Source organism: Vulpes lagopus, chromosome 15, assembly GCF_018345385.1.
Source record: "Vulpes lagopus strain Blue_001 chromosome 15, ASM1834538v1, whole genome shotgun sequence".
NCBI lineage: Eukaryota > Metazoa > Chordata > Mammalia > Carnivora > Canidae > Vulpes > Vulpes lagopus.
In genome coordinates, this window is record NC_054838.1 from 22,304,911 (window position 1) to 22,372,754 (window position 67,844).

At 41.2% G+C, this 67,844-nt stretch overlaps 2 protein-coding genes and 1 pseudogene across 2 annotated transcripts; 2 read left to right on the forward strand and 1 right to left on the reverse strand.

Moving 5' to 3' along the window:
- Positions 1 to 5,322: 5,322 nt before the first annotated feature.
- On the forward strand, positions 5,323 to 6,267 carry LOC121476630 (olfactory receptor 52R1-like). The gene has a single exon (XM_041730750.1). The coding sequence runs from the start codon at positions 5,323 to 5,325 to the stop codon at positions 6,265 to 6,267; it is 945 nt and encodes a 314-aa protein (XP_041586684.1).
- Positions 6,268 to 26,058: 19,791 nt separating this feature from the next.
- Positions 26,059 to 34,807, forward strand: LOC121476610 (olfactory receptor 52R1). The gene is made up of 2 exons (XM_041730707.1): positions 26,059 to 26,089; positions 33,861 to 34,807. The coding sequence occupies exon 2, from the start codon at positions 33,863 to 33,865 to the stop codon at positions 34,805 to 34,807; it is 945 nt and encodes a 314-aa protein (XP_041586641.1). The 5' UTR covers positions 26,059 to 26,089; positions 33,861 to 33,862.
- A 19,101-nt stretch (positions 34,808 to 53,908) lies between these two features.
- LOC121476166 lies at positions 53,909 to 56,082 on the reverse strand (annotated as a pseudogene).
- Between the last annotated feature and the right edge of the window lie 11,762 nt (positions 56,083 to 67,844).

Consider the following 67,844-nt stretch of genomic DNA (forward strand, 5'->3'; position numbering starts at 1 on the left):
AGTTTGATTGGTATCTCATTCTGATTTGATTTTTTATTTCCTCATGAATAATAATGTTGAGCACTTTTTCATATGTTCATTAGCCATTCATCTACTGCTCTTTGTGAAGTACCTGTTTAAACCAGTCACTTAAAATTTAATGGGTTATCTTTCCATTAATTGATTGTAGAACTTTCTTTTTCAGTTATATGCATTGTGAATATTTTCCCCATCTATGACTTGGCTTTTTAAATTTATAATGCTATCTTTTGAAATTGATGTTTTTTGATATAATGAGGTTCAATCCTTGATTTTTTTTCTTTTATAGCTATGCTTTTGGCAGACTAAGAAATCTTTGCTTTTCTCAACCTCATTAAAATCATTTATTCTATTTTTTTCTTTTAGGATATTTATAGTTTTACCTTTCAAATTTAGGTTACTATTATAATTCAAAGATTTTTCACATTGAGGTAGGAGTTGAGGTTCCTTTTCTATTCTTTTCTTTTTTTTTAAGACTCTATTCATTTATTCATGAGAGACACACAGAGAGAAAGGCAGAGACATAGGCAGAGGGAGAAGCAAGCTCCTCACAGGGAGCACAATGTAGGACTCTATCCAGACACTCCGGGATCACGCCCTGAGCCGAAGGCAAATGCTCAACATCTGAGCCACACAGGTGTCCCTCATTTTGTTTTTAGACAGACAATTTAGTTTAGTGCCATGACATTTTTCTGTCACTGATTTGCATTTTTTCTGTTGAAAATTAATTGTGCTTAGAGCTATTTCTGCTTTTTAAAATCATTTCTTCATAATGTATTGATCAATCCTTACATAAATACGAGGCCACTCCTAAGGTATGCAGAACACTGTAGGATCCCTAAGTAGGTAACAATTTAATTAGGTAAACAAATAAATAATTTTTTAAGATTTTATTTATTTATTCTTGAGAGGGAGAGAGGCAGAGATACAGGCAGAAGGAAAAGTAGGCTCCATGCAGGGAGCCCAATGTGGGACTCGATCCTGGGTCTCCAGGATCATGCCCTGGGCTGAAGGCAGCGCTAAACCGCTGAGCCACCAGGGCTGCCCAAAAAATAAATAATTTAATTAAACTACATTCAACAATTACTTATAAAAACAATTTAATTAAAACTACATTTAGTAATCTACTGGCTCATGTGAAGTACAATTATCTATAGATGAAGATTTAAAATAATGGGTGAAAATATATTTATTTTTATATTAGTTTGCTAAAGGTGCCATATAGGTATTGATCAATCCTTACATAAATACGAGGCCACTCCTAAGGTATGCAGAACACTGTAGAAAGAAAATTCCAGCAAGGCCCTATATGGGGAGTGAGTGAGAGGAAGCTCTGCATAAGCTTAACTGTTCAGGCTGAGTGAGGAGGGCCTGCCAACTTCACCAAGTTTCAAAAATAACTATGGCAAGTCCTCCATCTGGAAGTCCTCCTGCCTCTCCACGTAAGAAGAAAGAGGACCCCAAAACCAGAGCTTCCTAGGTACATATGATATCACCAACAAATTGTCGACACCTCTTCAAACCACACAATTTGTCTCTACATGCCCATGTATATACACACACTGATGTATAATCTCACACTGTCAGCTTTGGAGCTCAGGATATGTCTTCACAAAGTAGCTTAAGGCAGTGGCCTTCTACTCACAGAGCCATGCTATCCCACTAAATGTGTATACTTACCACCAATGATTAGTCACACCTGCACAAACACACAAGTTATGCACATGCATTCACAGGCAAATCCAGTCCTTACACACGTTTATTAACACGTCTCTCAGGTATACACATCAACAAGCATCAACAAACTTTCACGTTGTATAAAATACCTCCTCAATTGTAAATACTTTTGACTAACAAAAAATACATGCATAGCAATAAGCTCACAATTGTGTGTTCTCAACAACACACATTCTTGGCCATGCATTCAATTCCCCACCCTTTGCATTTGTGTACACAGAGGACAGAGGAAAGTTAGGGGTTAATGCTTCTAGCTTCACTCTCTGGTCTCAGAGGAAGCCAGAGTGGGAGGCAGGGGGGCCTAGCAGGAAGGGGAATATTAATGCTTGGGGAAGGGAAAGGCCAGACTTTAAAGGTCTTTAAATAGGTCCTAATCTACAGTCTCTGCTAAAAGCTGAATCACAGGAGCCAGTTAGAGATGCTCAACCAGTTAGTGAGCCAGTCAGAGGTGAAGCAGAGCTCAAGGTGAGTGCTTTCCCTGTGCCCCAGTCACTTCTGCCCTTCCCAGAGAACAGCAGGACTCACGGAGGTTCCAGAAGCTAGAAGACAAGGCAATACTTTGTGCAGATGGCCTGCTTCCCTGGGCGCTCCAGGTCCAGAGATCTCTGACTGATGGATTTCCTTCTGAGATGGAGAGAAGATCTGCTGTTCACACTGTGTCCTCCAGGGAAATTCTGGAAAAGTAAGAAGGCGGCCTCCACACACAGTCCCTCCAGGAAGGACACTGTATCTGAAACCATGCTCCAGCATCATTACTCTGTGCCTTGGTTTTAGATACCCCAAAGTGAGAAAACAGACTAAATGTCTCTGAAACTATTCCTTGGCAAGCTCTCAGTCCACTTTATCCTCCACCCTTTCAGGCTTGAGTGACATGGTTAAAACGATGGACATAACTAACTCCACCTAATGAAAGGAGTACTTGAGGTCCAGTAGAGCCAGTGGTACCAGCACTGGACTCAAACCAACACTCACAGATGAAATGAGCTCCCTCAGTGTAAGAACATCCTTCTTGCAACCATATTTCCTCAACCAAAAGCTATGCCAAGTTTGCTCAAGTTAGCATGTACTTTGGAGAACAGAAAAATTGACTCTGAAGTTCAATGTGTGATCACCCTAGCTTTAAGACCAAAAAAAGATAACCTAATTTCTTCTTTCACTAGATATGGGACTCACAAGACGTCTAGCCCCTGAGGGACAGGGACGGGTGCATATTTAAAAGCAAGGAAAGTGGGAAGAAATATTGGGCAAGAAAGGAAAGTATATTGCTCTTCTTTTCCTACTCTTTCGGGAATGCACATTTCCATCCCTCCCCCCAGCAGCAAGTTGATAACCTGTGCCTCCCTCAGAAATACTATTGCAAACCTCACACACTATAGAGAATGATCTAACATTGGTTAACTCCCTCTCCAAGTCACATGACTTGTAGTCTTCACTCTACACATGTTGAGTTCATAAGCCTGAGGGTGAAAAAGGCAAAAGGATTGCTGATAGTGAGGATACCAGATTCCATGGTATTATAAGTGTAGAGAAGAAAGAAAGGCACCTTTCAAGAGCCCTCATCTCCTGTTTCAGACTTGGGTCCCAGCTCACCACCTATGAAGACTCACTACTCCGAACAGAATATGGAAAACAGGTGAGTTTTTCATTAAGGCTCATGGGCAGAAACTTGGTGTGAGTTAAAAACAATAAATGTAAAAGCTTACCGTGTTATATTTACAAAAACAGCAATTTCTTCCACAATTAACTAAAGAGATTATTATGCACTTTGAGAAATTGTAGGTTTATCCAGCACCTTCACCAGCACCCAGTACAGGAACGAAGATGGTCTAAGTAGTTTTTCAGGTGCCCATGAGTCTCAGTGACCATGTCCTGACAAATGGAGGGTGACATATAGGGGACAGAGGGAGGTGAGATAGGAAGACTCTGGTTCAAAGGGAACATACAATTAGAAGACCAAGCTAACAGATGGGGTAAAGCTCAGCTGTAGACTTTAGATAATGCATGTCTGAATTTTCACCATATTCTAGAGAGAAGTATTTGTTTCGAACAAGCCTATAGCTATTTTCAAGATAGGATAGTAAACTTTCCAATTTAGAGCAAGATTGATAAAGCCTAAACTCCATTTCTCTCAAAATGTTATAGAGGTAGGGAAAATCAGAAAGAGGTCAGGTCTATTTGGGATCTCAAAGATAGCTTTTTTAGGAATCATTAGGTCTGGTTGGATGAAACATTTGTTAGTCAAAAGAGGTGATTCGTTAAGGGGGATTTGAAAAGATACTCCTCCTGTCTGAGTGTTTCTCTTATGGAGGAGACTCATACAAAGGAGTCAACTAAGATGACATAGTAAAAAGGTGTTGAGTAAGAACCATGTAAACTTTTGTGTCGTTGACTCCTATGTAAGTGATAATCACCAGAGGAATTAGACAGGTTCAATCACGTAATGAAAGCATAGGCAGAGGAGGACTTTCATTTCTTTCACTGGCCAGCAGGGCAGACTTTGGTATAAAAAATATATACAGTGGTCTAATGGCATGCCATCAAGGTAGTGTTTAGAGAGTTATATCAGAATATTTTTAAGATATGGCTCATCAGTTAAAAAGTCCATTGCTACTGAACCATGACTTTTATTTGTTATTTGGTTCAACAAATATTTATTATATCCCTATTCTGTGCCAAGCACAGAGGTGCTAGGAATGGTGAACTGCTCAGGGCTCACCTCATAAAAATTATCATCTAGCACGGGAATTAGAAAACTATAGCTTGCAGACCAAATCCAGCCTGCAGACTTGTTTTATAAATAAAATTTTATTTACATATAGCCACACTCACACATTGCTGTATTGACTGTGGCTGCTCTCATACCACAGTGGCTAACTAAGCTCACTAGTTGCAACTATAGTTCACACAGCCTAAAATAGGTATGATCTAACTTTTAAGAGCAACAACAAAAAAGTTTGCTTGCCTCTAATCTAGGAGGACATACACTAGGGATACTAGGCTTAGTCAGAGGTGTACAATCGTCAGTTATCCTCCAGCCCAAATTCTCTTGGTAACTCCTAGAGTCAGAGCAAACTCAGCATCACTAAATACATTATTACTATGAGCCTTTAAGACAAAGTGTTTTCCAAATTGGCTTCCAACCCTGAAAAAAATGCCTAACTTCTCAGCTTCAGAGAAAAGAATGAAGCTGAAAAGAATCTATGGAAGGTTAAACAAATCTGTTAGTTCTGAAGAATAGAAGAGCAAGAATGAATATTAGTGACTTAAGTGTCATAATAGTTATCTGTTGGCAGAAACTTTCAAGGAACATATGATTGTTCCACAAAAATCACACAGCTAGTGTGTTCTAATCCCATTTTGAAGACATAAATATGAATGAGGGACAAAGAGTATCATCACTTCTGTTTCAAAAATTATTAATTAAAACAGTTGAAATTATTCCATTAATCCCAAATGCTTCACTGTTTGATTCTTTCAAATATTAAAAATAATAATTACTTGCTGGATTATATTCAATGTCAGAGAGTAGATTACCTTTGCAAAGAAGAACAATTTACCCATCGTGTGATGCTGGCTTCAAGGAACAGCTCTTCACATCCTGTGTTCTTCATCCTACTTGGGATCCCAGGACTGGAGAATTACCAATTTTGGATTGCCTTTCCTCTATGTGCCATGTATTTCGTAGCTATAGTTGGCAATTTCATTGTCCTTCATATAATCCGAACTGACCACACCCTGCATGAGCCCATGTACCTTTTTCTAGCCATGCTGGCTATCACTGACCTGGTTCTATCCTCCTCTACACAACCTAAAATGCTGGCTATACTCTGGTTTCATGCTCATGAGATTGAATACCATGCCTGCCTCATCCAGGTGTTCTTCATCCATGCCTTTTCCTCCGTGGAGTCCGGGTTGCTCATGGCTATGGCTTTGGACCGTTATGTGGCTATCTGCTTCCCACTCCACCACTCTACTTTCCTGACCCCAGCTGTAGTGGGTAAACTGGGAGCAGCTGTGATGATGAGAGGATTGCTATGGGTGAGCCCTTTCTGCATTATGGTCTCCAGGATGCCCTTCTGCCCCAACCATGTCATTCCCCAGTCATACTGTGAGCACATGGCTGTGTTAAAGCTGGTGTGTGCAGACACTAGAGTAAACCGTGCATATGGGCTCTTTGGAGCTTTCTCTGTGGTTGGCTTTGACATAATTGTCATCAGTGTATCCTATGTGATGATTCTGAGAACTGTTCTGGGGTTGCCCTCTGAAGAAGCCCGGTTCAAAGCTTTTGGCACATGTGCTTCCCATATCTGTGTCATCTTGGCTTTTTATATCCCAGCCCTCTTTACTTTCCTCACACACCGCTTTGGACATCATGTGCCCCGAGTGGTACATATCATGTTCGCCAATTTCTATCTACTGGTACCTCCCATGCTCAACCCCATCATCTATGGAGTCAGAACCAAGCAGATCAGGGACAGGGTTATTCAAGGTTGTTGTGGAAAAGATCCCTAAGCCAAGGGTCACCGCATCACAACCAACCCCGCCACCCCACTGATCTGGGAACATAAATGCAAAAAGGTTGCCAGGCCATCGCATATCAGCACAAAGTCATCTTTGTGAACAAAAGGCCCAGAGGTTAGCAATCCCCTAGAGCAAACGGAACAATTTTCAGAATGTCCAGAACAAGAGCTCTCTGAGGCATGTGACTGATCATAAATGCTGAGTGGACAAATGTTCATCACAAAAACACAATAAAAATGGTCAACTAATATTCGATAAAGGAGGAAAGACTATCCACTGGAAGAAAGACAGTCTCTTCAGTAAATGGTGCTGAGAAAATTGGACATCCACATGCAGAAGAATGAAACTGGACCACTCTCTTGCACCATACACAAAGAGAAACTCAAAATGGATGAAAGATCTAAATGTGAGACAAGATTCCATCAAAATCCTAGAGGAGAACACAGGCAACACCCTTTTTGAACTCGGCCACAGTAACTTCTTGCAAGATACATCCACGAAGGCAAAAGAAACAAAAGCAAAAATGAACTATTGGGACTTCATCAAGATAAGAAGCTTTTGTACAGCAAAGGATACAGTCAACAAAACTAAAAGACAATCTACTGAATGGGAGAAGATATTTGCAAGTGACGTATCAGATAAAGAGCTAGTTTCCAAGATCTATAAAGAACTTCTTAAACTCAACCCAAAGAAACAAACAATCCAATCATGAAATGGGCAAAAGACATGAAGAGAAATCTCACAGAGGAAGACATGGACATGGCCAACAAGCACATGAGAAAATGCTCTGCATCACTTGCCATCAGGGAAATACAAATCAAAACCACAATGAGATACCACCTCACACCAGTGAGAATGGGGAAAATTAACAAGGCAGGACATTAACCAATTAACCACACATGTTGGAGAGGATGCAGAGAAAAAGGAAATGTCTTGCACTGTTGGTGGGAATGTGAACTGGTGCAGCCACTCTGAAAAACTGTGTGGAGGTTCCTCAAAGAGTTAAAAATACATCTGCCCTATGACCCAGCAATTGCACTTTTGGGGATTTACCCCTAAGACACAGATGCAGTGAAACGCCAGGACACCTGCACCCCAATGTTTATAGCAGCAATGTCCAAAATAGCCAAATGGTGGAAGGAGCCTCAGTGTCTATCGAAAGATGAATGGATAAAGAAGATGTGGTTTATGTATACAATGGAATATTACTCAGCCATTAGAAACGACAAATACCCACCATTTGCTTCGACATGGATGGAACTGGAGGGTATTATGCTGAGTGAAGTAAGTCAATCAGAGAAGGACAAACATTATATGGTCTCATTCATTTGGAATATAAAAAGTAGTGAAAGGGAATAAAAGGAAAGGAGAGAAAATGAGTGGGAAATATCAGAGAGGGTGACAAACCATGAGAGACTCCTAACTCTGGGAAACGAACAAGGGTTGATGGAAGGGGAGGTGGGTGGGGGGATGGGGTGACTGGGTGCCAGGCACTGAGAGGGGCACTTGATGGGATGAGCACTGGGTGATATGCTATATGTTGGCAAATTTAACTCCAATAAAAAAAATAAGGAGATTAGAACTTGCCACTAAGACAGCAAAAAAGTGTACATATTTTCCCATCTTGGAATATCATTATAAAAACAGAATTGAGGGAAAAAGTACAAAGACATGTTTAGATTGGTCATTTATAAAAACAGGGAAAAGTCCACATATTGATATGTAAGACCCAGAGAAAGAATGAGCAATTGAATATCATGTATCATTTAACTAATGTATTTGCAAAGAGTATTTATAGATGTGAAAGATGATCAAGATATAATGGTAAAGAAAAAAGACACATAATATTTGCCCATAATGATGATAACAATTTGCATAGAAAAGATTCTGGGAATACATCTAAATGGTAATAATAGCAACTCAGAGTAGTGAGATTTGTGGTATTTCCATTTCCCTTTTGCACTTTCATGTATTTTTTGAAAATCATTCTTAATTTAGGAAGTTTAATTTTAGGATGAGGAAAAAGTAACTGACACAACAACAAAAGTGTACAGAACAGGTTAACTCAGTGCTAAAGCCTAGGGGAAAGGAGGGGGTAATCTGAGAAGATGAAGGACTCCTGAATACAGCCAATTCCAGAAAAGCTTGAAAATCTGATGTAAGAGTGCTGCCAGAATCACAACTCCTTGAGACTGCTGATAGTGAGGATTAGGGATGCTGAGTGTTGATCACTCTTTCCACAAATGGCCTATTCCCTGTTGACAATAAATTTCACAATGAAGAAGTTTTGGAAAAGAAAGAAAAAGGAGATTGTCTTCTGAAGATATATTGTATGGTTACGGGTAGTGAGAAAGTCACTAGAAATTTGAGTATTTGTTAATATTTAATTTCCTTTTAAATTAAAAATTTAAGCTGTTTTAGAAAACTGTATTTTTTTCTTATTTTTTCAATTCTATTGAGGTGTCCTTATACAGAAAGTTGCACATACATAAGATATTCATCTTGACGGATTTGGACATACGCATACACACATGATAGCATCATCACAAGCAAGGTAAAAATCATCCATCATAATTGTTGCATTTGTACTTTTATCCTCCTTCACTATTCTCCTGTCAAAGCCAATAGTGAAGAAGGTTCTAGATCTCAGGCTCCTATGTTACTAAAACCAACATCAGATGAAGGTTCTTGAAGAGGAATCGGGACCATATTTGCTTCTCCCAGGAGAAACAACTATTAGAGCCAAAGTGTCCCCAGAAATGAATGGGTATTCTGAAGGAGCATTTTCATGATTCCCAAATATTAGAGATGTAAAGGGACCATGACCCTGTTATCAGCAAACCAATACTGATTGTGACATCAGCAAATCCATTACCGATTTTGAGGCTTTTTCTTTTTCAAATCATTTTGGTTGCTGCATAACTGTGACAATAAAATATAAATAGTTTAACACCCACTTTACTTTGAAGAGTTCTGATACATACAGCATGCCTCTAGCTACCAGCCCTATTAATACCTAGAACATTGCCATCACTTCATGAACGTTTTCTTGCTTCTCTGGAGTCAAACACCCCTCTGCACCCCAACCAGGCAAACCCTGATCTGATGTCTTTCACTATAGATTAATTTTTCTCTCACTAGCACTTTTATAGATGACAGAATAAGTAGTACATTCTTTGAGTCTGGTGTCTTCCACTCAGTATACAGGTTTTCAGATTCAGCTGTGCTGTTGCATATATGAGAAGTAGGTCGTTTCCTGTTATTGCTGTGTAGTCTAGTCTATGTTTTCAACACACTCACTGAGGTATTGTTACCATACCAATTGTTACCTTTTTCCTTGGCTACAGCCCTTCTGGCCTTCTTCCAAACATATCTACTTCTTACCTGCCTACAGCTTTGCTCTACATCTTCCTACTTCCCTCAGTTGTTATTTTCTAGAACATACTATATTCCTCTTGACATCCTTTAGGTTTCAACTAGTACCCTCCTTTACAGTGAGATGTTTCTTAACTTCCTTATCTCATCTAGTTCTTGCTCCTGTAATTTTTCGCAATGCAAATATTTCATTTCCTCCCTCTCTTAACACTATATGTAATTATTGAAGTACTTATTCACCATCTGTTCCTCTAACTTGAATATAACTTCCATAAAAGCATAGCACAGGTGTTCACTATCCAATACTCAACCCTAGCTCACTAGAAAAACAAAACAAAACAAAAACAAAAGCAAAACAAAACCTACTTCCATGAAAGAATGACTAAATGGTTACAGTTGCCTGGTACCATTGTCACAACAATTCCATTGCTGACCACAAGATGGCATGTGCAGGTATTGTGGGATGCCAAGTGGGATACCAGACTTTTTAGTCCTAAAAAGGACTTTCATTATTTCATGGAAACTTCGAAGGATATTGTTGTCAAAGAAGGTAAATTTGATATATAAATAACAATTTCTCCCTCATCCACTTCTTTTTATTAACAAATATCAAATATTTGGAACATTTTAAGTTTCTATCCAAGAATTATCTATTGAACGTTTATGTTGCACCAAACATTCTCTAAGAGTATGGGAAAGCATAATGAACAAGAGAGACTGGGAGAGAACTTAGTTGGTATCAAATGACCAAAAGAGGGACACTGGACAGCTATAATTCCAGCTCTAATATGAAAACTAATTACTTAGTTTTGCAGCTAAGAGCTGCAAGCCATACAGCTCTGTCATGATTAGAAGTATCCTCAAATATTCTGAATCAGTGAAAACAGATTATTGCCTTCATTACAACCTGAAGAACCAGAAGGCATTAGGTCCAGGACATAAATTCTGTAACTGACTCCATCATGTCTGTATTCATCTCCAAAATCTGTCAAGGGAGTGCTTTGAGTTGGGACTGGACTTCCCATTTGTGAGTTGGTCAGAGTCATCACAGTGTGTCTCTTCTCTGAGAGAGCACACGGCTCTAGGTGACCTACTGACTAGGAGAGGTCAGGAAACATTTAACAAATCAGGTCAGCTTCTCCTGGATTTTAAGTAGTACTCAGAATTGAGTGAGCCATGCTGTCTGTGCTCAGTTCTGGAGTAGTTGCATTTTAACAGGGTATGTGGAGAATAGCAAAGGTGAATCATGGCCAGCTATTAGAAACCTCACAAAAGGCCAGATCAAACCAGACAGGCCCAAGACAAAGAAGGCCAGAGACCCTGACCAAAGTAAGGGAAAAAGGCACTAAGCATTGCTCCCATAAAACAATCTTCTCATGAAATAAATATTCCACTATCTAGTTACCAACTGTCAATAAAATACAGAAACCAAAACCCTGAGTTGCACAGCTGTCCCTTGAGTTTCCCATCCCACAACTCCAGAGTGTGCTCTCTTTTATAAACTCTTCACTTAACCACTCAGCCACTGTGACTGGTCAGTCTTTGAATTCTTTTCTTGCAATAACACTAGGACTTCCCCCTATTCTCACCCCTGCCTAGTCCTGAGGATAGGCTAGGCAGAGGCCTCAGGGACCAGAGGTCTCCCCAGTCTACCAGGTAACAGGAGAAGAATGGGCAAGACTGTGAAGTTAGGTCTCTCACTTTCTGTGTGTCTTACTCTGTTTCTCCCTCTCCCTCTACAATGGTATTCAGAGACCAAACTCTCATTGTGTATTGGGGTACACCATACCAACAAACAAATCTCAGGACACCACAGGGTACCGCACAATTCAAGAGATAGCATGAGATTCCACAACTTAAGGGTTCAGTCCTACAGAAGAGGAGTGCTCTGATAATAATCACAGGAACAATATTGTTCCCTATGTATGCTTCTAATATTCTGGCTATAAATCAGAGCTTCCCATGACCCACTCTTTGTGTTCAAAGAGTTTAATTTGCAAAGGAAACTCAGGGAACACAGGCAAACATTTTACTTACTAGCTACCAGTTTATTATAAGGATATAACTCAGGAACAGTCAGAAGGAAGAAATGCCTTGGGCAAGGGATTAGAAAAGGGCATGGAGCTTTTCTGCCCTCTCCATTGGGATAGGCCCCCGGGTCTCCATGATCGCTAACCCAGAATCTCTAGAAACTTTGTCTTCTTGGGATTTTTATGGAGGCTCCATTATATTCCCATGCATTAATTAATCAAATCATTGGCCACCTGGAAGTTGATTCAACCTCCAACCTCACTTTCCCTTCGCTGGGTATCTGGGTTGAACTAAAAAAGTTCTAAATTTTTTTTTTTAATTTTTATTTATTTATGATAGTCACAGAGAGATAGAGAGAGAGGCAGAGACGCAGGCAGAGGGAGAAGCAGGCTCCATGCACCAGGAGCCCGACGTGGGATTCGATCCCGGGTCTCCAGGATCGCACCCTGGGACAAAGGCAGGTGCCAAACCGCTGCACCACCCAGGGATCCCAAACTAAAAAAGTTCTAACTCTCTTATCACAAGGTTGGTTCCCCTGACAATCAGCCACCATATTTGGGTAACATACAAAAAATTACCCCATTAACATAACAAAAGACATTTTAATGGTTCTTATCACTTAGGATATTCCAAGAGTTTTAGGAGCTCTGTGACAAAAAAGAGGACAATGACTAAATATATATTTCTGATTCTAAATCACAACATCACACCCTCCCTCCTTCTACTTATCGCCTTGATTTTTCAAATTTACCTTATCTAAATCTTTGTAAAAGAACAGAGTGTTCAGATATCCCCATAGGCATTATGAAAAAGTGATTTCTTCCTTTAGATACAATTGACTTTTATGAGTAGAAAAGGATAAGGATCAACACAGCTTTTACTGTGACTCATTTCCATTTAGAGATTTAATGTTTGAAATGTTTGTTCTTCATTCTATAAATCTGGGCCTGTGATGGATAAACACTGCCATCAGGCATAACTGGATATAACCCATTTTTTTAATGTACTTTAGGAGAAAAAGTATATTTATAACATATGATAAGTGGGTTCTTGTGAAGGCAATCTTCCGATCACTCAGCTCTCATAGTTCCCAGCCTTCTCAAAAACAGCACAGGCTTATGACTTGGTAAACCCTTCAGAAGGTAGGTCCTTTCCCCAACGAGCAGTGATCCTCAGCTGCCACCACCAGGGACTGCCTCCCACCCACTTCCTGTGTCTTTCCAAGGCATGAGGAGTCACAATTCTGGATCTGGGTCCTGCTCTATATCAGCTATGCTGTGGCTGTTGTGAAAAATAGCTCACTTCTCCAATGTGGCCAGCTCTGACTACTTCTATGAGCCATGTATTTCATCCTAGCCCTGCTAGCTTGCATGGTAGAGGGCTTCTTACTTCTACCTCACCTAAGAAGTTGTCCATTCTACTGGTTGCAAGCCCATAAAATGAACCACGATAACTGCCTCTACAATGCTGGTTGGCTTCTTCCATACTTTGTCATCTGTCACTCAGGGGTGGCCATGTATATTTGGGTACTAGATGTACCAATCTCCTTTCTACTCCACTGTGTTCATTTTCTTCCAATAACTGGCAGCACAGCTGGGGGAAAACTGTGATAGCACAAAGCATGCTGTGTGTGAGCCCCCTTTTCTTCATGATCTCCTGGTTGCCCTTCTGCCTCAAACAGATCATCCCAAAGACATACTGTGAGCATATGGCTGTACTAAAACTGGCAAATGCTGACACCAGACCATATCTATGGTCTCTGGTGGTCTTCTTTGTGGTTGGATTTGATGTATTTGTCATTACAACACCATATATTATGATACTGCAAGCCATGTAGCTGCTCTGTGGAGAAGCCCTGCTCATGGTAGTTGGCATACATGCTTCTCACATTTGTGTCCTTCTGTCCCTGCATATCTATCTCAGTGCTCTGCTTTCTTTTGTGTTTTTACCAGAATGGCTCCAACATCATTGCTCAGTGCCTCCCCCTGGTACCTTCCATTTCAAAACCATTCCATGTTGAGTGGAATATGTTGATAATGTTGGAGTACCTCAGAATATGGCTTTATTTGCAGATAGGGTTTCTACAAAGGTACCCCAGTTCAAATGAGGTCATTTTAGTGTGTCCCAACCCAATGTGACTAGTAAATTTATATCAAAAAAGAAATTTGAACATGGAGACATGCACACATGGAGAACATGTGAACACAAAGGCAGAGATTGAAGTGATGGCTCTGTAGGGGGAGAAGAAAGAACATTTCCTAACTTATTTTGTGAGGCCAAAAACCTTGAAAGGATATTATAAAACAAGAAAAAATGAAATCAAATCTCTGCTTAACATAGAGACAATAATGCCAAATAAAATATTATTAAAAATAACCTAGCAAGAATACAGAACAATCATTTTATATATATATATATATATATATATATATATATATATATCCCATTAACAGAATAGAGAGAAAACAACTATGTGATTCCATAATAAATTTGTAAAAAACAATGAATTCCAGGGAATGCCTGGGTGGCTCAGTGGTTTAGCACCTGCCTTTGGTCCCGGGTGTGATCCTAGAGTCCCGGGATCGAATCCCACATTGCTGGTCCCTGAGTGGAGCCTACTTCTCCCTCTGCTTCACTCTCTCTCTCTGTCTCTCATGAACAAATAAATAAAATCTTTAAAAAAAACAAACAAACGATGAATTCCAATAGAAATTCATGATAACTTAGTAAACTGGACAGAAATTTCCTCATCAAAAGTCATAATTATTGTGAAAATACTGAAAATATTCTCTCTGAATTTGGGCACAGGATGATGATAACTACCATCACTATTTTACTTGACTTAGTAAAGAGACAGATGTTAACAAGTACAATAAGGCAAGTAAAGTAAAAGACTGTAACACAGTGAAGGAATCAAAACAAAACAAATTATTTGCAGATGACATGATTGTGCATTCACATAATCAGAAACAACAAACAAGCACAGTATTAGATAAAATAACTGACATAAGTAAGTGATTATTAGTGATTAGTATTATTAAACAAGATAACTGGATACAAGACATTATTAAAATATAGATGGTATTTCTATATATCAACAACTATTAATTAAAAAGTAAAGCAGCAGGCAGCCCCTGTGGCGCAGCGGTTTGGCGCCGCCTGCACCCCAGGGGTGTGATACTGGAGACCCGGGATCGAGTCCCACGTCGGGCGCCCCGCATGGAGCCGCTTCTCCCTCTGCCTGTGTCTCTGCCTCTCTCTCTCTCTCTGTCTGTCTCTACGAATAAATAAATAAAATCTTTTAAAAATAAAATAAATAAAAAAAAGTAAAGTGCTCGCACGATATATAATAAAATACCATCAGAAATCACACAACTTGGGCAGCCCAAGTGGCTCAGCGGTTTAGCGCTGCCTTCAACCCAAGGTGTGATCATGGAGAACCAGGATCCAGTCCCACATCCGGCTCCCTGCATGGAACCTGCTTCTCTTCCTCTGCCTGTATCTCTGCCTCTCTCTCTCTCTGTTTCCCATGAATAAATAAATAAATAATCTTATAAAAAAGTCACACAACTTGGAATACATCAAAAAACTTTGTGAAAGGTATCAATAGGAAAATGATTAAACATCAGCTGGAGATATTAAGAAATTAAAGACAATATCCAAATACAGGCATTTATCATGTTCATGAATTACAAGGTTCCATGGTTTAGTCTTCCAAAATGAGCCAAGAGATCTTATTTGATCCCAATCAACTCCTAGGAGGCTTTCCTGTGGAAATTATGCTAATATTTACATGGAAAGGTGAAGGATCTAGAATGCCAAGGCACTGTTGCAGAAGAAAACAAAAGATAAATACTATACTGGACATCGAAGCATGTTATAGACAGTGAAGTATCAGCGCAAGGAGGGGAAAATGGACAATATGACACTATAGAAAACCTCAAAGCAAACATAGTCATCTGATATGTACTAAAAGTGATTTCGTGGTGATGGCATAAGAATGCTTACTCCACTAACTGCTGCTTGATCTCTGGAGAGCCATATGGAAATGAAAGCATGAATGGTGATGAGGAGGTAAAAGAACATCACTGAGTAGAAAATAGGCAAAATATTTGGGAAGGCCAGGCTTTGGTCAGCAACCACAGAACAAGGAGCTTTCTGTTGTGGGAATAGGTTACAAATAGCACCTATCTCTTTGCTTTCTCACCATTCTAATTGTGCCATTTGTATTGTTCGCAAGTATTTCCTATAGAAAATTAAACTCGTCTTCACAAAAACACAAACTTGGAAGGGCATTTCCTAAAAGGAGATATCCAAACAAGACAAAATATACCAGATGGTCTACTTGATTAGCCACAAAGAAAATGCAAATTAAAACCTTAGTGAGGTACCAGTAAACATCCACCAGAAAGACAAACAAAAACACTAAGCAACCCAACCTATAGAGAAAAATGTGAATTAAGTTCACCTACTTTGCCCGGCTGATGCGGGTGCTAATGGCTAAAATGAAAACCCCCTAGTCATGTCTACTAGCACTTAGCCCAACAATTTCCCTCTCAGGCTTGCAACCATGGGCAGTGCATGCATATGTTTCCTGAATGCCAAGGAGAATGATGCTCATAGCATAATTATTGGCAATATAAAACAAAACCAGGGAAATCCCAACAAATACCCAGTAACAGCCAATGAATGAATGAATTGAGGTGAGGTGAGGCCACAAGGTGGAACATGCAATGAACATGAAAGAACTATAATTAGACATAACTGTGTGGATAAATTCCACAAACATAATGTGAAACAAAAAATAACAATAAAACATTTAAAATCCAGATATAAAAGATTACATTTAAATATAGCACTAATCTATTCACTTACAGCCAGAAACAGGCAAAATTTATCTATTTTCTTCAACCATTTTATTTTTTTTAAAGATTTTATCTATCTATTAATCACACACACACACACACACACACACACACACACACCGAGAGAGAGAGAGAGAGAGAGAGAGAGAGAGAGAGGCAGAGAAAGAAGCAGGCTCCATGCAGGGACCCTGACGTGGGATTCTATCCTGGGTCTCCAGGATCATGCCCTGGACTGAAGGCAGCGCTAAACCACTGAGCCACCCGGGCTGCCCAAAATTTATCTATTTTGATCGAAGTCAGGATAGTAGTTGCCTCTGAGGAAAGAAAAAAGACCTGAAAGATCTAGGAAGGTCCTTTCTGGGGTGCTATAATTTTCTATTTCTGTAACTGGCTAGTGGTGACACCGTTATGTTCAAATGCACAAATCTTCGCTGCATAATTATAAGTGGTGCACTGCAATGTATATTACACTTCAATAAAAGGTTTACTTAAAATATAACCTTACCATTAAATTTTCACCCTGTGCAAAAATTTTAGTATCTTTAGACATAGCTGTGTTCAAATTTTACCTCTGATACTATCTATATAAAATTTGACAGGATCTTAATTTTTTGATTCTTCATTTCTTCACATATGAAGTGGAGATATTGCTGTTTACTTGCAGGCAGTTATGGGAATCAGATAATTAAATCACTTTGGTGCTCAGTAAATGCAATTACTATGCCCTACCTTCACTTTAAGAAGGTAAGATTCAGAGAGGTAAATCAAGTTTTCCAAGAACTGCAAATAGCTATTGGAAAAATCAGGATGGGATGTCCCTAGAATTCCATCCTAGGTGTGTTAAATTCAAGAGTAAATCTCTATCCTCACTCTACAGCAAAACCAAATAGAACTGAAATCCAAAACAAAAGTCCCAGCTTCCCAGAAAATGCTAATGTACAGTGAGGGTAAAGATGACTATACTCAGATAAACATGTTCTATTTTACCAATGTCAAAGCAATTATTATTGATTTAGACAAATGTCCATTTCTTCGTTTATAATCAGAGAATAGTATCCTTATTTCTCATATGTTAACCTGAATTTGTTTTTACATTTAAACTGTGTGGATTAAGATTGCATTTCATAATCAACATATATAACTATTGTATGATTTTTATTTACCTAAAACATATTAATAAACTAATGTGTTTCTTACCATTGATTAAATATATATTTTTATGTTTTAAAGCATTATATATATAAATAAGTATATACAAAAATATAAATATTTTATATATATAAATAAATATAAATATTTTTATATATATAAGAATCATGAAATTTTGCTTTCTCTCTCTCTCTTCTAGCACAAAAGGTCAGATTTATGGTTATCAGAAGTAGTATGGAGTATGGGGAGGAAGAATTGGGGAAAGGTGGTCAAAAGCACAAACCTCCACTTATAAGATAGGTAAATACTAGGGATGCCCTATACAGCATGATAACTATAGCTAACACTATTGCGTGATATTTAAGAAAATTCTGAAAGAGTAAATCCTAAGAGTTCTCATCACAAGGAGAATATTTTTTCTTTTAATTACAGCTATATTAGCTGTAATAGCAAAAGCCATTATAATCATTTTACAAAGTATGTAAGTCAAACCATCATGCTATATGCCCTAAACATATACAATAATATGTGTCAGGCATTTCTTCAACAACCTGGAAAATATTAATAGTAATCTGAGCTTCAATTTGCACTATGACAAAACAGTGATAGAGATATCCCATGCTTAGTCCTCTGAATTCTCATTTGTTATCCAAAGAACAATAATGATAATTTTTACTTGGGAATGTGTTCATGTCCCTTCATAATTAAATCCTACTGTTCTTTATTGTTTCAGAATAAAGCTGAAAGCCATGCTTTCCTAGGCTCCAGCTGCAAGCCTTCCTTCAGATTCTTTCATCCTCGGGTCTTGAACATGCACAGCTTCCGCTTGAACCACATCTCATCCTCCACTCTCTCATTTATTCCCTGTTTACCCTTTAGGCCCAAGCATAAGGTACATTTAAGTACATTTAGGGTATCTGTTTACCTCATTATTAAACCTCACCATCAGAACAAGATAGCTCATAGTAAATATTCAACATAATTTTTAAAAAATCAATTTGTTAATTAAAACAATGACAAGTGGAAGTATTAAGCCATAAAATATAGCATATGGTGGCTGCTCAAAAAATAAAAAAATACAATAATAATAGTTCAGCAAATAATTTCAGCAAATGCCAAAAAATTCTACTTTATGGAGACTCACTTTCATGCTTTATTTTTGCCTTTGATCCTTTTTCCTTCCTTAATTCATGAAAAATAATATATACTAAGTGCTTTCTTCCTTCTGTTTATGGTACTGAGTCTTTCTTTTAATACAGGAATGAGACAAAAATTAAGAATGTTGATAGAACTGGAGGGTATTATGCTGAGTGAAATAAGTCAATCATAGAAGGACAAACATTATATGGTCTCATTCATTTGGGGAATATAAAAAGTAGTGAAAGGGAATAAAGGGGAAAGGAGAGAAAATGAGTGGGAAATATCAGAGAGGGAGACAGAACATGAGAGACTCCAAACTCTGGGAAACGAACAATGGGTGGTGGAAGGGGAGGTGGGTGGGGGGATGGGGTGGCTGGGTGATGGGCACGAGAGGGGCACTTGATGGGATGAGCACTGAGTGATATGCTATATGTTGGCAAATTGAACTCCAGTAATAAATAAATTAGTTAGTTAATTAATTAATTAATTAAGAATTTTAGATGATGCACATACCAAATCTGCCCCTGTGCTGGCCTTGTTACACTCAGTTATACTACTTCCCTTCCCTTTGCATTGCAGTCCACTTCATCCACAGCTGGAAAGATTTGGCTAATGTCCAAGCAAGAATGTTCCTTAGTGAGGGTTTCCTCAAGCACACTGGATGCCTGAGGAAATTATACATTTTTCTTAGTGATGGGTTAGGAGGCCGCACTGGAGCCACGGATCCTGCTCTTCGTAACTCAGTCACCTGGGTACTTGGTTCCTACCAGAAAAGGTTGAAATTCTCCCCGACCAAGTATCTCAGAAAGAGCTCAGGAGTTCTCACTTCTCTTCAGATAGGACGCGGCGAGGACAAAGTAACATCTTCCTCCCATGATTAGCAGGTAAGGAATCAAAGAGAAGAGCAGAAGAAGAAACAAGGAGACAGAGAAGTGGGGAAAACTGGAGTAGAAATGTGAAAAAGAAAGAAGAAGAACTATCTCTTTCTTTCCTCTCTAAACTCAGGGGAGCCGTGGGAAGGGTATTGGAAATGGTGAGTGAGGGGAAAATATCCTACAGATGCTCTCTAGAAGTCTAAAATAAACATGGGTATTCAAACTTACCCTGAAACTGAGAATCATGAAAATTTCCCTGGCCTCATTCTTTTGAGATGCAGAGATACATATCAAGACCAGGAACTTCTGAGGGACAACACTACCTTCAGGAGAGGGCAAAATTTAGGGCAGACATAAAAAATTCTGTAATGGTGATTAGAAAATTTTAGCACAATATTCTTAAAATCTAAATTATTTTTAATCCATAATTAATAAAATGCCAAAATTTTAAATAAACCCCAGAGCTATGCCAAACCATATTAAAACCTAAGGCAAAAGGAAAAATGTGCCTAGTAGTTTTTATGGAAGCAAATTTATCTCTAATACTTTGAATATGTACTTCTTTGCATATCTCATTTCGAAATGAGAAAACTGTCCTGTTGGAAGTTTTCACCTGCCTAAGTGAGGATTCTAAACATTTTAATGGTCTAAACAATTTTTAATTATTAATAAATTCTATTATGATGTAAATAAAATATTTAAATTTAAAATAATGATGTGATGTTTAACACAATTACTTTTCAAGTTTTAAGTATTTTAATGTTTGAAAAGATTAAGTATTGAAAAATATATTCAAATATGTACATGGGGATGCATATTTTGCATTTTGGCACAGACCACTGTGGCTTGGCACTGCTGTAGTGTTTTTTTCAGAATTTTGATGTTCTGTTCATCATGGATTTTTGCATTAATTTTGATTTCTCTAAATATTGCATAAAATGTTATTTAACTGACTGGTGAACTTTTTATAGCACCCTTCTTATATTTCATGCCCAAGACAAATGATGGCATTCAAATCTTGCTTTCAGCTCAGGTCATGATCTTAGGGTTGTGAGACTGGGATCCACAAGGGGCTCTGTGCTCAGTGCAGAGTCTGCTGGAGATTCTCTCCCTCTCTCTCTCTGCCTCTCCCTTGCTCTCTCTCTCTCTCTCTCTCTTAAATAAATGAAAAAAATAGTCTTAAAAAACTAGTATTACAGAAATATATAGACACTGAAGAAGATATCTAAATCATAGTGGAGATTCAAAGAATCCTTAAAGGAAATGACTACTTGGACTAAAAATAATATGAAACAAATAAAGATGGAAAGAGTTGTCCAGGGCCAGAGCATGGCACTATGAAAGCAATGAAATATGACAGAGCCTAAGACACCAAGACCTTGTATGTGGTCAGTAGAGCTGCAGTAAGGGAGGTATATGATGGGGGCAAAAGGAAGAAGGTTATAAATGAGATTATAAAATAATATTTTTGTTAGGAAAAGGTAAAGTGGAGAAACTGAAAAAAAAAGAATGATTAACTGAATTGAGAAGCTTTCTTAGATTCCCTCTTAAGGAAACTCCATTGGGTTCTGGAGAGAAACATTCTTCCTTTAGACTCCTGATTTAAGACAATCTTTATGAAATCTTACTGTTGTCCTTCCAGTGTAAATTTGGACTACCTCATAATACTTTCACTCCCTGAATGTCATCTGATAAGTTTTCCTTTATTTGTCTTGGTTTATATGTAGGAGTTACTTCCGTTATTATCATCTACTATTTCTAGACTTGAAATAGATTCTAAGATTTCTAGTATGAGTTCAGATCCTTAAATCGTCAAAGGTAGATAACTAACATAAGATTACAAGAGCTCCACGGAGAAGACAGAATTGAAGCAAAGTTTAGTGCTTTCTCCTCTCTCCTAACAGTATCATTTCCAAATATCCTCCCTCTTCTCCTCTCACAAAACCCTCTAAGATATAAGATGTATAAAGGGTAGGTCAAAATTGGGAGGAGAGTATGAAATGTTTCACTAAAGAAAGATATTTTAGAAAAAATATCTTTTAGGAAAATTTACATCTTAAAGTGATGTGTAACTCATCGGGTTTAAGAGGATTATGGCAAGAGCTTACTATAAGCAATATTGTTGTTTTTTCCTTTGTTAAATTTCCCCAAAAGTAGCAAAGGAATTGAACTAAAAATGGAAGATAGAGAAATGATATATTAGTAGAATTGTAATATTAATTATGTACATGCAAGTATGCTTCTGGTTACCCCCTAGTAGGTTTTATTATGCCTTTCCCCATTTTCATCCTCGACAAATGTAGTCTCATCACTTTGTATGTTTCCTTTCTGTTGTAATACTATTATATATTTCCTTCTCTTGCCATTTCTTCTTCAGCAAATCAAACATTTGGAGATCCAGCTAAAACTGGGCTTAGGAAGAAGTTTCTGGACTAAACTATATATGATAGGAAATAAATGGAAGGCTGAAGACACATTATTTAAGTATTCATCTCCAAAATTTAGAAAATAGAAAAAAATTAAGTGCAATAATGAAATAATAAACATTAGTGCAAAATTTCATTTTATAAGTCATCACACAAAATATTAGTCATAAATAGAAAGAGATCTTGCCATTAGCAACAACATAGACATAGAAAGTACAATGCTAAGTGAAATAAGTCAGAGAAAGACAAATACAACATGATTTCACTCAGATATAGAATTTAAGAAGGAAAACAAATGAAAAAGAAAAACAGAGATACACAAAAAAACAGACACTGAAATACAGAGAACAAACTGGTGGTTTCCAGAGGTGAGATGAGTAGGGGGATGGGCGAAAAGATGAAGGGAATCAAGAGTATAGTTATGTTGATGAGAACTAAGTATTAACAGAATCATTGAATCGCCATATTATACACCTGAAAGTAATATAACACTCTACGTTAATTATACATACATACATGCATAAATAAATAAATAAATAAATGCCATAAGACAATAAATAAGACAAAGGAAAAAATTAATCCAAAAGACTAATAAAATTGACTGGCAAGAGTGATCAGTTATAATTGAGGAAAAATGTAAATAATCAATGTCAGGAATGAATATATAACAACACTACTGAACCCAAACTTTTAAAGAGGTAAAAGAAAATAACTTTTAAAAACTTCATGACAATTTTCTGAAAATTTATGTGAAATGTAAAACATCTGGAAAGCACAACTTAGAACCGTAATAAAAGAAAAAGAAAGGCTCAATCATCCCACGTAATACATTATATTCACACTCATAAACCAATACAAAAACAAAGAAGTAGAAACAAAACAGGAAGGAAGGGAGGGGGGGAAAAGAAAGAGAAGAGAAAAAAAAAAACTGAGAGAACAACTGGCTTCTAACCCATAGGCTCCAACTTCATACAAACTCTAAGAGTGCAGGAAAAGAAGAAGCACTTTCTAAGGAGTTTTATAAAACCAATTTTATCTATAACGCAAAGAAGGATCCAACCAATGCAGTAAGGCAAAGGAAAATAACAAACACACTCATGCACAGACACACACATGCACATAATAAATACAAAAGACATATAGTTTTATTTATGGAAAGCCCTGGTAGGTTACACAGAATACAAAAAGAATGGACAAACTTTTAAATTAACATATGGATGTAGTAAGATTTGTGACTCAATGTCACCACACAAAAGTGTTTTTGATTTTTTCCATTAACAAACAAAAGAGTATATTTGAAGGGTTACCATTTAAAATACATAAAAACCAAACACTTAAAAATAAATGTTATACATACCATAAAATACCTCTACTCTGAAAACCATAGAACAACATTGAAATTAACGAAATCCTAAATAAAGGGAAAGATAAACCACATTCAAAGATTGGATAATTCAGGACTTTAAAGTATTGCAAATTCTCAGGTTATAGGTTCAGTGCAATCCCATCAAAACCTCAGAATATGGGGATCTCTGGGTGGCGCAGCAGTTTAGCGCCTGCCTTTGGCCCAGGGCGCGATCCTGGAGACCCAGGATCGAATCCCACATCGGGCTCCCTGCATGGAGCCTGCTTCTCCCTCTGCCTATGTCTCTGCCTCTCTCTCTCTGTGACTATCATAAATAAATAAAATTTAAAAAAAAAAAACCTCAGAATATCTGTGTGGACTTGTGTGTGTGTGTGTGTGTGTGTGTGTGTGTACATATAGTGAATTAACAAACTAAATCTAAAATCTATAATGAAAGATTTAAAATTGAAGTCTTACTCAATGAAGAACTATTACAAAGCTGTAGTAATCAACACAATTTGGTTTTTGCCTAGAATTAGACAAACTTATTAGAATAAGCAAGCAGAGAGTCCAAAGCAGACACAAGAAAAATATAGACACACTATAATAAATGTGTAACACACAGCAATATAGGAAAAATGGTTTCTTCAATTAAAGTTGCTGAGTTAATTTTATATTCATATACAAAATTCTGACATACGTTATGATACAGATGACTGTTGGGGCTACTACACTAAGAGAAATATGCCAGTCACTAAAAGACAAATACTGTGTGATTCTACTTATGTAAGATATTAAGAGTAGTCAGAACTCTAAATAGATAACTGGGAATGAGGAAAGTTTAATGGGTACATAGTTTCAGTTTTACAAGATGAAAAGAGTTATGGAGATGGATGGTTGTGACGGTTAAACATATCTTATGTATTTAATACCATTGAACTGTACACTTAAAAATACTTATCATGGTAAATTTTATATCAGGTGCATTTGACCACAATTTTTTTAAAAAGAAAAAAAGAACAAACCAAGTAGGCACTGCATTATAATGCTCTCACACAACCCCCCACCAATCTCCCCTTTTGCCATTTATCTTTGAGGATCAGTGGAAAGGATGATCTTCATCTTTTTGAGGGTGAACTATAATCATGCTCCATATTCAATCACCTACTATTTTCTTAATGAGTTTTCTATACCAATTAATCTCTAGTGTTCTATATTTTCCATCTCTCACTATCTTCTATAACTTTACATTTATCTAAGTCTGTTCAAGCTTGTAAAAATCCTTCATCCACCTATGGTCTTAGTGATGGCCTATTTCTCTCCCTGCCTTCACTGAGGAGTTTCCAGAAATAATATACACTGTAGCTCTACCACTTATTTGTCCCTTCATCCTCAAGCCACTGTAGCCGGTTCTCAGCTTTCTTCATTGGACTTCAACTGTTTTTTCTAGGGCCACTATGCTCTTGGCTGCATTTGAATTTTTTCATCCTTAGAGGACCTGAGCACTTCAATAATTTGACATTGTTGTTCATGTAACACCCAGTCATTACACCACCTCTCTTGGTTTTAATAGTTTAAGTAAAGCCGTCTAGGCTCATCTTGCTTTAGTGTATACAGTTCTTTCCCATAACTCTGTGATAAGACAGAGTTTGTCTTCATTGGTTTTCTCTTGTAAATGTACTCTGAGGTTCACTCACACTGTTAGACTAAAATGGTATGTATACAATGATAACTTCAAAATGTTCAGGTGACTTTTGCCTGGAAATTCACACCTATGTGGGCACTTAAGATTCATGGAAATAAAAAAAAAAAGATTCATGGAAATCTTTAGGTGGTTTTCCCTTAATCATTTCATATACAACATATTTAAAATCGAATGCGTTGTTTTTTATTAATTATTATATATTATTTATTCATAGAATCTTATGATATAATGGTGCTTAAAATTCTGTCAGTATAGGAAAAATTATCAAAATGTGTAAGATTAGTTGAATTTAAGAGTAAAAGTGTTTATATATGTGTGTGTTTTATAGAGACACAGAAATACTTAAAATAGACTAAAATGTATAGAACTACTATACATTTGCTGCATACTTAAAAAATTTATTTCAGATTTGAACTAGAGGTGGAATTGCTATGTCAAAAAGATGCTCATTTTATTAAAAATTGCCTAAATGTTTGCAATGTAGCTGTACTCAGTGCCTGGCTGTTCCAATTGACCCACATTTTCACCGCTACTTAGTGCTGTTATTGTAATTGATTTTAGTTATACTAATAAGTTTTTATTAGTATCTCATTCTGACTTTTTTCTTATGAATAATAAGAAATTGTATTAACCATTAATGGTAATTAGATAAAAGCAATAGAAAATGGTTAATACCCATTCATCTACTGCCTTTAGTCAAGTGCTTGTTTAAATCATTTCCTTAAATTGTTAGTGAATTACTTGTCTTTCCATTAAATGATTGTGGGACTTTATTTTTCAGTTACATGCATTGTGAATATTTTCTCCATCTATGACTTGCCTTTTCAAATTTATAAGGCTGTCATTTTAAATTGATGTTTTTATCTTGATCAACTTTTTTTCTTTTCTCTCTAATGCTTTTTGCAGAGTAAGAAACTTTCCATTTCTCAAGTTCATAAAAGTATTATTCTATTTTTTTCTTTTCGAATCTATACGGCTTTGGCTTTCAAATTTAGGTTATTATAACTCAAAGGTTTTTCTGTGAGGTAGGACTAGGAGGTGATACCCTGTCATTGAGGTAGGAGATGAGTTACATTTTTTTTTCATATAAACAATTAGTTTAGTGCCATGACATTTTTCTGTTTCTTAATTTCATTGATCTCCACTGCAAATTAACTGTGCTTGGAACTATTTCTGCTTTCTTTATCATTTTTCAATAATGTACTGATCTATCCTTATATAAAAACAAGGCCACCATGTAGGATACTGCCGGATCCCTGTCTGGATAAAACATTTATTAAAATTATATTTAAAATCCATGGCTTGGGATCCCTGGGTAGCGCAGCAGTTTAGCGCCTGCTTTTGGCCCAGGGCGTGATCCTGGAGACCCGGGATCGAATCCCACGTCGGGCTCCCGGTGCATGGAGCCTGCTTCTCCCTCTGCCTATGTGTCTGCCTCTCTCTCTCTCTCTCTCTCTCTCTCTCTCTCTCTCTGTGTGACTATCATAAATAAATAAAAATTTTAAAAAAATCCATGGCTTCTGTAGAGTATAATTATTTATAGATGAAGACTTGAAATAATGGATAAAAATGTATTTATTGTTGTATTAGTTTTCTAAAGCTGCCATAACAATGTACAACAAACTAAATAGATTGTACAACAGAAATGTATTGTGTCATAGTTCTAGAGTTTAGCAGGCCAGGATTAAAGAATCATCCAGGTTGGTTTCTTCTGTTGGCTATGAAGATGAATCTGTTCAATGCTTTCCTCTGCGTTCTGGTGGTTTGCTGGAAACTTAGACTAGAGACACATTATCTTTTTATTTTAAGATTTTAATTTTATTTATTTAATCATGAGAGACACAGAGAGAAAGGCAGAGACATAAGCAGAAGGAGAAGCAGGGTCCCTGCTGGGAGCCTGATGCAGGACTCAATTCCAGGACCCTAGGATCATGCACTGAGCTGAAGGCAGACACGTAACCACTGAGCCACCCAGGCATCCCTGGAGACACATCATCTTGATCTCTGTCTTCTTACCCTCATGGCATTTCCTCTCTGTTTATATGTCTCTGTGTCAAATTTGCCCTTTATAAAAGGACACCAGTTACATTGGAGTAGGGCCTACGCTACTCCACTATGACTACATCTTAACTAAACTACATCTTTAATGACCCTATTTCCAAATAAGGTCATATTCTGAGGTACTAGGAATTAGAACTTCAACATGTGAATTTGAGGGGGGAACACAATTCAAACCATAACAATTCTCCAATCAATGCACATACATTTTCTTGCCTTTTTGCAGTGTTTAGGACCTTTGTTATAATGTTGACATCAGTAAGGTTCTCCCTGAGGATTGAGGAAGCAGAGCATAGACCGAATTATTTCCCCTCTGCCCAGATTTGATTTCCTTATTTGAATGTGGTAATGAACCATGAATGCTGGAGCAACTGGCAATGAGAACAGCTGGCTCAGGTATGTAAGAAATGAGGCAGGCAAAAGCCATCTGGTGTTACACCTTCTGAGGCCCAATAGAAGGAGGTTTCCTCTTCAACATTATGGTTGGAAGTTCTGCTTCTTGAGGTGATGCAGAAAAGAAAAGAAAAAGATTTTAACTATAATTAGGGGACAGAGTCTGAATAATATACTTAGGGAAGTCAGTTATTATAGTTTCCTAGCACCATGTCTCAGCACAATGACAGTGAGAGAAATGTGAAAATAGTTAGGGCTGTTTTGAAAGCTCAGGTAAGGTCAGTTACCATGAAACTGTGATGGCTCCAATATGATCGTTATTACTTCTTGCAGTTGCTGTAGTGCAGGGGTAGCAGGAGACTATCACACTCGGAGTAGTGTGTTTAGAAAACTAATACAACAATAAATACATTTTTATCCATTATTTCAAGTCTTCATCTATAAATAATTGTACTCTACAGAAGCCATGGATTTTTTTATTTTTTTTTAATTTTTATTTATTTATGATAGTCACAGAGAGAGAGAGAGAGAGAGAGAGAGAGAGAGGCAGAGACACAGGCAGAGGGAGAAGCAGGCTCCATGCACCGGGAGCCTGACGTGGGATTCGATCCCGAGTCTCCAGGATCGCGCCCTGGGCCAAAGGCAGGCGCTAAACTGCTGCGCCACCCAGGGATCCCAAGCCATGGATTTTAAATATAATTTTAATAAATGTTTTACCTAGACAGGGATCCAGCAGTATCCTACATGGTGGCCTTGTTTTTATATAAGGATAGATCGGTACATTATTGAAAAATGATAAAGAAAGCAGAAATAGTTCCAAGCACAGTTAATTTGCAGTGGAGATCAATGAAATTAAGAAACAGAAAAATGTCATGGCACTAAACTAATTGTTTATATTAAAACAAAATGTAACTCAACTCCTACCTCAATGACAGGGTATCACCTCCTAGTCCTACCTCAAAGAAAAACCTGTGATGCATAGATAGGTGTTGAGATTATTCATATGAGTATGGTGAAATGATGAACTATGAGGACTAGATTTCATAGAAAAGAACTATAAAAGAAAAGAGGGCTAAAAGGATTGGAACAAATATATAGGGTTTAAAGGATTTGATGATGTAGAAAATAGGGAATGAGTGTCAAAAAAAAACTAGAAAGATAACGTGGTTATTAGATGCTCGAGAATTCAGAGATTGAGTAGCTCTGAGCTGTGACAAGGTACAGTCCATGTCCATACACGATTGACTGAGTACTATGTAGATAAAGGTCAACACGAGTGAAGATATAGGAGTTATGAGGTTATGAATGTGGATGAGTTTTCAACATAGTTATATTGAACTGTCCCAGAATTCTCATGTCAATATTCTCAATAATGTTTTCTTCCATCAAAACTTCCTTTCCAAACATTTTTCTCTGTCTCCCCCCTCAAAAGCCTACAAAGCATAATTTACATGCGTGTGCCTAAAAGTTTATAGTAACTAACTGTAACTAGTCTCTTAATATAGCTCACAAAACTGCACATTCTACTGGAGACTGAGGTTTAGAGCAGGGCTATGAGTCAAGTGCCCAAATCCTCAATGCATCCTGCAGAGATACCAACTTTTGTGATAATAACCATGAGGAGAACTTTAAGAGGATAAATCAGGAAAGGAATCATCTGCCTACAGTGCACTCATTTCAGCAATTCATGCCCAACTACACTTGATAAACAACGTAATTATCCTAACAATAACTTCCACAAGAGCTTGGATGTCATGTGTGTTTGGAGCCACCATGGCACCTGCAACTGGGGAAGATTCAAGAGATAAAGACACACAGGACTTATCCCTAGATATCACATTTTATTTGAGGGGAAAAGTTCCTCCAGTTATGAAGGAGGAGGAGGGGGAGGAGGAGGAGGAGGAGGAGGAGCAGAGGGAAGGGAGACTGGAACTCGTTTCTACTTTCCTAATACTGAGTTTTTAATCTACAAGGAATAAAAGAAGCAGACAAAGAAAAAGAATTTGCAAGCAGAGATAAATCTAAAATACCAGCCTGATCCCCAAAATAAAAAAAAAAAAAGAAAACCTTGGATCTGTCCTATAAACCTGGACTCTCTCACAAAAACAGTTCTATCCCAGATTTTTGTTATGGTGATATCTTAAAATAAATTCTGACTTTGTGAACATGATGATGGCAATTCACCATAAACAGATTACTATAAACCTAAAGTCATGGTAAAATTCTCAATGATTTGTTTCCCTATAAATGTATGTGGGGTTGTGGATTTTGTGAGGCATAGCTTCTGAAATCTGACAGTTTTGAATTCTACACATAAATTCTTACTTTCTGTTTTTATATACTTTTCTTCTCAAATCTTCATTTGACGTATCAGACATCATAGAATGCTGAAAAAAAGAAGAAAGAGATTCCAGCAAGGCCCTATATGGGGAGTAAATGAGAGGAAGCTCTGCATAAGCTTAACTGTTCAGGCTGAGTGAGGAGAGCCTTCCAACTTCACTAAGTTTCAAAAATAACTATGGCAAGTCCTCCATCTGGAAGTCCTCCTGCCTTTCCAGGTAAGAAGGACAACAGAACCAGAGCTTCCTAGGTACATATGATATCACCAACAAATTGTCAACACCTCTTCAAACCACACAATTTGTCTATACATGCCCATGTATATACACACACTGATGTATAATCTCACACTGTCAGCTTTGGAGCTCAGGATATGTCTTCACAAAGTATGTGTATGCAGTGGCCTTGTACTCAGAGAGCCATGCTATCCCACTAAATGTGTATACTTACCACCAATGATTAGTCACACCTGCACAAACACACAAGGTTATGCACATGCATTCACAGGCAAATCCAGTCCTTACACACGTTTATTAACACGTACCTCAGGTATACACTCCAACAAGCATCAACAAACTTTCACGTTGTATAAAATACCTCCTCAATTGTAAATACTTTTGACTAACAAAAAATACATGCATAGCAATAAGCTCACAATTGTGTTTTCTCAACAACACACATTCTTGGCCATGCATTCAATTCCCCACCCTTTGCATTTGTGTACACAGAGGACAGAGGAAAGTTAGGGGTTAATGCTTCTAGCTTCACTCTCTGGTCTCAGAGGAAGCCAGAGTGGGAGGCAGGGGGGCCTAGCAGGAAGGGGAATATTAATGCTTGGGGAAGGGAAAGGCCAGACTTTAAAGGTCTTTAAATAGGTCCTAATCTACAGTCTCTGCTAAAAGCTGAATCACAGGAGCCAGTTAGAGATGCTCAACCAGTTAGAGAGCCAGTCAGAGGTGAAGCAGAGCTCAAGGTAAGTGCTTTCCCTGTGCCCCAGTCACTTCTGCCCTTCCCAGAGAACTGCAGGACTCACGGAGGTTCCAGAAGCTGGAAGACAAGGCAATACTTTGTGCAGATGGCCTGCTTCCCTGGGCGCTCCAGGTCCAGAGATCTCTGACTGATGGATTTCCTTCTGAGATGGAGAGAAGATCTGCTGTTCACACTGTGTCCTCCAGGGAAATTCTGGAAAAGTAAGAAGGCGGCCTCCACACACAGTCCCTCCAGGAAGGACACTGTATCTGAAACCATGCTCCAGCATCATTACTCTGTGCCTTGGTTTTAGATACCCCAAAGTGAGAAAACAGACTAAATGTCTCTGAAACTATTCCTTGGCAAGCTCTCAGTCCACTTTATCCTCCACCCTTTCAGGCTTGAGCAACATAGTTAAAACGATGGACATAACTAACTCCACCTAATGAAAGGAGTACTTGAGGTCCAGTAGAGCCAATGGTACCAGCACTGGACTCAAACCAACACTCACAGATGAAATGAGCTCCCTCAGTGTAAGAACATCCTTCTTGCAACCATATTTCCTCAACCAAAAGCTATGCCAAGTTTGCTCAAGTTAGCATGTACTTTGGAGAACAGAAAAATTGACTCTGAAGTTCAATGTGTGATCACCCTAGCTTTAAGACCAAAAAAAGATAACCTAATTTCTTCTTTCACTAGATATGAGACTCACAAGATGTCTTGCCCCTGAGGGACAGGGACGGGTGCATATTTAAAAGCAAGGAAAGAGGGAAGGAATATTGGGCAAGAAGGGAAAGTATATTGCTCTTCTTTTCCTACTCTATCGGGAATGCACATTTCCATCCCTCCCCCCAACAGCAAGTTGATAACCTGTGCCTCCCTCAGAAATACTATTGCAAACCTCACACACTATAGAGAATGATCTAACATTGGTTAACTCCCTCTCCAAGCCACATGACTTGTAGTCCTCACTCTACACATGCTGAGTTTAAGCCCGAGGGTGAAAAAGGCAAAAGGATTTCTGATAGTGAGGATACCAGATTCCATGGTATTGTAAGTGTAGAGAAGAAAGAAAGGCACCTGTCAAGAGCCTTCATCTCCTGTTTCAGACTTGGGTTCAGGCTCACTACCTACAGAGACTCACTACTCCAAAAGGAGTATGGAGAACAGGTGAGTTCTCCATTAAGGTTCTCATTAAGGCTTATGGGCAGAAACTTTATGTGAATTAAAAACAATAAATGTAAAAGCTTACAGTGTTATATTTATAAAAACAGCAATGTCTTCTACTTTTAAAGAGATTATTATGCACTTTGTGAAATTGTAGGTTTAGCCAGCACCTTCACCAGCACCCAGTGCAGGAACAAAGATGGTCTAAGTAGTTTTTCAGGTGCCCATGAGTCTCAGTGACCATGTCCTGACAAATGGAGGGTGACATACGGGGGTCAGAGGGAGGTTAGATAGGAAGACCCTGATTCAAAGAGAACATACGATTAGAAGACCAAGCCAACAGAAGGGGATAAAGCTAGAGCCCTGGATCCCAGATAATTTGTGTGTTGAATTTTCACCATATCCTAGATAGGAGTATTGTTTTGAGCAAGCCTATAGCTATTTTCAAGTTAGGATGGTAAACTTTCCAATTAGAGTAAAATTGATAAAGCCTGAGCCTCATTTCTTCAAGATGTTATAGAGGTAGGAAAATCAGAAAGATCAGGTCTATTTGGGATCTCAAAGATAGTCTTTTTGGAACCATTAGGTCTGGTTGTATGAAACATTTGTTGGTCACTAGAGGTGATTTGTTAAGGGGAATTTGAAAAACACTCCTCTTGTCTCAGTGTTTTTGTTATGGAGACCTAAAGTCATGGGACAACCAAGATGAACTCGTGAAAAAGTCCCTAGTAAGAACCAGGTAAGCTTTTTGTGTCATCAACTAATATAAGTGATAGTCATCACTAGGATCAGACAAAAAGACCATGTAATGCAATCCTAGGCAGAGGAGGCATCCATGTCCTTCTTATGCCAGCAATAGCAGACTCTAGTAGGAGAATTATATATAACTCTCTGGTGGCCATGGTGCCAAAGTAGTATTTAAAAAGTTTCTCTCAGGCTTTTTTTTTTTTTCCTCTCAGACTTTTAAGGTATGGCTCATTGGTTAAAAAGTCCAAAATTACATTTAGCCACACTCATAAATTGCTCTATTGACTGTGGCTACTATTATGCCATAGTGCTAAGCTGACTAGTTACAACTACAGATCACAGAGCTTAAAATATGTATGATCTGGCTTGTTACAAAAAAAGTTTGCTGGCCTCTAATCTAGGAGGACATACACTAAGGATAGTAGGTTTAATTAGAGGTGTATAATCCTCAGTTATCCTTCAGCCCAAATTCTCCTGGTAACTCCTAGATTCAAAGCAAGATCAAAATCACTACATACATTAGCCTCCTACCCTGAAATGTTGCCTAAGTGGCTTAAAAAGAGGCCTGAAAAGAATCTATGGGAAAAGTTAAACAAGTCAATTAGTTCTGAAGAATAGAAAAGCAAGAATTAATATTACTGACATTATTAGTATAGTTTCCCCTTGGCAGATTCTACTTTTAAAATATATATATTATTATTGTTCTACAAAATCACACAGCTAGTATGTTCTGATCCCATTTGATGACAAAATATAAATGAGGAATAAAAAGTTTCATCGCTTTATGTTGCAAAATTTTATTTATTAAAACAGTTAAGATTATTATATTTTATTATTAAATGCTTTTGCTTTATTATTCAATTGTTCTTTACAAAAGAATATAAATAATATTATATAATAATATATTATATAATAATATATAAATAATATTAATTATTTGATTACTATAATCTGTATAGAGTATATACCTTCTCAGGGGAGAACAATTTTCCCATCCAGTGATGCTGGCTTCAGGGAACAGCTCTTCACAGCCTGTATCCTTTATCCTACTTGGGATCCCAGGACTGGAGAATTACCAATTTTGGATTGCCTTTCCATTTTGTGCCATGTATCTCATAGCTATAGTAGGCAATGTCATTGTCCTTCATATAATCCGAACTGACCACACCCTGCATGAGCCCATGTACCTTTTTCTAGCCATGCTGGCTATCACTGACCTGGCTCTATCCTCCTCCACACAACCTAAAATGCTGGCTATACTCTGGTTTCATGCTCATGAGATTGAATACCATGCCTGCCTCATCCAGGTGTTCTTCATCCATGCCTTTTCCTCCGTGGAGTCCGGGTTGCTCATGGCTATGGCCTTGGACCGTTATGTGGCTATCTGCTTCCCACTCCACCACTCTACTTTCCTGACCCCAGCTGTAGTGGGTAAACTGGGAGCAGCTGTGATGATGAGAGGATTGCTATGGGTGAGCCCCTTCTGCATTATGGTCTCCAGGATGCCCTTCTGCCCCAACCACGTCATTCCCCAGTCATACTGTGAGCACATGGCTGTGTTAAAGCTGGTGTGTGCAGACACTAGAGTAAACCGTGCATATGGGCTCTTTGTGGCCTTCTCTGTGGTTGGCTTTGATATGATTGTCATCAGTATATCCTATGTGATGATTCTGAGAACTGTTCTGGGGTTGCCCTCTGATGAAGCCCGGTTCAAGGCTTTTGGCACATGTGCTTCCCATATCTGTGTCATCTTGGCTTTTTATATCCCAGCCCTCTTTACTTTCCTCACACACCGCTTTGGACACCATGTGCCCCGAGTGGTCCATATCATGTTCGCCAATTTCTATCTACTGGTACCTCCCATGCTCAACCCCATCATCTATGGAGTCAGAACCAAGCAGATCAGGGACAGGGTTATTCAAGGTTGTTGTGGAAAAGATCCCTAAGCCAAGGGTCACCGCATCACAACCAACCCCGCCACCCCACTGATCTGGGAACATAAATGCAAAAAGGTTGCCAGGCCATCGCATATCAGCACAAAGTCATCTTTGTGAACAAAAGGCCCAGAGGTTAGCAATCCCCCAGAGCAAAAGGAACAATTTTCAGAATGTCCAGAACAAGAGCTCTCTGAGGCATGTGACTGATCATAAATGCTGAGTGGACAAATGTTCTTCATCACAAAAGCACAATAAAAATATGTCCATCTATCAAATTACTGAAGATTTCAACAGAATGCCATCTTCTACAGACTAAGGGGAAAATGATCTTTACGCCGCCAGGAGAAATATAAGTTGCTACACCTAATTAAAAAGGAGATTAGAACTGCCACTAAGACAGCAAAAAAGTGTACATATTTTCCCATCTTGGAATGTCATTATAAAAATAGAATTGAGGGAAAAAGTACAAAGACATGTATAGATTGGTCATTTATAAAAACAGGGAAACATCCACATATTGATCTGTAAGACCCAGAGACAGAATGAGCAATTGAATATCATGTATCATTTAACTAATGTATTTGCAAAGAGTATTTATAGATGTGAAAGATGATCAAGATATAATGGTAAAGAAAAAAGACACATAACATTTTCCCATAATGCTGATAACAATTTGCCTAGAAAAAGATTCCGGGAATACATCTAAATGATAATAATAGCAACTCTGAGTAGTGAGATTTGTGGTATTTCCATTTCCCTTTTGCACTTTCATGTATTTTTTGAAAATCATCCTTAATTTAGGAAGTTTAATTTTAGTATGAGGAAAAAGTAACTGCCACAACAACAAAAAGTGTACAGAACAGGTTAACTCAGTGCCAAAGCCTAGGAGAATGGAGGGGTAATCTGAGAAGATGAAAGACTCCTGAATACAGCAAATTCCAGAAAAGCTTGTAAATCTTGATGTAAGAGTGCTGCCAGAATCACAACTCCTTGAGACTGCTGACTGTGAGGAATAGGGATGCTGAGTGTTGATCTCTCTTTCCACAAATGGCCTATTCCCTGTTGACAATAAAGTTCACAATGAAGAAGTTTTGGAAAAGAAAGAAAAAGGAGATTGTCTTCTGAAGATATATTGTATGGTTACAGGTAGTGAGAAAGTCACTAGAAATTTGAGTATTTGTTAATATTTAATTTCCTTTTAAATTAAAAATTTAAGCTGTTTTAGAAAACTGTATTTTTTCTTATTTTTTTCAACTCTATTGAGGTGTCCTTACACAAAAAGTTGCACATGCTTAATGTATTCATTTTGATGAATTTGGACATATGCATACACACATAATAGCATCATCACAAGCAAGGTAAAAACCTTCCATCACTATTGTTGCATTTGTCCTTTTATCCTCTTTCACCATTCTCCTGTCAAAGCCAATAGTGAAAAAGGTTCTAGACCTCAGGCTCTCATGTTACTGAAACCAACATCAGATGAAGGTCATCTCTCAACCACTGAGCCACCCAGGTGCCCAAGGAGGGAAATTTTGACATATCATACGACACTGATGACTGTTGAGGATACGACACTAAGTGAAATAAGCCAGTCAATAAAGGACAAATATTCTGTGATTCTACTTATATGAGATATTAAGAGTAGTCAGAACTCTAAATAGATAACTGAGAATGAGGAATGTTTAATGGGTATACAGTTTCAGTTTTACAAGATGGATGGTTGTGATGATTAAACATTATTTACGTATTTAACACCACTGAACTGTACACTTAAAAATGCTTACCACAGTAAATTTTATATTAGTTGTGTTTGACCAAAATTTTTTAAAAAGAAAAAAAAGAACAAACCAGGTAGACACTGCATTCTAATGCCCTCACACAACCCCCCACCAATCTCCCTTTTTGCCACTTATCTTCGAGGGTCAGTGGAAATTATGATCTTCATCTTTTTGAGGGTGAACTACAATCATGCTCCATATTCAATCACCTACTACTTCCTTAATGAGTTTTCTATACCAATTAATCTCTATATATAGTGTTCTATATTTTCCATTTCTCACTATCTTCTATAACTTTACATTTATCTAAGTCTGTTCAAGCTTGTAAAAATCCTTCATCCATCTATGGTCTTCTTAGTGATAGCCTATTACTCTCCTTGCCTTCACTGATGAGTTTCTAGAAATAATATACACTGTAGCTCTACCACTTATTTGTCCCTTCATCCTCAAGCCACTGTAGCCAGTTCTCAGCTTTCTTCATTGGACTTCAACTGTTTTTTCTAGAGCCACTATGCTCTTGGTTGCATTTGAAATTTTTAATCCTTAGAGGACCTGGGCACTTCAGTAATTTGACATTGTTGTTCATGTAACACCCAGTCATTACACCACCTCTCTTGATTTTAATAGTTTAAGTAAAGCCGTCTAGGCTCATCTTGCTTTAGTGTATATAGTTCTTTCCCACAACTTCTACAGAGTTTGTCTTCGTTGGTTTCCTTTTGTAAATGTACTCACTGAGGTTGTTCACTCACACTGTTAGACTAAAATGGCATGTATACAATGATAACTTCAAAATGTTTGGGTGACTTTTGCCTAGAAATTCACACCCATGTGGGCACTTAAGATCCATAGAAATCTTTAGGTGGTTTTCCCTTGGTCGTTTCATATACAACATATTCAAAATTGAATGCTCTTATTTTTATTATTTATTATATATTATCTATGCATAGAATCTTATGATCAATATAGGAAATAATTATCATCAAAATGTATAAGATTATTTAGATATATTTTCCTTGAATTTAAGAATAAAATGTATATATGTGTGTGTGCATTTTATTTATATAAATAATTAAAATAGACTTTGATTCGAGTTTTCTCAATAATAGAATACTTATCCATGACCTAGATAGCTCTCCTAACTAAAAAGAAAATTTCTCTGAATATTTATGTGTGACGATGTAATTCATTATCTCTATAGGATGTGAGAATTGAGAGGACAAATCCTACAAATCCAAGATAACATGCAGATCTTAAGCAACTTGACATCTAAATTTCCAACCTTCTTGTTGGCTGGCATTCCTGGCCTAGGATGTGTCCATGTGTGGATCTCTATCACCTTCTACTTTCTCTATACCACTGCCCTCTCCGGGAATAGCATGATCCTGTTTGTCCTGTTTGTCATCATTACCCAGAAGAGTTTCCATGAGCCCATGTACTATTTTCTTTTTTTTTTTTTTCTTTTGGCGTTTTGAACAAACCCATTTATTTATTTTATTTATTTTTTTATTTTCTTTTTTAATAACTTTATTTTTTATTGTTGTTCAATTTACCATAATACAGAATAACACCCAGTGCTCATCCCATCAAGTGCCCCCCCTCAGGGGATCCCTGAGTGGCGCAGCGGTTTGGCGCCTGCCTTTGGCCCAGGGCACGATCCTGGAGACCCGGGATCGAATCCCACGTCGGGCTCCCGGTGCATGGAGCCTGCTTCTCCCTCTGCCTATGTCTCTGCCTCTCTCTCTCTCTGTGACGATCATAAATAAAAAATTTTTTTAATAAAATTTTTTTTAAAAAAGTGACCCCCTCAGTGCCCGTCACCCATTCACCCCCACTCCCCACCCTCCTCCCCTTCCACCACCCTTAGTTCGTTTCCCAGAGTTAGGAGTCTTTATGTTCTGTCTCCCTTTCTGATATTTCCCAATTATTATTCCTCTTTTCCCCTTTATTCCCTTTCACTATTTTTTATATTCCTAAATCAATGAGACCATATAATGTTTGTCCTTCTCCAATTGACTTTTTTCACTCAGCATAATACCCTCCAGTTCCATCGACGTCGAAGCAAATGATGGGTATTTGTCGTTTCTAATGGCTGAGTAATATTCCATTGCATACATAAACCACATCTTCTTTATCCATTCATCTTTCGAGGGACACCGAGGCTCCTTCCACAGTTTGGCTATTGTGGACATTGCTGATAGAAACATCGAGGTGCAGGTGCCCAGCATTTTGGGGTAAATCCCCAGCAGTGCAATTGCTAGGTCGTAGGGCAGGTCTATTTTTAACTCTTTGAGGAACCTCCACACAGTTTTCCAGAGTGGCTGCACCAGTTCACATTCCCACCAACAGTGCAAGAGAGTTCCCCTCTCTCCACATCCTCTCCAACATTTGTGGTTTCCTGCCTTGTTAATTTTCCCCATTCTCACTGGTGTGAGGTGGCATCTCATTGTGGTTTTGATTTGTATTTCCCTGATGGCAAGTGATGCAGAGCATTTTCTCATGTGCATGTTGGCCATGTCTATGTCTTCCTCTGTGAGATTTCTCTTCATGTCTTTTGCCCATTTCGTGATTGGATTGTTTGTTTCTTTGCTGTTGAGTTGAATAAGTTATTTATAGATCTTGGAAACTAGCCCTTTATCTGATACGTCATTTGCAAATATCTTCTCCCATTCTGTAGGTTGTCTTTTAGTTTTGTTGACTGTATCCTTTGCTGTGCAAAAGCTTCTTATCTTGATGAAGTCCCAATAGTTCATTTTTGCTTTTGTTTCTCTTGCCTTCGTGGATGTATCTTGCAAGAAATTACTGTGGCCGAGTTCAAAAAGGGTGTTGCCTGTGTTCTCCTCTAGGGTTTTGATGGAATCTTGTCTCACATTCAGATCTTTCATCCATTTTGAGTTTACCTTTGTGTATGGTGCAGGAGAGTGGTCTAGTTTCATTCTTCTGCATGTGGATGTCCAATTTTCCCAGCATCATTTACTGAAGAGACTGTCTTTCTTCCAGGGGGTAGTCTTTTCTCCTTTGTCAAATATTAGTTGACCATAAAGTTCAGGGTCCACTTCTGGGTTCTCTATTCTGTTCCATTGATCTATGTGTCTGTTTTTGTGCCAGTACCACACTGTCTTGATGACTACAGCTTTGGAGTACAACCTGAAATCTGGCATTGTGATGCCCCCAGATATGGTTTTCTTTTTTAAAATTCCCCTGGCTATTCGGGGTCTTTCCTGATTCCACACAAATCTTAATTTATTCTAACTATCTGAAGAAAGTCCATAGTATTTTGATAAGGATTACATTAAACATGTAAATTGCCCAGGGTAACATTGACATTTCACAATATTAATTCTGCCAAACCATGAGCATGGAATATTTTTCCATCTCTTTGTGTCTTCCTCAATTTCTTTCAGAAGTGTTCTATAGTTTTTAGGGTATAGATCCTTTACCTCTTTGGTTAGGTTTACTCCTAGGTATCTTATGCTTTTGGGTGCAATTGTAAATGGGATTGACTCCTGAATTTCTCTTTCTTCAGTCTTATTGTTAGTGTATAGAAATGCCACTGACTTCTGGGCATTGATTTTGTATCCTGCCACACTGCCAAATTGTAGTATGAGTTCTAGCAATCTTGGGGTGGAGTCTTTTGAGTTTTCTATGTAGGGTATCATGGCATTGGCGAAGAGAGAGTTTGACTTCTTCTGTGCAAATTTGAATGCCTTTTATGTCATTTTGTTGTCTGATTGCTGAGGCTAGGACTTCCAGTACTATGTTGAATAGCAGTGGTGAGAGTGGACATCCCTGTCTTGTTCCTGATTTTAGGGAAAAGGCTCCCAGTGCTTCCCCATTGCGAATATTTGCTGTGGGCTTTTCGTACATGGCTTTTAAGATGTTGGGGAATGTTCTCTCTATCCCTATACTCTGAAAAGATTTGATCAGGAATGGATGCTGTATTTTGTCAAATGCTTTCTCTGCATCTAATAAGAGGATCATATGGTTCTTGGGTTTTCTCTTGCTGATATGATGAATCATTGATTGTTTTATGAGTGTTGAACTAGCCTTGTGTCCCGGGGAGAAATCCTACTTGGTCTTGGTGAATAATCTTATGAGTGTACTGTTGAATCCTATTGGCTAGTATCTTGTTGAGAATTTTTGCATCCCTGTTCATCAGGGATATTGGTCTATAATTCTCCGTTTTGATGGGGTCTTTGTCTGGTTTTGGATTTAAGGTGATGCTGGCCTCATAGAACGAGTCTGGAAAGTACTCCATCTCTTTCTATCTTTCCAAACAGTTTTAGTAGAATACGTATGGTTTCTTCTTTAAACGTTTGATAGAATTCCCCAGGGAAGCCCTCTGGCCCTGGACTTTTGTGTCTTGGGAGGTTTTTGATGACTGCTTCAATTTCCTCCCTGGTTATTGGCCTGTTCAGGTTTTCTATTTCTTCCAGTTCCAGTTTTGGTAGTTTGTGGCTTTCCAGAAATGTGTCCATTTCTTCTGGATTGCCTAATTTATTGATGTATAGCTGTTCATAATATGTTTTTAAAATTGTTTGTATTTCCTTGGAGTTGGTAGTGATCTCTCCTTTCTCATTCATGATTTTATTAATTTGAGTCTTTTCTCTCTTCTTTTTAATAAGGCTGGCTAATGGTTTATCTATCTTATTAATTCTTTCAAAGAACCAACTCCTGGTTTTGTTGATATGTTCCACAGTTCTTCTGGTCTCAATTTCGTTGAGTTCTGCTCGAGTCTTTATTAACTCCCTTCTGCTGCTGGGTGTACGATCTATTTGCTGTTTTTTCTCTAGTTCCTTTAGGTGTAAGGTTAGCTTTTGTATTTGAGTTCTTTCCAGTTTTTGGATGGATGCTTGTATTGCGATGTATTTCCCCCTCAGGACTGCTTTTGCTGTATCCCAAAGATTTTGAACGGTTGTATCTTCATTCTCATTAGTTTCCATGAATCTTTTTAATTCTTCCTTAATTTCCTGGTTGATCCTTTCATCTTTTAACAGGATGGTCCTTAACCTCCACGTGTTTGAAGTCCTTCCAAAATTATTGTTGTGATTTAGTTCTAATTTCAAGGCATTGTGGTCTGAGAATATGCAGTGGACGATCTTAATCTTTTGGTATTGGTTCAGACCCGATTTGTGACCCAGTATGTGGTCTATTCTGGAGAAAGTTCCATGTGCACTTGACAAGAATGTGCATTCAGTTGTGTTTGGACATAAAGTTCTGTAGATATCTGTGAAATCCATCTGGTCCAGTGTATCATTTAAAGCTCTTGTTCTTTGGAGATGTTGTGCTTAGAAAACCTATCGAGTGTAGAAAGCACTAGATTGAAGTCACCAAGCATAAGTGCATTATTATCTAAGTATGTCTTAACTTTGGTTATTAATTGATTGATATATTTGGCAGCTCCCATATTCGGGGCATATATATTGATGATTGTTAAGTCCTCCTGTTAGATAGATCCTTTAAGTATGATATAGTGTCCCTCTTTATCTCCCACTACAGTCTTTGGGGTAAATTTTAGTTTTTCTCATATAAAGATGGCTACCCCTGCTTTCTTCTGAAGACCATTTGAGTGGTAAATGGTCCTCCAACCTTTTATTTTCAGGCTGTAGGTGTCTTTAGGTCTAAAATGAGTCTCTTGTAGACAGCAAATAGATGGGTCCTGCTTTTTTATCTAGTCTGGCACCCTGCGCCTTTCGATGGGGTCATTAAGCCCATTCACGTTCAGAGTTACTATTGAAAATATGAGCTTAGTGTCATCATGATACCTATTTAGTCCCTGTTTTTGTGGATTGTTCCATTGGACTTCTTCTTAAAGGATAATTTTAAGAGTTCCCCTTAAAATTTCTTGCAGAGATGGTTTGGAGGTCACATATTCTTTCAGTTCCTGCCTGTCTTGGAAGCTCTTTATCTCTCCTTCTATTCTGATTGAGAGCCTTGCTGGATAAAGTATTCTTGGCTGCATATTTTGTCTCATTTAGGACCCTGAATATATCCTGCCAGCCCTTTCTGGCCTGCCAGGTCTCTGTGGAGAGGTCTGCTGTTAATCTGATATTTCTTCCCATATAAGTTAGGTATTTCTTGTCTCTTGCTCTTTAAGGATCTTCTCTTTATCTTTGGAATTTGCAAGCTTCACTATTAAATGTCGAGGTGTTGAATGGTTTTTATTGATTTTAGGGGGGAATCTCTCTATTTCCTGGATCTGAATGCCTGTTTCCCTTCCCAGATTAGGAAAGTTTTCAGCTATGATTTGTTCAAATACATATTCTAGACCTCTGTCCCTTTCGGTGCCCTCAGGAACCCCAATTAAATGTAGATTTTTCAGGTATGTGTGTGAAGAGTGGGCTGGTTTGCATGTGAAGGTCATTGGTGGACAATCCTGGACACATACCATCCTCAGAGAAGAACAGGCCTCTATCCGTCGTGACACATTACCCCACTGCCCGTCCCTACTCAGGAGCTCCCACTGTGACTCTCCAGCAGCAGGACTTCTATTGCCTCCAGAGCAGAGTGGATGATAGAGCTGGTTCAATGGAGGAAGCATAGATGTGAGGCAGGACTTTTGTGTGCTCCTCCCCGATGTGAATAGTGCATCAACAGCATCCTGTCATGCCTTTGTCCCGTACCAGCCCTGGAGCCTGATTCACTACTCGTAGGTCAAAAGATCCCATTTCTGCTTTTACCTTTTCTGGGGGGGTTATGAAGCCATGGGCTCTTGTTGGTTTCTTTCTTGCCTGATTGTTCATGTTGCCTTTGTGCCGAGGCTAAACTCATGGTGTCTCATGTGTTTTCTTTTCCCAGAACATCCACACATGCCGATGCCCGTCTACACCACCAGGAGGCCTTCTATCCCTGAGCCTTCCCTGCCAATGAAGGCACATACTGAGACCCCTAATATGAGAGTCCGGTCCCGTTCCACATCTCCTCTCAGTAGCCCTAAAGTTAGCCTATGCCCACCGGTGGACCTCCTGGTGTCCAGGAAATGCCGGTTGCTGACACACCTCAGCCGGCACGCCACCCCTGTGTCAAGGCTGATAGCCTGGTTGTGCAGCAGAGGGCCAAGAGGCCCTGCCGAGTCTCCCTCGAAGGTGCCCAGGCTGGCTCCAGGGTCCATGGGCTGGGACACACCCAGGCACCACCCAAGTATCCTGAGGAGAACACCTGTCCCGCTGTGAGCAACGCATTGGCAGACAGTTCCCAAATGCCCCTCCAGACTCCAGGCAAGAACTGTGCCCAGATGCCCCTAGACAGTTCCCAGGACCCCAGAAAGAAAGCGCAATGGAGCCCCTCCCATCACACCCCCAAGAGCATCCAAGGAGCCCATGTGGGGATTTCGGGGAATCTGTGTCCTCCAGGAAGCAGATGTGCACGTGGATGCACAGCCGTGTCCCCGCAGACCAGGAAGACACCTGCCCTCCTGCCAAGCAAGGGTACCTGGCCCACACCTGCCACACCTCACCTGGAAATGCTGCAGCCGTGCACCGTGCCCCCACGGCCGCCCTCTGTGCTGGCCCCCACTCAGCCCCTGAGAATGGTCTTCACCAGATTGGACAGAAGCTGCTGGAGCTCCAGGTTCCTAGCAGCTCCCTCATTCCTTCCTCCCGAGAAGCCAGGCCCTGCTCAGGGCCCTCCTGCTGCCTACATGTTGGACGAAGCCTGTGTTTGTGTCCCCTGGAGTATCCTCCATGATGATCTACAGGTGTCCTCATCCTCAGAAGACACTGAGAGCGAATGTGCCAGCTCCTGGTCTCAGGCACTTGTCCTCCACCCCGCTGCACCCTGACCAGGTGTCTGTGGACCTGAGGATGTGGCCCACTCCTGGACTGATGTGGGGAATCAGCCGTTGCTCAGCTGCATTGCATGGAAATTCTCGGGTCCACAGGGTGCTGCGTCTCATGCTCCTGGGGGCCGTGCGCAGACACCCAGCCCCCAAAACATAGCTTGCACTTTTCTTTAGGCAAATCCATGTGCTGTGGCAAAGAGTACTCTTCCCTCTGGAATGTCAATTTTCTCTTCTGCAAATAGATTCTCCAGGAAATGGAGGGAGTTTTTGACGTGCACTTGTCACTCCAATGGAAATAGAATCTAAGATGTTAAGATCTTTGGTGTACAAGTGTTGGCCTTTGGGTTTTTGGCATCAAGCACCCACTGTGGGCTCCACAAATGGACAGTGTGTTTTCTCCTGAGATTCATTTTTCTTGACTGTGGTGGTAGCTCTGTGGGAATTGTGATGGGCAATATTTCATCTGTGCATTTAGTTTATTTTTCAGGGTTAATTTAGAATTGTGTGTGTTATTTATTTCCCTTAATAAAATGTTAGCACCAATGAGTAACATGCATGTCTTTCTTTTGATTTTGTTTTCTAGGTTTTTTAATCTCAGTATTTCTGAAACTCTCTATAGTTAATTTAATTCCACCAGGCTTAATTAACTGAGAGGAGACAACAGCTTGATAGTATCAGGGGATACCTAGACATTGAGGGTCTCATGTACACCCAGTCTCCTGCGTGAAGTACTGCATAGGGAACATTGATCCCTGTGCATCCTGTGAGGGAGCCATGTATACTATATGGGCCCTTGGTCGCAAGTTGGTCTGTAATGGGATGAGTTGGTTGTTTCCCTCTATAATATTCTGGATCCACTTTAATATTGGGTCATGATGCTCCCTTTCTGAGACCTGGCCAAGGAGATTTTTCACCCTCTTGATGATTTCCTAAGGAGGCAATGTTTGTCAAGTGGTCCAAATAGCACGAAACCCAGGCCACGGTCTCTCTCTCTCTCTCTCTCTCTCTCTCTCTCTCTCTCTTTTCCTTCTCTCTCTGTCTGTCTTTCTCAGGGATACCTCTGGTATGGACCAAAGGAAACAAAACAATACAACACCATGCCAAACCAAACCACACCAAACCAAACCAAAGCACATCCATACTTGTATTGAGAAGATTTCTTCTTTTAGGAAAAACAACTGACTGCTCTTTCCTCACTCCAGAGAACCTGTTTAAGGTTGCTTCTGCCCTCTGTACAGATGCCTGTAGGTAGAGGGTAGAGGAGATCCTCGATGAGCACATTAGATTTTTCAAAGTCAGAGGACAGTACAGAAGCCATGGTGTGGGATCCTTCTTCCATCCCCAAGACCTCTATAACTCCTATCCATGTAGTCATTATGTGCCCCGGGTCAGAGTCTGGCCCCTTGAGCCTCAGGGCCCTGTCTCATCCCATGAATGCTGCCCTATTGATATCTCATGACTTCTGAGGAAAATGCAGCCTCCTGGCTCTTGATTTCTGGGCACTCAATGATAAGTGAAGAAACAGAAACATTTCCTACTTTCTGGAAGCCTGTGAAGATCCCAGAGGTCCATGCGTAAGAAGGCTTATCCTCATGGGGGGATCTTGGGATTGGTGCTAGTGGAGTAGTCTAAGGATTCTCGTACCTACAGGAATATAGGGCATAGGGCTGAGGAGGCAGACAGGGTTGATCAAAGGGCTTTAATGCTGGGCCTCCACTCCTAACTCTGGGAAATGAACAAGGGGTGGTAGAAAGGGAGGTAGGTGAGGGATGGTGGTGACTGGGTGACGGGCAGTGAGGGGGGCACTTGGTGGGATGAGCACTGGGTGTTATTCTATATGTTGGTAAATTGAACTCCAATATAAAAACTGAAATATTATACAGAGCATCCTAGTTAAGCCTCTTCTTGGTTTCTAAATGTTTCATAATCAATTACCTCCACAGGGTGGCTTAAAAGGTAGCACATTTATCATCTCACAGTCCAGGGGCCAGAAATGAACATTAAGACACCAGCAGGGCCACTTTCACTCTGAAGCCAAGTCAGTGACCAAGGCCTGCAAAATGCTCCTGTTTTCTTGAACTCTAGTTAGTAAAGAAGAGAAATATATTCTGGGTTCCACCTTTCTTAAGACTTAACCTATTTCAGAAACCACTTTTTTATTGTAGCTTCCATAGTGCACCAGAATGCCTCCTTTTACAATGGGAAATGATCATGGGAACAAGTAGGAATTAATTGTCTTCTCGATCCAAAACTATTTCAGCAGACACTACCCATTCTGCAAACTGAACAAGTCATACTGACACTTTCAAACCACAAGTGAAACCCAGTGCATTCCTCCCTGCATCTACAAATGCCAAAGACAGAATGTGTAGAAAAGGCACAAGCCTACAGCATGCTTCACCTGAATCAAGAGATCTTAAAGGATATTGCTGTTGAATTTCCTGAGGGAACAGTTAAAATTGGGCAAATATACACTGGATTTAGGTATGTGCTCCTGTAGGAAATGGAGGCTCAAAGTAAATGTTTTCCCAAAAAGCATGAAACCATCCAGAGATTTCTCTTGTTGTAGATCCCAGGCCACACTTCGGGAGAAAAATCATATGCATCAAAACTTTCATAATCTTTGTAGATTGCAGTCATAGTAGACAGAGATGGAAGTGTACAAGCAAAGCAATGGACGCCATAATCACAAAATAATTTCTTAGAGCTACACACATTCTGGCTGGTGAGGAGAACGTGTTCTTATGTGACAGCTGAGCTCCTTTGGGAAAGTGATCCTCCCTGTCCTGGAGGACTAATGTCCAACACTCCTTGGCTCACTTGACCTTACTCAAAAAGCAAACAGACATTCATTGTAGATGAAATTATCTGGACTCCTTGATGTTACTTTTTTGAGATTGTAATGGGGAATTTTTTATCAACTTTGTTCAGTTTTCTTCTTGTTAACAGAAAATTGCTTGTCATGTTTTTTTCTACTTAATAAAACTCCCCCATATACTTAGTGTGCATGGTGTTTTTCCCCAGCATTTCAGATCCCTTAATCAATTATTTTAGTTGGTCAACCTACATTTCCTGAGTGGATTGGGGAGTTGGAAAGGACCTGGGAATCCTTAGATATTGGGCCTCTCAAGTACACCCACCTCTCAGGCATGAAGAGACGCCTGGTAAACATATTTACTCCTGTATCTTTTGTATGTGCAATGCACACTGTGTGGGGCCTCGGTCTCACTTTGGGCAGTAATGGGATGAGTTGGTGCATTTTCCTCTCTGCGTCATCTCAATTCCACTTTCAGAGATGGATATTGAGAGACCCATTTGAGATCTACACGTTGAGTTTTATCTTCCTCCAGATGATTTCCAAAGGCATCAAAGGTTGACAACCTGGGTAGGTAATGTTCAAGATATGACCTTAGTTCTCTGCCTCCTGCTTTTGTCACTCAGGGAAATCCCTGACGTGGATCCAGAGGATACTCATAGCTCTGTTGAGGTTTTCTTTCTTATTAAGCACAAATGACTGCTCCTTCCTCTCCACAGAGCTCCTTTTGGTTTTTCTCTACAATTTTCCGTAGTTGGAGTGCAGGGCCACTACTGGTGAGCATGGGAGTATGCTTCTTTGTTTTCAATTATTTTATTAATTCATATATTTGAGAGAGATATAAACAATTCATAGAAGGGGGAGTAAGCCAAGAGGCTCAGGGGAGGGAATGGAAAGCTGAGAGAGAACCCTAAGCCAACTCTGCTGAGCCTGGGGCCAGATGTGGGCACCAGACAGGATCCTGAGATCATGAACTGAGCTGAATCCAGGAGTCAGAGGGTCAACCAACAGAGCCATCCAGGGCCCCACAAGGTCACATAACAAAAGAAGCAAGTACAGCAGCTCCAATTTGATCCCTAACTGAAACTACTGTAACTCTGCTCCATACAGTCTGCATGTGAACAGGGCCGAGACTGCTCTGTATATATGTCTTTAATTTGGTTGCTAATCAGTTGAATAATTGACTGATTCTATGATAGGAGCATAAATATTTATAAGTGTGATATTTTCAGGGTAATGTCTGAAGTATGAAGTATATTGTCCCTCCTCTTCTCTTACTTCCAATCCTGGCTTAAAATCTAACTTGCTATATATATATATATATATATATATATATATATATATATATATACACAAACACACACAAAATGGAATATTACTCAGCCATTAAATTCAATGAAAGCCGCATTGCTCGACATGAATGGAACAGTTCCATCTGCTGAGTGAAGCAAGTCAAATGGAGAAGGACGATCATTATATGATTTCAATCATATGGGGATTATAAAAAATAGTGAAAGGGATTATAAAGGAAAGGATAGAAAATTACTGTGAAAAATCATAGAAGGTGACAAAACATGAGGTAATCCTAACTCTGGGAATCTAAGAAGGGATAGTGGAAGGGGAGGCAGAAGGGGGATGAGGTGATTGTGTGACGGGCACTGAGGGGGACACTTGATGGGATGAGCACAGGGTGTTAAACTGTTAAAATAACTATATGATGGCAAATCGAACTCCAATTTAAAAAAAAGTAGTTGTTTCCTACTGCAGAATTCTAGCAATTCTTATCCTACAGGAGTTTGAATTCATGGACATTCATAATGATTTGATTGGTATCTACCTAAGTTCTAATGACGAGGTGATATGAGGCCACCTATTCTTCTACCAGCTAGCCCCTTCTCTATAATATTTATTTTCTAAATGTATTTTGTTACTGTTTTACATAGTTAACTCCACTCAATTATGAAATACATTTATTCTTGAGATGACAATAGTCAATTTTAAAAGGTTCCTCAGGGAGTTGATACATACAAAATGCCTAATGTCTACTGTAAGTTACTGTGAAAGATCGACTATTGTGCAACAGATATTTTGAGTTTATTGTGTACATAGACACATTGTTAGAGCATTTTAATATCTAGGTTCATAGCAAACATTAATAATAGATTCATTTAGGGACAGTTGAATGCACATTGGGTGAAACCTCCCCTCCTTCAGCCTTAGGGAACAAAGGGGCAACTTGCACTTGAAAGGATTAGAAGCAGTGAGCACCCAGCATTGAGGGTGGAAATGATGCTGAGGGCCTGGAGTCGGTGTGAGCATGTCTGACGTGTCCTCATGCTCCCCCCATCCCATTGCTTATCTTCTCTTGATATTGAAAGACTATTTGTCCAAGTAAGCCTGGGTGGAGTCTTGGTAGCAACGTGTTTGGTAATATACAACCAGCACCAATTTGAAAAAACAGGGCGCCTACACAAAGAAATGACAAACTACCATGTAAGACGATGACTTACAGCCTTGTATGACAACACACCTCTTTTCAGGAAATTATGTGCACAAAAATATTGAGAAGTCAACCTATAAATACGGAACCGCTTGATACTTTTTGGAAATGCAAAGAGGAATTAAATGCTTCTATTTCAGGAGTTAAATGCATACTGCCTGATTAGATCATGTTGATTAAATCACAGTCCTTTCACAATCAACCCCCCACCCCTTTGACTGAAGAGAAGATGACTGGCAAGGACCCTTCTCCCCCAGGGAATTGCTCCATATCCCAGCAACTCTAACCTGTCCAGAACACTATACTATCATCCATCTGTGTGACAATCTCCTGACAAAGAAGAGGTGGGCACATGATTTCAGATCACTTCCACTCCAATTTTGGTCTTTGGGTGACACCTCAGAAAGACATTCTCAACTGAATGAATGTGAGTAACTAATGGATGCTAGATTACAATTATATTTCTTAGAGGTAGATTGACTAAATCCATTGTTGAAAGGTAATTAATGCATGATTATGCAGATTCTTATAATTTGGGCAATCATCTCATGGTGTTTTAAACTTTGGTCAATATGCATGCATTTAAGGTTTCAATTATTTCCTTTCAGAATGGATTATAACATGCACGTATCACAGTTATTAGAAAATAATGTGACCATTTGAATTGTGTAGAGAAAATATCAGGTTTTTTTATGACATTTTATTTATTCATTAGTCCGATTGAGATAGAAACCTAAGGCGATAGATCTGTGCCAGCTGGAGAGTGAGATGGAGCTTCTCACTGAGCAGAGACACAGACTGTGCATGGCAGACCAAAAAATTAAACTACATTGTTGGAGAAGTCTGGAAAATGTCCCTGAGTTGGAAGGTGGATTGGACATGAGAGAGGAGGTCAGTGTAGCAAAGTCCAAAGGACTTCAATACTTCCCACACCATGAAATACTGAGTAACACTGGGCTCCACGGATCTAATTGACTTGGATGTGGGAACATTGATGCAAAGATGCAAACATGTTTCATTGTTTGTTTCTTGTTTAAGATAGATAGATGATAGATAGATAGATGATAGATAGATAGATAGATAGATAGATAGATAGATAGATAGAGACTGATTTGAGACAGGAAGAGATCAGAGAGAAACCACAGAGTAGCGGGAGAGTGGGGGCTGAAAAATAGAGAGAGAGAGATTCTCAAGGAGATTGTCCAGCAGCCGTGCTGCTGGGTTCTGAGCTGCCTCCCACATTCCTGAGACCAACGTGTTTCGCATTATTTTTCATTTCCAGTTAAGAAGCATAGGACAGTAAGGCCCTCGACCAGACATTATCTAGAACACCCCAACTACGAAAGAAGCCACATTGGAAGGAATTGGCATCGGATTCCTTCCTGAGAGTGGGGCTTGTCCTTATCCACTACTGCCTCACATCTCTGTAACCAGAGTGTCTTCACTCCCATGCTCTTACTCTCTGAGGGATTTCTTAAAATTCCATTCTCTCCCTGAGTTCCTTTCCTTGTTTATGGAGTCTTCAGGTACCATGTTTCCTTCCATTTTTTGCTTCTGTATGATCACTGGCATGTGAGACCCAATATGCTAGAGCCACCACATGGAACTGATTTACTTAGATGTCTCGAAATGGAAAAATCCCAAATGCAACAAAATGTATTGATTCCATAAAGGTTCCAAATTGTGTATCACACACACTAACACTAAAAATTTTAAAGACAGGATTAGCTCTGTCCACTGCCAGAGAGTGAATGCAATGGCTTCCACTAAAGAAACTAAAATACTGTATTGAAACCTTCTCATCTCGCCCTCTGGTAACAGGAGGCTAATGTATTTTATGTCCCCTTATCACCACTCAGTTGGATTTCTTTTCCCAGTAAAAGGAGCACTTTTAATAATATCACTGTGAAATGGATTGTTCCTATCTCCATGCCTTTACTGTGGTTGATTGCCAACAAGGGGAGAGGCAGAGGTAAGATGTGGTCCATCTGTGGTATCTTCTATTAGAGCAGTTGGTAATGGGATGATGCATTCCCCATGTGAGGAGGCAATCTCCCTAGAAGCTGTTTCCACAAGTCTCCTGTGTGAGCTCAAACCTGTCATGAGACACACATGCCCTAGGATATCTCCTGTGAAAAGCCCTGACTTTGTTTTCTCCTGCTGGACAACACAAAAGCTCAGGAAGGGAAGTCAAGTAATCCTTCAGCTTACATTCACCCACCATGGCCAGGAACCTACCCTCGTTGTCAACCTCACAGACCACTGATTTGATGTGGCCTCCCAGATTAAATCTACACATACCACCATGGAATCTAGCATTGGGGCTGTCCCCAAAACCCAGTTCTAGCCCAGATCCCTGTTGTGAAAACATTTCCAGCCTGACATCTTGCCACAGGTTGATGGAGCCAGGACTCAACACATTATAACCTGGAAACAGGTAGGAGGTCTCCCTAGAACTGCATCCAGGATTGGCAATTCCGGGTTCCCAGGAAAGGACTGGGTAATCTGTTCTGTGGGAGGCTATGCAGATTCTTCGATCTGTTCTCCTGACTAGATCTTGATATAGAGAGACATCCCTTAAGTGACTAATGGATACCTAGACAGGATGAGCATTGGCCTCCAGACACACCTACCCAGAGAATTCATCTGCTGACTTTCCAGCCTCCACAGTCCCCACAATGTGCTATCCAACCATCTCCTGGTTATCCCTCCCAGGGGTCTCTACTAGCCTTGGCCAGAGATGGTGTACTCCTGGTTCAAATAGACTCCCCCCACCTAATTTTTCACACACACTTCTTCCTGGTCAGAGCCCTCACAACTGAAGAGACCCTGAAGAATAATGTGCCTATGTCCCATTGCATTTCCTCTTAAATGGCTCCTGGTGCTTCCCCTATATTGATCCAGTGAGTAAGAGTGAGACATTCCCATAGGGGGAGGATATGACTTTAGGCTACAGGTGACCTAGAGGTGGCTGTGGGAATTCCACTCAGGGTCAACAGGCAAAGAAGCCTCTGTGAGGAGCCAGCCTGGAAATAAAATAATTATTTCAAGGATCTGAAATACTGGGGAGTAAAAGCATGCACACCAAATCATATGTGGGAATCTTCTATTAAGAATAAAAAAACACACAAATTCCTAATAATATTTTAGATCAAAAATGAACAAAGCAGATGCAATATTCCCCATAACAAATTCAGAAAAATAATATCAACAAGTATAAAAAATGTCTTCTAGGAAAAAACATGGTGTAATTTGCAGAACTCTGGATGGATCTTTTTTTAAATTAGATTCATTTTTTATAATAAATTTATTTTTATATATATTTTTTATAATAAATTTATTTTTTATTGGTGTTCAATTTACCAACATACAGAATAACACCCAATGCTCATCCCGTCAAGTGCCCCCCTCAGTACCCATCACTCAGTCACCCCCAACCCCCGCCCCCCCTCCCCTTCCACCACCCCTAGTTCGTTTCCCAGAGTTAGGAGTCTTTATGTTCTGTCTCCCTTTCTGATATTTCCCACACATTTCTTCTCCCTTCCCTTATATTCCCTTTCACTATCATTTATATTCCCCAAATGAATGAGAACATACAATGTTTGTCCTTCTCTGATTGACTTACTTCACTCAGCACAATACCCTCCAGTTCCATCCACGTTGAAGCATATGGTGGGTATTTGTCATTTCTAATGGCTGAGTAATATTCCATTGTATACATAAACCACATCTTCTTTATCCATTCATCTTTCGATGGACACCGAGGCTCCTTCCACAGTTTGGCTATTGTGGACATTGCTGCTAGAAACATCGGGGTGCAGGTGTCCCGGCGTTTCATTGCATCTGAATCTGTGGGGTAAATCCACAACAGTGCAATTGCTGGGTCATAGGGCAGGTCTATTTTTAACTCTTTGAGGAACCTCCACACAGAAATTCAGAAATTCAGACATTTATAAAACAATTTCAGATTAACTTGTTTATTTCTGTTTACAACCAATGTACAATTTGCCAGGATGATTTACCTACATTTTTTACAATTTGAACTGGTCTGAAATCCAGAGTCCACTTCTTCTGTGTCAGGAGGTTCCACATAGCAGACGGTAGCAAAATATTCATAGAAACTTATGTTCAGTAGGAGGCTAAGCATTTCCCTTTGGAATAAGAGTCCCTGTCAGGTTTCTTCTCTGCAGTCTTAATGTAGGAGTAAGTGAAGGGAACATAATATTATCAACGTGATTCAATCAGGCTGGATGCAGTTATCTCCCCCAAATAAGCATTTAATTCCTTTCTTACCATTTCCAAGCAATGACCGAAACACATCGCTAGCAAGGCCCCACACGTACTTCTGTTCAGGCAAATACTCTTTTGACATAAATAGAAGATAAGCAATGGGAAGTGGGGAGCATGACAAGAGGGTCGAACATACTTCAAATCCAGGTCCTCAGCATCATATCCACTCTCAATCCTGACTGCTCACTGCCTCTCACCTGCAAGTTGCCCCTACTCTCCCCAAGGCTGAAGGAGAGGCAGGTTCCTGGATAGACCCCATATGAAATCCACACTATTCCAATATAAGATCATGACAATGAACCCGCTTTAAATGTCAGTGTCCTCTAGTTTCAGTTGAAGGCCATAGCCCATGAACACACCCAGATAGATGGTTCTTCCATACATACAGAACACACATTTCACACAACACCAAATATTTCCAGTATGGGACTGTGTTCAGGTTTGGTGAGTGTGACGCCATGTATGTGTGTGTGTGTGTGTGTGTGTGTGTGTGTGTGTGTGCGCCCATATGCAGCAAAGTTAGGAGACACATCCCTGCACTGCTTGCCCAGACCTCTGTCCCTTCTTGCTCGTCCTCTTGGTTGGTCTGGCTCTCCCTGGCACATGCGGACTTTGGCCACGTCCCCGGCCACCTGAGGTGGGATCATCCCAGTTGCAGTGTTGAGCAGGTCCATGGTTTGCTGAGGAAGACTCTTGGGCATCTCATGTCTGTATTTGGAGTGGTGAAGGATGACTGCATTTTCAGGAAGAACAATTTCTCTTCTCCTGACATGAAGTTCAGGCTTAGGTCAGTTGCATTCTTGGAGGCATCTCCCCTGGTCTAATGTGGTTTGTTGCCTTGAGGTCTCTTCCCCATGCTCCTCCGACTCAGCAAGGTTCACAGTGGGATCCCTTGTGCTCTCTCCTGAGGCCTCACCCACCACCGTGGGGTCTGCCTCGGGAGATCCGATTCCTCCCTCGACTGACTCACTCACAAGGTCTCTTTCCATATCGGTCTTCTGCATATAAAAGAGGACATAGGCAGGTTGGCGCAGGGCACAAGTCACAACGCAGGCGCTGACCTTAGCATCATCCATTTTATACCACTGGCCATTTCCTGCCTTTACAAAACAGAAATAATGTCCGCTGTGGCACCTCCACCCAGCATGCACCAGCACGGCATAGAGCACATAAACCAAGGGTCCTGCCCTCTGCTCAGACAGGTAGTGTTGCATGCAAGGCACTCAGGATATTGCACCTCCTTAGTCATTTTGTTGCCTGTGAAGTCTGAGAATCGTTTCAAGACCAGGATGAGGATTTTGCGCAAGTGTGCAAAGTCAACACCTTGGACGCAGGCACCTTCCCTAGACACTTACTACAACGGTAGGCATTTTCACCTTCAAGCATTTCGGGCTTCACCAACTGCTCCAAAGCTTGGCTGACACTCTGAGCAGCCCTGATGTCCAGGCTGATGTCCAGGTGAGGTTCCAGAGTGTAAGAAATGCCTTGGCAGTGGAGACACTGGATTTACAACCTCCAGTACCCACCAAAGATTTGCTGGATGAGGGTGCTGTCCTGAGCATGCTGAGAGTCTGAGGGCTTGTCCTCAAGCAAGCATGCTTGCTGCATTGCATCCAGAATGAATATGAGACACTCATGGGCATCTTCTTGCTTGTGTGTGTGGAAGGCAGCGAGCAGGAGTGGCAGGGGCCGGAGCACACGTCCAGGATGGCAGAGAACCCGGGTCATGTGAGCCTGAGGAGTACACAGCATGCAGGATGTCTGCTTCCTACAGGCTGTCCCATGCTTCTGGGACAGCATGTAGCTGGCAAGGGGCTCTGTGTAGGTCAGACACTGTAGGGTTGCATTCACGTTGCAAGTGTTCCCCATGTTCTGAAGCCCAGCTCCCACCTGGGAAAGGCCCTCCCAACTCAGAGGCATCTTGGTGGGAGGCAGCCCTGCTGATGCAGGAGCCAAAGGATCAGTCAGGGAGGAGAGTGTCTTTGATGCAGGGGATGTCTTCTCAGGCAGAGAGGGTCCTCCATGGACTTCAGCACCACCTCTCTTTGACCACCATGATTGGGGTTTGGGAGAGTCCTTGAACTGAGACTCCTCTGAGCGGTGGAGGTAGGCAGCCTCCATGTCGGCAGAAACAGTGTCCACACGATAAATTCAACCAGGAGCTTCAGGTCACAAAGGGATGCTTCTCTCACTGAGCCAGTTTCCAAATGACAGGTAGTGACCCTCACCTCCAACTTTTATGGCTTTTGGGCCCTGGGATAAGGCACAAAATCCTCTAATCCACTCTAATCGCTTGATTGGATTATGGGATTTGGGGGTAGTCCCTCTTTCATAGAGACCATTCAGGTCAGCCCACCTTGCCTCCCAAAACAGGCAACACTTTCAGATTCTTCTCAACCTCCTTAACTGTCCTTGCATTTTTCTGAACAGAATTTGTTCAGAGTTTCTATGTTCAGAGGAAATCTTTTTGAAAGTCCTTTTCCTTTGAATAACCACAAGTAAGCCAAAGAGTATCAGATGTTAGTCCTGTAGGACAGGGAAGATCACTTTCCCAAAGGAGCTGAGATATCACATAGGAACACGTTCTCCTCACCAGCCAGAATGTTTGTAGCTGTGACCAATTATTTGGGAACGTGGCATCCATTGCTTTGCTTCTATACCTTCATCTCTCTCTACTATGTTTCCAATATACAAAGATTATGAAGTTTTTGATGAATATCATTTTCTGCTTAGGTGTGTCTCGGGTCTACAACAAGAGAATTCCTCTGGCTGGTTTTATGGTTTGGAAAACATTCCTTTAACACTCCTTTTCCTACAAGTCTATATCTTAAATCCAGTTTTTATATGCCTAATTATAACTGTTCCTCGGATAATTCTATACCAATATCCTTTATATACTTTTGATTTAATTGGAGTATGTTGTAAGCTTGCACATTTTAACACATTATGGTTTTGTCAGTTGTAGATGCAGGGAGGAAGGCACTGCACTAGCTTGTGGTTTGGAAATGTCATTATGGCTTATTCTGCTTACAGAATTAGTAGTGTCTGTTGGAAATTTTGAGTTGAGAAGACAATTCCTACTTGTGACCATGACCATTTCCAGTTTATGAATTTGGGTAAGTGTTAGGAAATTTGGAAACCTAAGTCTATTTGTCTTCTTTACTAAACAGAGGCCAAGAGAAACAGGAGCATTTTGCCAGGCCTTGGTCAATGACTGGGCTTCAGAAGCACTGGGGCCCTGCTGAATTCTTGATGTTCACTTGTCATCACTGGACACTAAGAGAATAAAAGTGTCATCCCTTAAGCCACCATATTTTTGAATATCTATTCTGAAAACACGGAGTCCAAAAAAAATTTTGTGTAGGATGCTCTTTATGATATCTCCATTTTTAACTGGAAGTTTTAATTGACAAAATGAATATTACAATCTTGAATATCCTCAAACTTTGACCCCAATTTTATTGCCATTAGCTCTAAATTTAGAAGAAGTGTCGGTAAAATACCAATAGTCAGGAAACAGGAGTCCTGAGGTTAATTCCCACGCAAAAAATGTACCACTATAATTTCGCTTGCAGAAATTTTGGTATCCACCAAATCCGCATGGACTTACATCGCCATTCAGAGAGACACACACACACACAGGCACACACACATAGTCATTGAAATCGTTCAGATGAGGGCATCATTAGCTTCCTTGCAGCTGCTGATGGGCTCAATCCCTGCTGCAGCTAAGAGGATTTGGTGGATGTCTTTCAAGTGGCTGAACTGTCACGTGACCTTGGGGCAGTATAAATGTCCAGGAGGAACGGAACACGCCATTCCTGACCATCCCTCTGGACACATAGTCTCCTGCAGTGGAGTCTGTCCAGGACCTTTTTCAGCCTCTCCTGACAGACGGAAAGTCCACAATTGCGCTTCAGGTGAGCTTTTCGGACCACTGGTCTTACCTTCCCTGACTGAGCAATGGGAGAGTGAGGAAATCTTGGAGGGATTGGCCTTAAAGCATGGATGCTTTAAGGACTCTTTCTGGTCTAATATGTTCTGAGAACAGAGACTGAGCCAAGGCATGGCTGTGAATGCCCCGGACTCCTGGAGGTTCCAATTCAAATGGAATGGGGACTCACGTGTCAAATTGGTGTGGGGTGGTGTACGAGCAGGGACAGAAGGCCCACAAATGTCTCAGTGGGCACTGCAGGCCTGGAGGAGACACAGCATCAGGGCACCTCGCCAGCTCCATTGTTTCAGGGACTGACGTGGATCAGGTCATGATCTCAGGGTCTGGAGATGGATCCAGGCCCTCACTGGGTTTCCTGATAACTGGAGTGTCTGCTTCTCCCTCTGTCCTTCGTACAGCTCAGGTGACCACTTTCCCTTACACACGCACACACTCTCTCTAGTAAAAAAATTACATTTTTCAAAAGAAAGTGAACTAGTTCCCACAAGCTAAAATATATATATATATACATATATATATGTATATATATATATATATATAATATATTTCTCATATTTGATGGGGCTGTATTGGGGACATTGCCCATGAAATGGAAGTGTTCATAGGCTCAGATGGGCAGCTTCCCATGGAGTAGAGGAGAATGTGTTTCCCAAGTGACTTTGGACATAATCATGGCTTCCTCCGGTGTCACCTGGGGCATTCAGATATTAGAAAGGGAATTCCACTTTCCTGAAGCCTTTTCACTTTGAGTCCTCCATGGTGGATCCCTCTAGACCTCAGTTGGGAAAAGTGCCATCCCTGATTTTGCTTCCCAAGGGATTTTGGTGAGACTTAATGATAGTGACGGCAACAGTCCTTCAAGGCAGACTCAACAACCTTCCTTATTGGTGGCATCCATCAGAGCAGGGATGTGGCTTGGCCAGGAGGGCATAGACAGGAAGGAGGAAACAGAAGTGAAAGGGGGAAATGTGAGTTTGGCACGATTGTCCTGAAACTCACTAAAGCCTCCTTGGGGAGACAGTACAGGGAGGAGGCCCATGTCATGGTGAATAGGACCCACTTGTTTCTTTTCCCTCAGGCTACTGGAAACCCATCCCTGAAGCAGACAGACTTGTCCCTCTAAGATGTGGTACTGATGGTGGCCCATCACTCCCAGCTTAGGCCCGACAGACACTTGAGAGCCCAGAATGGCAAGAGGCCTGAGACAGCAGGACTGGTCCTCAGAGATCCCAGATAAGACAGGAGGATGCTAGGGTAAGTGTGAAGGCTGGCATGGGTTTTGAAGCAGAAGCTCTGCCAGGAGTCTTGAGACAGGCAAGGCTCCCAGAAGATCATTGACCAGACCCTGTTGTCCATCCTGACATGGGCTGGAATCCCAGTAGGCTACACATTGGGACACTCAGAGGCTCTGAGCATCAGCCCCAGGGCAGCATAAGATCAGATCCAGGCTTGTGTTTCTCCTGAATCTTAATGATGCTTCCACCTGTCTTCAACTTGACACCTGTAATCCCTCCTCCGTGCCCCTCCCTCCCACTGGCTGGGGGAGGAAGCATCCTGAGGTCTTCACTATGCTGGCACCTCACTAGCCAGATACGTTGTCACCTGTCCTCATCCCATGTGCCATCCCTGAGGATGGCCTCCCATTCGTGTGCTTGGCAGGTTCCCTGGCATTTGAATGGATGCACTGACTCCTCCCCCTTCCTCCCCCAGGTAAAGTGAAGGGACTGCGGAGCATTTGGAAACAAGGCATCAAGCACCAGATGCCCCATAAAACACTGAGGTGCAACCCTCCTCCCCGTGGCCTTGGGCTCCAGGAGGCTGAAGGAGAATGTGGAGCCGTGGAGTCAGCCGGACCAGCGGCACAAGGCTGGGCTGTTGAACCAGGCTGAGAGGGAGAAGGTAGAGAGACGAAGGTGAGTCATGGGGCTTGCTGACCCGAATGCCAGGGATGACACCGACAGACACCGTGTCCGTGTGCATGCACACTGTGTGCACTGCAGCGTGCGGGCAGAGTCAGGCGAGGCGAGGCAGGCAGAGGAGCTCCCAGGCTAACAGGGGTCCACATTTGGGTGATGGTGCTGTCCTTGCTGATTTGGTGTGGGGTTTTGTGGCTGGAGCAGTCAATGTATGGAGCTTGGCACAATACAAGGCAGACTCTCTCATAGGCTCTGAATGAGAGAAACTGCCTGGACGACCTGGTGGGCTCACTTTAGTCAGGGTGAGGGGCAGGCGTGGGCGTCAAAGGGCTGAGTAGGGAGAGGACCATGTTGGCCCAAGCCCGGGGCTGGTGTCCAGCTGGAAGACAGGGAAGGGGCTTACTTCTCCTTCCCATGCTTTGATTTCTTGTGCAGGCAAGAAGCCGAGCAGAGGAAGGCCCTGCTCCAGAGGTTCCCCAGGAGACCCCGAGAGGGCCAGAAGCGCACCTGGAAGGAAGGCACAGAATCTTGTGACTATGTGAGGGTGAGTGTGCGCTGCTTCCCGGCTGCTGTGCTCTGTGGGGGACTCGCTGGGCTCCATTGGCCTCCTGGGGGAGGGCGGGGCTCCACTTCCACTCTGACCAGGGGCAGTTGAATGGCGTGGGCTTTGCATGCAGTTTTCCCTTCGTGCCCATGATGTTGCTTGATGTCTTGTATGTTTGTAAACAGTGGGTTGGTTCACGTGTGAAGGTCATTGGCGGTCACTCCTGAAATACATACCATCCTCAGAGAAGAACAGACCACTGTCCTCGTGACACATCATCCCACACTGGCCACCCCCACTCAGGAGCTGCCACTGTGACTCTCCAGCAGCAGGACTCCTTTTGCCTCCAGAGCAGAGCATATGGAAGAGCCGGTCCAACAGTATAAGCATAGAGGTGTGGCAGGACCTTCCGATGTCAAAAGTGCATCAACAGCATCCTGTCATGCATTTGTTCCACCCAGCCCTGGAGCAGGATTCCCTACTCCTAGGTCAACAGTTGCCATTTCTGTCTTTCCCTTGTCTGGGGAGGTTACGGAGGTCTTGGGAATTTGTTGGTTTCTTTCCTGCACAAATGTTCATTTTGCTTCGGTGCCAAGGCGAAACTCACGGTGTCCTGTGTCCTCTTTTCCCAAGGCATCGCATATGCAATGCCTGTCTACACCACCAGGAGGCCTTCTATCCCTGAGCCTGCCCTGCTGATGCAGCCCCATACTGAGGCCCCTGACATGAGACTCTGGTTCCATTCCACATCTCCTCTGAGTAGCCCTAAAGTTCACCTCAGGCCACCTGGTGGACCTCCTGACGCCCAGGAAATGCCAACCGCTGACACCCCTCAGCCGGCACGCCAACACTGTGTCAGGGCTGGTAGGCTGTTAGTACAGCTGAGATCCAAGAGGGCCTTCAGAGTCTCCCATGAGGGTCCCCAGGTTGGCTCCAAGGTCCATGGGCTGCAACACACCCAGGCACCACCCAAGTGTCCTTAGGAGAACACCCCGCCAGCTGTCAGCAATGCATTGGCAGAGAATTCCCAAATGCCCCTCCAGACTCCAGGCAAGAAATGTGCCCAGATGCCCCTAGACAAGTTCCAGAACCCCCGAAAGAAACCGTGATGGAGGCCCTCCCAGCACAGCTCCAGGATCATCAAGGAAGCCCATTTGGGGATTTTAGGGAGTCTGTGTCCTCCGGCAAGCAGATGTGCACGTGGATGCACAGTCATGCCCCCGCAGACCAGGAAGACACCTGCCCTCCTGCCAAGAATGACCCCCAGCCCACACCTGCCACACCTCACCTGGAAACGCTGCTGCCGTGCACCATGCCCCCATGGCCGCCCTCTATGCAGGCCCCCACTCAGCCCCTGAGAATGGTCTTCACCAGATTGGACAGGGGCTGCTGGAGCTCCAGGTTCCTAGCAGCTCCCTCATTCCTTCCTCCAGAGAAGCCAGGCCCTGCTCAGGGCCCTCCTGCCTCCCACATGTTGGGCGGAGCCTGTGTCTGCATCCCCTGGAGTGTCCACGATGACCTGCAGCTGTCCTCATCCTCAGAAGACACTGAGAGGAAATGAGCCAGCTCCTGGCCTCAGTCACTTGTCCTCCACCCCACAGGACACTGACAAGTGTCTGTGGACCTGAAGATATGGCCCACTCCTGGACTCATGTGGGGAATCAGCACTTGCTCAGCTGCACTGCATGGAAAATTTCAGGTCCACAGCATCCTGACTCTCGTGTTCCTGGGGCCCATGCTCAGACGCCCACCCCCAATAGACACCCTGCACTTTTCTTTAGGGAAATCCATGGGCTGTTGCAAAGGCTACTTACTCTTCCATCTGGAATGTCAATTTTCTCTTCTTCAAATAGATTCTCCAAGAAATGGAAAGAATTTCTAATGAGCACTTGTCACTCCAATGGAAATAGAAACTAAGACTTTAAGCTCTCTTTGGTTTACCCATGTCTGCATTTGGGTTTTTAGCTTCGAGTACCCACTGTGGGCTCTGCAAACGGACATTGTGTTTTCTCCTGAGATGAGTTTTTCTTGTGTCAATGCTGGTAGCTTTCGGGTACTGTGATTGCCAATATTTAACCCATGCAGTTTGTTTATTCTTTAGTGTTAATTTAGAATTGTGTGTAGTGTTTTATTTCCCTTAATGAAATATTAGCACCGATGAATAGCGTGCATGTCTTTCTTTTGATCTTGTTTTCTGGTTTCTTTTTTTCCTCGGCAATTCTGAACCTCTCTATAGCTATATTAATTCCTCCAGCCTTAATTACCTGAGAAGAGACAGCAGCATGTTATGACCGGGGGATTCTTAGACATCGAGGGTCTAGGGTACGCCCAGCTCTCCTGCATGAAGAGCTGTATAGGGAACATTGATCCCCATGCATCCTGTGTGGGTGCCATGTGCTCCGCAAGGGGCCAGGGTCACACGTTTGTCTATGAAGGGATGAGTTGGTGGTCTCCCTCTATGCATATTCCGGAACCCACGTCAATGTTGGATCATGATGCCTCCTTTCTGAGTCCTCGGCATGGAGATTTTTCACCCTCAAGATGCTTTAGGAAGCAATGTTTGACAACTGGGTCCGTGCTGGCCCAAATAGCATGAGATCCAGGCTACAGTTCTCTCTGTCTGTCTGTCTGTCTGTCCGTCTGTCTCTAGGAAATCTCTGATGAGAACCCATGGAAACAAAACGTTACCACACCAACCAAAGCAAACAAAGCCACAGTGGTGTTGAGAGGATTCCTTTCTTAGGAAGAGCAACTGACTGCTCTTTCCTCACTCCAGAGCACCTATTTAAGAGTGCTCCCTCTTTCTCTGCAGATGCCTGTAGGTGAAGGGTGGAGGAGCTCCTCGATGAGCACACTAGGTTTTTAAGAGGCAGGGGACAGTACAGAAGCCACAGTGTGGGATCCTTCTCCTGCCCCCAAGCCCTCCGTAATTCCCATCCATGCAGTCATTATGTGACCCGCGTCAGAGTCTGGCCCCTTGAGCCTCCAGGCCCCTGTCTCATCCCATGAATGCTGCCCTATTGCTATCTCATGGCCTCTGAGGAAAACCCGGCTTCCTGGCTCTTGATTTCTGGCCACTCAATGTATAGGTGGAGAAACAAACATTCCCTACCTTCTGGAAGCCTATGAAGATCCCAGAGGCCCAAGAGTAGAAAGGCCTATCCTCACGGGGGATCTCAGGATTGGAGCTCGTCAAGTAGCCTAAGGATTCTTGGACCTGCAGGTATATAGGGCACAGGGGTGAGGAGGCAGGCAGGCATGAGCAAAGGGCCTTAATGCTGGGCTCTCCAGCAGAACTGGCACTTCATGTGCAGTTGAGGGGATTCCTTCCATGTGACAGGGAGACCAGGGAGAAAGGCTAACTGAAGAAGTCCTGAGCAGGCCCATGCTCTCCCCTCTAGTCACCTCACGTGTCTTTTGCATCCCCAACATCCATTAACCAAACCAAAGCAAAGCAAAGCAAACCAGACCAAACCTGTCTTCCCAAAGGAAAATCCACTCCCATCCAGATATGGAGGAAGATAGAGTTGTCTGGACAAACTGGCATAGGTTATGGAAACACCATGAGTGTGAGACACTAAATCTCAAAATTGTCAAGAAGCAAAACTTATAGATGGAGAACCATAAAATTCATTCCAGTGACAAAAAGACAAACATAAAGAATGTATCTATAAAATATAAACGTAAAAAATTGATGTTAACAAAAGCCTTAAAATCAGAGTTGAGAAAATATGAAACCAGTTGAAAAGGGGAAAAAGACAAAAAAGCATCATAAAATTTTAAACCGCAGGTATAGAAATCATTAGATAAATCCTCAAATTCTGTATGCTGTGTTGTAAGAAACCCAGAATACGCAGTCCTTTGATGTCCACAAACATGGTGTTCATGGGATCTTCGGAGCTGATCTTCCGGGAAGAGGTGTGCTGCACTGATGTTCAGGGGTCTGTTGTTGTCCGGTTTACACCTCCCCTTGCCAGGAGGCCTGGCTCATTGTGAGCTTTTTCTGGTTTTCCTGTGTGGCTTTGTTCCCTGAAAGCTCCCTGTGCCACTTTAGGAGACCAGCACAAATGGCTGGAAACTGATCTTCAGCCTCAGAGCAGAGAGATCAGGCTCCCGCTCTTCAGTAAGCTCTCAGGGAAAAGCAGGAGTCACTGCTGGGGGTGCCAGACGCTGCAGACTCCTGTGGTGGATGCCCAGACCAATCCGCCTGGAGGAGAGAGAGGGTTGCCCTGTTACTGTTTGTTCCAGGGTCTCTGCACTGAGAGCTGCCCCAGTGGTGCACCTAAACTCTCTGTCTCTCACAGGGGAAGGTGCAGGGTCCCCACTTCTCTGTCCCTAGCAGAATTCCCATGTGGAGAGTGATCAGCCGACTAGGGAAAGTGGCTCCATTTTTATGGCCAACTGAGCTGAGAGCCCCCCTCTCAATCTTGTTGGCCATGACCAGTGTCCACACCCCAGGATTTGGGAACGCCAACCCCTCGGACATTCCCATTCTTTCTGGAATTCTGGGAATTCTGAGAAACTGTTTCCAGACTAGTGTCTGCTCATTTCACCAATTGAGCTCATTTCAGGCAAGGTTGTCTCTCACCAGATCAGATTGCTAAGGCTTGCAACTGTGGGCTCCGTGGCCCTTTCCTTTCCCAATCCTGGGATGTGTAAACTGCCTGCCCTGGCATTTGCCTTCTGATGTATCACTTTGGATTCTCGTCTCGCATCTCCCCCCTTGCCGAGGGTGGTCGCTTTTCTACTTGCAGAGGTCCAGCAAGTCCTTTCTTAAACGTCATGTTGACTTCCTGGCTGTTCACAATGATTTCATAGCATCTACCTACCTTCAAGGATCCAGATGAACTGAGGTCCCCAATTCTTCTACCATCTTGCCCCTTCCCTAGAATTTTTCATTTCAATTGTAACTTTGCCACTGATTTACAGACTTGAACTCATTGCTTTTTAAAATATATTTATTCTTGAGATAACAATAATCAATTTGCCAGGCTCCCTGTGGAGCTGGTACATGCACAATGCCTAATATCTTTTGTAAGTTCTTATGAAAATACAAGTACTGTGGTGAAGCTATTTTGAGTTTATGATGTGCATAGAAGCAGGGTAAGAGGATGATAATACCTCAGTTCATACCCAACAGTAGATCCTGATGCATTTATGGGAAGCCAGAATGGTCACTGTCCTCCTAATTTCTGTCAAATGCACCTAGTCCTATTTGGGAAATTTCAAATTTGATGTAGAATACTCTTCTTGCTTAACTGATGTGCAGTACCTGATGACTCCGGCTTTGCTTATTTAATAGAGGATGCACGGGCATAGCTCGTTGTTTTCCTATCCCGAGGAATCCACGCACACGTAGAGAAAGTAGCCTCTTGTCTTTTATAATATAAAATAAATACGTGTCACTTGCTTCCAAAAGTTACAATACACTGGATCCAGAAGTGATGAGGTCTGAAGACAGGTGGAAAACCATTTGTCTTTCTTAGACGATATTTAGAATCGTTCATTTATGTGTGGATGTGTGTGTTCTCTGAGTATCTGTGTGTGTTGGGGGTTTGTTTCAGCAAAGAGGGTCTACCTGGAGGAAGACCAGACCTTGCCCATCCCACAACCTGTCCTCCGAAGCCCCATCTGCCCTGACAACTCTAGTGAGGAATGACCTGTCACTCTTCCTGCAATTTTCTCTATCCTACAACAGTCATGTCTGGGTCCAGGTGTGACTCTGAGCCTGGGTTGGGGATCTCCTCCTAAATAGTTCCCTCTGTGCCCTGAAATCCTGTGTCTGTCATTTTGGCTGGAGCCATTTTGTAACACCTCCCACCCTCTCCATCCCTGGATCCAGGAGTTCCAGATCAAAGAAGACTGATATTGCAGTTTTGGAATTAAAGGGTTTAAATTCACAAAGTGGAGTTCGATTTCGAATGACTGTATCCAATGATGTCAATTTTACTGTTGATTTCATCTAAACTGACAAGAATCTTAAGTGAAACGGAAATAGGGCAGCACGCATAACGACGAAGGAAAAAGCCACAGAAAAATCCACATATACAAGTCAATCTGTAGATTTTGGTTTCCAAATTTCTGCTGGATTAACATGTGCTTTCATACACACACACACGCGCACACACACACACAAGCACACACATTATTTGATCTGAGATCAGATCAAAAGAAAACCCCCAAAATTACCCATTCAGCTCCCTGCACGGTGTGGCCAGCACCTCCAGGAGGACCTTCTCCCACCTGTGCTACCCACACCTGAGGAAGTCCACCCACCTGTTTCCCATTCCATAAGGGAGGTCACAGGAAGGAGCCTTGCATGGCGATCTCAGACCAGCAGAGGGAGACGCTGGCCAGCACAAGGTTTTCCTAGGCTTCCAGGAGGACCCCACTTTGTGCAGTAGCTCAGGCTGGCAGGTGTGCAGCTCCACACTTTGGGAGGCAGCGTATGCATTTGCTAGAGCTGCAGAGGCACGATGAATATTTACATGAGGTCTGCGAACGGGGTATTCCCACCTTACAACTCTAATGTTGGCACAGCGGGACACTGCATCTGAGGAAAGGTGAAAAAATCCTTCATGTGCTGTGCTTCCAATACTCTGCAGTCCTTGCTCATCCCCTGTGCAGCCCCTGCATCTGTGGAAATCATGGCTTTCAATGGAAGACTGGAGGCCCTACTGAGAGTTAACTATTGGTTTGGAAAAGAGTAGATAAGGTTGTGACCCTGTAGGTGCCAGGAAGTTTCTGATAATATTGCCCTGCTGGTAATTGCTCCTCAAGATTCACCTCTGGCTAGGACCTTCCAAGCAGGGAAGGAGCCCTGAGGAATCGCTCTCAAGAACAATGTTACTCCCTATCTATTTCTCCATCTACTGTTTTGTCCACCTATCCCTGAAGAACCTCTCTGTAATCCATCTCTCCTCCATCAGCTCTCCATCATACACCCAAAAATTTCTCATGCATCACAACGCACATATTCACTTTCACAAAATAGGAGAGGAGATGATTTTCCCGCTGCTGTGCACCTGATGTCACAGAAACGACCAAGGCAGGACTGTCTTGGCCCAGTACATGGTCTTGTGTTTTAAACATAACTGTCTTGTGTTTTAAAATGACTTAGCTTGTGAAAAACCCATTAAAAATGACTTTGGCACAGGCATGTTGACTTCTACCTCTTTCAAACACCCTGCCTGCAATGCTGCTACTTCCTGGTGAATAACTCCATGACCAAGAGGAGAGAAAAGGAAAGTAGAGGAACCCCAGTTTGCACAAACACCACAGTGTCCTCCATTAACTTGGGAATGAACATATCTGCACGTGGCCTGGCCCAGAGCCTGATCCTTTATAGTCCTGAGCGCTTGCCCCAAGGCCTATACCTTCCCCATCGCTGTGACACAGTCAGCACACACTAGCTGCACTGGAGCTTCAGTTCTGTGAAAGCAAGTGTCCCAGAAGACATAGGAAACAA

Coding starts and splice junctions, on each gene's coding strand:
- LOC121476630 (XM_041730750.1), top strand. CDS start 5,323: ATGCTGGCTTCAAGGAACAGCTCTTCACATCCTGTGTTCTTCATCCTA.
- LOC121476610 (XM_041730707.1), top strand. CDS start 33,863: ATGCTGGCTTCAGGGAACAGCTCTTCACAGCCTGTATCCTTTATCCTA.